The sequence below is a fragment of the Lutra lutra genome, chromosome 6, assembly GCF_902655055.1.
Source record: "Lutra lutra chromosome 6, mLutLut1.2, whole genome shotgun sequence".
Lineage (NCBI taxonomy): Eukaryota > Metazoa > Chordata > Mammalia > Carnivora > Mustelidae > Lutra > Lutra lutra.
In genome coordinates, this window is record NC_062283.1 from 98,242,722 (window position 1) to 98,314,810 (window position 72,089).

The 72,089-nt window shown below is 38.3% G+C and overlaps 1 long non-coding RNA gene and 1 pseudogene across 1 annotated transcript; one reads left to right on the top strand and one right to left on the bottom strand.

The window, feature by feature from the left end:
- The first annotated feature begins 4,755 nt into the window (after positions 1 to 4,755).
- LOC125101638 (pre-mRNA-splicing regulator WTAP-like) lies at positions 4,756 to 5,467 on the top strand (annotated as a pseudogene).
- A 19,088-nt stretch (positions 5,468 to 24,555) lies between these two features.
- Positions 24,556 to 59,019, bottom strand: LOC125101765 (uncharacterized). The gene is made up of 3 exons (XR_007127916.1): positions 58,785 to 59,019; positions 41,586 to 41,629; positions 24,556 to 24,793 (listed from the first exon to the last, which is right to left on the bottom strand). It is a non-coding gene; the product is annotated as an uncharacterized LOC125101765 (long non-coding RNA).
- Between the last annotated feature and the right edge of the window lie 13,070 nt (positions 59,020 to 72,089).

The following is a 72,089-nucleotide window of genomic DNA, read 5'->3' on the forward strand; positions in this document are numbered from 1 at the left end:
TCTTGTTGTTGGTGTAGAGAAATGCAACTGATTTCTGTGCATTGATTTTATATCCTGACACTTTACTGAATTCCTGTACAAGTTCTAGCAGTTTTGGAGTGGAGTCTTTTGGGTTTTCCACATAGAGTATCATATCATCTGCAAAGAGTGATAGTTTGACTTCTTCTTTGCCGATTTGGATGCCTTTAATTTCCTTTTGTTGTCTGATTGCTGAGGCTAGGACTTCTAGTACTATGTTGAATAGCAGTGGTGATAACGGACATCCCTGCCGTGTTCCTGACCTTAGCGGAAAAGCTTTCAGTTTTTCTCCATTGAGAATGATATTTGCAGTGGGTTTTTCATAGATGGCTTTGATAATATTGAGGTATGTGCCGTCTATCCCTACACTTTGAAGAGTTTTGATCAGGAAGGGATGCTGTACTTTGTCAAATGCTTTTTCAGCATCTATGGAGAGTATCATATGGTTCTTGTTCTTTCTTTTATTAATGTGTTGTATCACATTGATTGATTTGCGGATGTTGAACCAACCTTGCAGCCCTGGAATAAATCCCACTTGGTCGTGGTGAATAATCCTTTTAATGTACTGTTGAATCCTATTGGAAAGAACCCAAATACATGGAGACTAAACAGCATCCTTCTAAAGAATGAATGGGTCAACTAGGAAATTAAAGAAGAATTGAAAAAATTTATGGAAACAAATGATAATGAAAACACAACGGTTCAGAATCTGTGGGACACAACAAAGGCAGTCCTGAGAGGAAAATATATAGCGGTACAAGCCTTTCTCAAGAAACAAGAAAGGTCTCAGGTACACAACCTAACCCTACACCTAAAGGAGCTGGAGAAAGAACAAGAAAGAAACCCTAAACCCAGCAGGAGAAGAGAAATCATAAAGATCAGAGCAGAAATCAATGAAATAGAAACCAAAAAACAATAGAACAAATCAACGAAACTAGGAGCTGGTTCTTTGAAAGAATTAATAAGATTGATAAACCCCTGGCCAGACTTATCAAAAAGAAAAGAGAGAGGACCCAAATAAATAAAATCATGAATGAAAGAGGAGAGATCACAACGAACACCAAAGAAATACAGACAATTATAAGAACATACTATGAGCAACTCTACGCCAACAAATTTGACAATCTGGAAGAAATGGATGCATTCCTAGAGACATATAAACTACCACAACTGAACCAGGAAGAAATAGAAAGCCTGAACAGACCCATAACCAGTAAGGAGATTGAAACAGTCATCAAAAATCTCCAAACAAACAAAAGCCCAGGGCCAGACGGCTTCCCGGGGGAATTCTACCAAACATTTAAAGAAGAACTAATTCCTATTCTCCTGAAACTATTCCAAAAAATAGAAATGGAAGGAAAACTTCCAAACTCATTTTATGAGGCCAGCATCACCTTGATCCCAAAACCAGACAAGGATCCCAACAAAAAAGAGAACTACAGACCAATATCCTTGATGAACACAGATGCAAAAATTCTCGGTTGCTGATGTTTAATGCAGACCTAAAGCTAGTCTCTTTGGCCTTTCCATGTTAAGCTTCAAGAAGACATCTATATTTTGCCCATTGATTCTTTTCATTCTAGGTACTCACAGGTAATGTGAGGATGACCACTACTGCATGTGACATCTTTTCTTAAACTTGCTGTTGTTGAGAAAATGTTCTTGGAGACCATTTTTAAAAAGTCTAAGTTTATTAGGGAATTTTCGTCATTGGTCTCATAGTGGGACCTCAGCAAGCCAATTTCACCGCCCTGGTTGAAATTTGGTTGAAATTTGGTTCCCCCAAATGAGAGACTAGGACTACACACTCTTTGTTTTATTCTTTTGAAAACTCCTAAAGTTGCTTCCTGTAGAAAGAGGATGGGCTTAACCCAGAGTGATTTTGTGGCATCCAAGGACTCTTGTTTTTTCGAGTGCTTTATTGGTTCCTTGCCATCTCATTTTTTTTCGAGCACATCGCTTCTAGTAATGAGAATAGTCTCCTGTGGCAGGAGAAAGGAAGGAGGGCGGGGCAAAGAGAACAGGAAGAAGAGCAAGAGGGAAAGGGATTGAAGGAGAAACAGAAAAGGAGGAATGGAAAGAAGGGAAGAAGAAGTAGCCAGCGGTAATCACAGGGATCATAGATGTCAACAGGTACACAAAGGAAAATTACAAGTGTTTGGTGCCTGCACATATCTTCTGCCTGAGGATGGAGTGAGTTCCTGGGACTGCTTCCTAGAATTCTATATATTTATTTGGAGGGAAAAATATATATTTTTATACATTTGTAATTGGGTCTTAATAAAGCATAGGGCTTTATTAAGTTTAAGGGCTTTATTGAATCAGTGGTTATCAGGTTTTTCATGGTTTCCCTAGCTGCATGTGAGGTATTTGATGGATGTGTTATTTTTTTTTATGTTCCTTTATTCATTGTCCATTTTTATTTATAAATTTAAATTTCACAAATGGCAGAAAAACCCTGCTAACATTTTTCTTCTTGGAGAAACCCCGGGCTTTACTAAGCCCACCCTTCAGTATTACTGTGTGCCAGAGCTCAGTGTGGCCCTTGAAGAATGCATCCTGACTTCATTATTTTTGGTGTTTGCTAGAGATTTAAAAAGACACTAAGTTTGCATCATTCCATGTCACAAAATGTAAAGGAGTAGCTTCTAATCTGTATGCCTTTCACGGCACAGTAGATGCCCTTTCCAGAAATGGTTTGAACGGAAGATGGTGTGCATGGGAATGTCTACCAATCCAAACAAATATATTTCTTACTGTTCATGCTGCAGAGGGTAACCCCAGTGCTTTGCTTTCTGACACCCAGATACTGAAAGCCATTTCTGAAGGAAAGTTTACTCTTCAGTATCAAATCAATTGGAATTGATTCCTCAAAAGTTCTGATGGTTTGTATCCCCGGCCAACTGATGATCTTGATATTACTGAGAATTCTTCACCGTATATTTCAAGAATCAAAGTGCTGATGAACCAACATGGGACCCCTTGCTTCTTACCATGGAGGGCGCTCTTCCTAGCATGACTGGACCACTGGACCTACCCAAGCATCTTCTAGACTCATCAGAGCTATAAGATAAAGGGAAAGAAATTAGATGCCACACAGAGTCAGGTAGCTTCATGTGATCTTTCTTTTTCTTTTTCTTTTTTTTTTTTTAGAGAAATTCTTAGGATTTTTTTTTTAAGATTTTTATTTATTTATTTGACAGATCACAAGTAGACAGAGAGGCAGGCAGAGAGAGAGACAGAGAGAGAAATAGGAGGAAGCATGCTCCTCAATGAACAGAAAGCCCAATGCAGGGCTTGATCCTAGGACCTTGAGATCATGACCTGAGCCATAGGCAGAGGCTTTAACCCACTGAGCCACCCAGGTGCCCCTTCATGTGATCTTTCTATAGCCAGCATTAAAAGCCAGAAAGGGCCTTCCAGAAATACATGCCCTTGTGGATTAAAAAGTTTCTTTTCTATTCTTACTAGCTTTATCCTCTAATTGCTGCTGTGATTTGCAGTTCAAAGTTTATATCCAAGTCTTCATGCTCAATAAGGATTTAAGGCTTGGGATTGTACACAGACCTTTCATTAGTCTTATAATTGTTATTATTTAGTCCAGGCTTGTATTTTTTTCCTTTGGTAATCCATACACTGGAATATTCTCTGTGGAACATGCTAGAAAAAGGAAAGGATAGCACTCTTTTTAGAACTTCATGTAAGAGAGGCACCTGGGTAGTTCAGTTGGTTGGGTGTCTGCCTTCAGCTTGAGTCATGGTTTTGGGGTCCTGGGACCAAGCCCTGTGTCAGAAACCCTCCTCAGTGAGGAGTCTGCTTCTTCGTCTCCCTCTGCAGCTCCCCCTGCTTGTGCTTTCTTTCTCTTTCTCTGTCAAATAAATAAATAAAATCATAAAAAAAAGACTTTATGAAAGAAAGAGCTCTAAATCACCTACAAATATAGAGCCAGTTTCCAGCATGTCATGTGAAGGCTTTGCCTCTAAATTTTCATTGCAGTTTCAGGATTAAGCCAGACCACTTTTATCCTACTTAATGAATGTAACTGCCCATTCACCAATGTGGAAAATTCAGGGTTCAACAGTGTGAAATTTTGTACTGATTATTCAGAACCTCAGTCAAGGCCATGATTTTTTCTTACACATTTTATGACATTATTTTGTCTAGACATTATGTCCTTGTTGCCCTGAATTATAGCATTTATTGCCAAATTGCTTTAATCAGTTATCACCATTCAAAACTATGTGTCCAAAAGAGTTTAGAAGGAAGCAAAGTACAATAATGATAGGAAGAAAGTAAACTGTGTTAAACTATGCATCATGTGTCTTGATTAAAATACTTATGGGGAGCCCTCTTACATTTCCAACCACCACCTCTGAGCCCAGTCATGAAAAATTAGCCAGTTATACCCCAGAGAGCATTTTTTACTTAGAGAGCCTCAAATATTATGGAGGTGAACTCGGACTCCCTCTACCACTTTTATTCTCCATAGTCGTAAACAAAAGTAAAACAGCTAACTATATTTTTTAGTTCTAGTGTAGGAAAAGACTGAGGGTATAAGTGATTAGCCTTAAGACTATAAATAATCTCTCTTTTCAAAACTTATGTCTTGGCAAAGAAAGGGGAGTGCTGGGGCTGCAGTGGGAAGTGGAGTGGGGGGCCAGTGTTAGCACAGGCTGGTGGCCTTTACTTATGTGACTGGGCTGTACCAGCATGGCCTCTGGCTGGAAAGGATGCAAGATGACCATGGAGGAACCTGTTCCCAAAAAGGCTTGACTGAGTGAAGCAGACTTCACAGTTATGACATGAGATGAGTTAACTCTCAGGTGGAAACAATATGAAGTGTAGGTCCAAGCTTTGGAGGGCAAGTACACAGATCTTAATTCTAATGATGTAATGGAGTTAAGGGGAGTCTGAAGAAAAACTAAAGCAACAACCAGGAAAACATCCTTGTAAGGGGATTAGCAAACAAGGAGCGAGGGTTGCAAGAGTGTACAATGTACTAAAATCAAATCCAGTACCTCAAGCAAGTCCACTAGCCTAGCATAGCATAGCATAGACCCAATGATCAGCTTGTTTTTCCTAAACATGGAAGGTGAACTGGAATGGACTAAAGACAAACTGGAACAAGCCCAAAATGAACTGAGTATCTGGCAGTTTAGGAGATACTCCCCAGGCAAGACAAACCTGGCAGTCCCACCCTGAGAGAGCTGTGGTGGGAAGCCAAGTACCCAGATTCCACACCAAGACTCAGACATTGAATCTAAAAAAAGAAAAAAAAAAGCCTCATTCTTATACTATCTATCTTGTAATGGTTAAGATAAAACTTACCAGATGAATCTTGTGTTTCAGTTTCTTTCTCTTCCTCCTCCTCTGCTTTAAAAGACTGATAGCATCTATCTATTCCAAAGAACTGGCCACCTCCAAAAAATACCCCTTCCAGAACATGTAGAAACTGGGGAAATTTTTCTGAAAAGAAAATAGAGGGAGAAATGAAAGTCTTAAGTCTGTGGCATGCTGTGTCTTTAGACAGTTTGGAGGAATGAGAACCTAGAGACTTAAAGTCATGAATTGATCATGTAAAACTCCAGTAAAATGTAAAAGTAGAATGTGCTCTTAACCTTGAGCATAGTGATTTAGAGACACTGTGTATCAGTTTTGCCAATAAGACTGTGGACTTTGTGATTGTTGTGGAACTTCTGGGTCAAAATTCAAATGAAGCAAATTTTGCCTTTAAGAGTTTTGGAGAGTTTTGTTTTGTTTTGTTTTGTTTTGTGTTTTTTTGTTGTTGTTGTTTGGGTTTTTTTTGCTAAGAACCAATTTAATTGTCATGAGAGAATCAAATAATATATGTCAGTACAAGTAGTTCATATATTCAACCCTTTAGTTTGGGGCTCTATATTATTTGATTGAGCCTTAAATCAATGTGGTTTTATCAACGGTTTGTTCTTTGCATGGTTGCTAATGCTATAGATAATCTTACCATGGACTGTACAAACATAAAGGCCTGGTATCAAACTTCAGGTTGAAACTGTTTGAAGCATTATAAACATTCGCTTCACTACTAGAGTGTAGTAGAGGATTGGCTGTGATGAGACTCACTGTGTTATTTTTTTCAGTAGTGCAACTAACTCTCCGTTGCCTTCAATAGGTACATGTTGAAAGAGCATTGTCATTAGTTGTTAGTGGAGGAATGTGTTTCTTCATTGCATTTGGGCTTTTTCTATTGCACTCTTTTTTTTTTTGTAGTGGGCAGCAAAACAATGTTTATTGAGCAATAGCAAAGCAAGAGTACAAAGCTCCCACAGAGGGAGGGGACCCAAGAGTGTTGCCCTTGCACTGTTGATATTAAATTAAATGTGCCTTGAAAAAAAATTGTGTCTTGATTATAACTTCAAATAAATTCTCTAACCTAAAAATTATTTTAAGAATTCTTCCCCCTTTTCAAATTAAATGTGGTGATTGCTACAAAGATTAGATCCTTCATATTTTTGTAAATAGAGTGGTTACCACTATGGAAAACATGATGGTTCTAATTCTGGCTAAAATTGAACAAGAAGTCCTCAGCCAAGATTACCAATTTGATGCCTTTTATGCATCATAGCTACCAAAATATTATTCACTATTATAGCTGTATATAAGCTTTATATATTATGTAGCTATACTTATATAGTTATATTTAGGATCTATTACTGTGCTTCATTAATGACCACATTTCTGATTCGCTAAGCATATGGCCTAGGTGGCTTCTTTGTCCTCACTTTTTAAATGAAGTATCTGGGTTAGATGTTCTCTGAGGCTCATGTCAGCCCTAAAATTTTATGATTTTGTGTTCCATGAAATAAACTGGCCATCTTGTCTTTTATATGGTCCCACCTGCTAACTCAGATGTAACCTCTCCCTCATTCCCAACAGGAAAAAATTAAAAATATTTTATACAGATATAGGCCTTTATAAATAAAGCAAAATGAGGACAAGAAGAAGGAATCAACTCAAATTTCAGCAGAAAAGGATGACATTTAAAAACCATTCCTACCTTGAAGAGATTTGAGTCATTTTCAAATAACTCATTTGAAGTCATTTGTTGTGGACACTCCTAGAATAGGGCCAGCTAATTTGAAAAGGTTTCAAGATGAAGTTTCATCTAGTTTGGTCTGGAATATAAGACTCTGCATCATTTTATAGAACTAGGTCTGACCCAGTCTTGTGGAGTGTAATGATTCCAGGGAAATAAGGCCATAAAATATTTAGGAAACTAAGTGTTCTTTAACACTTACGTTGATACAAATACTATGCTGCCTCATCCATTTGGACATTCTAAGAGATACCTACTAGCAGCATCTGTAAATAGATAAAATCAGGTCTAACAGTAAGGAGGATTTCTGACCTATGAATAACCAGGCACTATTCTGAAGTCCTGACCGTGGTTCAAATCTGGGTATTATTATTCTTCCTAGGAAAAGGAAGGGAACCAGTGAAGAAGTGTTTGTGATGAAGGGAAAGGCAGTTCTGCTCTTCACCATTACTACAGGGAAGTCTTTCTTTAGAGACAGATTTTTACTTAGTGCATTCATTTACTCTCTTTCTTTCCTTTCTTTCTTTTCTTTTCTTTTTTTCAACACTGACTGGTAGCACTGTCCTCTTATTCCCATTAGTTACTTCCTAGAATCCCTCCCCATTCTAGTACCTGATCCTCCCAGGAAAATTGAACTGCACAACCCCAAAGCCTGGGGTTATTGCTCAAGTCACCTTTCCCTGAGCTCAGATGATCTCTGGCATTCTCACGTGCATTTTGCATAATTACCCTTTGCAGTTTCCTAGCCAAGATCTCATATGAAGTTAAAAGAAGAAACTAGTTTTCTCCTTGGATTTCTGTGCTCCTGGGAAACTTCATCTTGAATCATTTTTTAATTAGACAGCCCTATTCTAGGAGTTCCCGAAATCCCACTTCTTGGTGTGGCTGACTTTATTGAGGACACACAGAGCTTAACACACAGATGTCTGCAAAGATCCCTGCTGATTCTGTTGACCCATTTAAGCCCTGGTGATTTCTCTGCCACCAGGTCCCTTCCTAAGTGGACAGCCAGCCATCCTAAAGGGGAAGTTGGTGCGAAGGGCATGTGTCCACCATGGATGAGTACAAGTCTACCAATTCACCATTTTTCTGCCACTTAAGGTGAACCTGAAGTCTAGACCCCCCAAAAAAGCCTTTTTCCTATTTCTTCAAATTATTTATAGCATCCTTCCTCCCTACCACTCCCATCTTGTTATCCTTTATTTCTGGAACTGAATTAAATAATAGATGCTCTGGTCTCATTTCCATAAGGTTAAGATGAAGTAACCTGTTTAACAAGTATTTCATTAGGGGGAATAAAAAAGGTAGACTGAGAAATTCCAGTAAAAGTTTGTTATATAATTTTAAATGCTTTAAAATAACGTCACAATATTCTTCTTTTAAAAAGATCGGTCTTTTGTGGAAGATGTTATTAGTGGAGTCCTTGAAGCAAGTGGTGGAAAATGGATTTTTCATTACTTCAAAGGCAATATTAAAGGACCATGAAATTCAAAGCCCCTGGTTTTATCACAGACATTTTTATGTCAGGATTTAAACATTTTCCTACTCGACATTCTTCTAACACTCTAGTTGTACAGGAAAGAATGGTTATAATTGGCCCAGATCATAGTATGATTATTAAATGATAGGCATCAATTAAGCTGATATTTAAATTGAAGATATTCATATCAGGGGCGCCTGAGTGGCTCAGTGGGTTAAGCTGCTGCCTTCGGCTCAGGTCATGATCTTGGAGTCCTGGGATCGAGCCCCGCGTCGGGCTCTCTGCTCAGCGGGGGAGCCTGCTTCCTCCTCTCTCTCTGCCTGCCTCTCTGCCTGCTTGTGATCTCTCTGTCAAATAAATAAATAAAATCTTTAAAAAAAAAGATATTCATATCAGATAAGAGGAAAGTATGATTATAATTAAATGCATAAAATGTATAATCTGCTTTGGGAGTACACTTTAAACCATGTGATTATTTGTTGGAATATAAACTGTCACAAAAATTCTTCCACCTATTTCCTCTTTGCTCATTGTCACTAAGCATAAATAAAATATTTCATACATATTTTCCTTAATATGATTATGGGGGTGCTTTATGTAGATTATCATTTTGAAGCTGTATCATTTAGGAATAAAAAGAAGCAGAGAGAGGGGAGAGGGGAAGTCTTGAAAATGTTAACCGGGATCTTTTTTGTGAATGCAGGGTTGTCAACACACTTACATTCCCCAGAGTTAACTTTTTGGTTCCCAGGATTTTGCCATGTGTTAGGATTATAGCATTAGCACGAATACATTGATGCCACAACTTGGTAATAACATGCTTACTAAGGACCTAGGGATTTTAGCAGTTGTGTGAATTCACTACTTTTATGGGTATTTTTTTAAAAGTATAAAAATACTGTTAAATAGCAACATTTGTAAGTTTTAAGTATTATTTGTTTACCTGCTGGAGATCAGAAAACTCCAAAATCAGATTCATAGATTTTGACACTAATGCTTTCTTAGACAAACAAAATATTCACTATTGTTTTATCACTATGATACTTTTTTTTTTTCACTTGGAAGCTCTTGAAAATAAGAGTTCTTCATTTATGTTGTGTGTATTTTCATCTACATCTAAAAGACAAGTAAATGCCAACTATTATTTTCTCTTTCTGGAATGTATTCCTTGCTGGCCACCTCTTCAGATGTTGACCAGCAGCTGAGCAGTGTCCATTAGGGTTCCTCCACTCCAGTTACTGGGTAACAAGCCATTGGCCTGGGGCTATCAAAGCAGTCCCATCCTGCCTACCATAGTTACTATCTAGAAGTGATGATGTGATCTAACTTTAACCAATTAGAGCGAAATTCTGGATTTTGTTTAACAATAATGAGAAAAATCTGCCCACTGCCCTTCTAAGCCTACCACACGTGATCTGGAGAGAGAATTATGGATGTTGAGTTTTAGCTTTAGCCACCTTATGATCACAAGGGAAGACAGTCTGAGGGTGAGGTTGATCCATAAAGATGAAGGGACAAGAAGGACTGCAAGAGACAGAGCTCGACCTCTAGCTGTGCTGCATTCAAAACCCCACCTCTTCACTGTCAGTGACACACGCCAATCAATCCCCTTGATGATTTAAGCCAGATTGTAGTGATGTTCAACTATTTATAACCTAAAGCGTTCTACCAGATACAGAGTTTAGTGCTAAGAGTGGTGCCTGACATATCATAGATCCTAAAATACTGCACTCTCTGCTTCTAGGTAAGCAGAGTAATGAGGAAAAAATATTTTTCTATGACTGGAAGTTGATAAATTTTATTTTATACATATATAATGTATGCATTGTGTTATATACACAATGTATATAATTATATATAACTGGTTAAATGATTACGTAAATGGTTATATGATTGCCTGTTGTACCTTATAATAGAGTTCAAGTGCTAGCCAAAATTGCAATATTCAGTGATTTAGTAGGAAAATGTTTAGCTTTCATTAAAGTCCTTCAGTAGAGAGACAAGTTTGGACTAAAACTAACCAATCTGAAAAAGAAATTTAAAGCAATATATATTTTCTAAAAGAAACAATCTCTGCAAGTGGCTCTCTTTCCTAGATTGGTAAAAGTCTGTTTAAGACTGACCATATTTAGAAAGAAAGAAAGAAAAAAAGAAAGAGAGAAAAAAGAAATTTTCTGTCCTGGGGTTAGGTCAGTTGGAGAAAAAGAAGAATGGAGTAACCATCACAGGAGACAAAGCTGGTACCTGAAGGAAATCTAATGCTCTCCCAGCAATGAGAATTTTCAAAGAAACCCCAAGCCAAGCGTTAGGCTCTTGTTCATCTCTAGGACAATCTCAGGCCCAAAAAGAGAATTCTCCCCAATATCCATCTTTGGCATAACCCTACCAGAAAAAGGATAGGTGAGATAGTCCCAGAGAGTAGAACTAAGGTCTATAAGGTTGGACAACTAAACCATTCACTCCTCATACAAGGCAAGAATCACTCAGTGCTCCTGTCCAGCAGGATATGGAATGTGCTATGAACCAATAACCACTCCATGTTTCTTCCTATTCTCCTTCTCAATCTGTATTATAACTTACCATCTTCTCCCCATCATTTGTATGCTGGGAAGTATAGGGAATGGGTGACTTAAGTTTGTTGAATTATTACTGATCATTAAGAATTATATCAGAATTTGATTTAAAAAAAAAAGACTCCATCTAGAAATCATGCACTTGAAGTGCTAGTACCTGGAAGAGATTTGATTGTCTCCCTTTAGACTAGTGGTTCTCAACTTTGGTTGCTATTCAGAACCACTAGGAACTTCTTATGGCTGGGTCACACCTAGATTAATTAAATCAGAATCTCAAGGGGAGAAACCAGGCATCAAGAGGTCCAACATGTAGCTTAGTTGAAAACCACTGTTTCCACTTAGGGGTGAAGATTTGGGGAACCTGGATATGGAGAGGAAGATACATGGATGTTGGTTTAGCAAAAATGACAATGGATCTTTTTGCTTGTTCCTTGAGTCATCTCACTCCTTTCTTTTGTAATAACACCCATGTTCTTGACTGACCCCATCTTGGCTTTAGTCACTCATAGGAATATACAGATATTGATTCAGGAGAGTAAAACCGTAAACTTTTGCTTTATGGTTGGGAAAGAGAAAATATGAAGTAAGAGTATTGATATTGATTGTTGCTGGACAAATCAACTTCTAGAAGATACAAAACCCTGGAAAATGCAGGAAAATGGTGTGGGAGCACAGAATAAATCCTACCTGAAACCTACTCTACCTGTGAATGAAGCCAGTAAATTCCTTTTATTGATTAGGAGAGTTGGAATTGGGTTTTCTCTTTTTTTTTTTAATTTTTTATTTTTTCAGTGAAACAGTATTCATTATTTTTGCACCACACCCAGTGCTCCATGCAATCCGTGCCCTCTCCAATACCCACCACCTGGATCCCCCAACCTCCCACCCCCCGCCCCTTTAAAGCCCTCAGATTGTTTTTCAGAGTCCATAGTCTCTCATGGTTCACCTCCCCTTCCAATTTCCCCCAACTCCCTTCTCCTCTCTAACTCCCCTTGTCCTCCATGCTATTTGTTATGCTCCACAAATAACTGACACCATATGATAATTGACTCACTCTGCTTGACTTATTTCACTCAGCATAATCTCTTCCAGTCCCGTCCATGTTGCTACAAAAGTTGGGTATTCATCCTTTCTGATGGAGGCATAATACTCCATAGTGTATATGGACCACATCTTCCTTATCCATTCATCCGTTGAAGGGCATCTTGGTTCTTTCCACAGTTTGGCGACGTGGTCATTGCTGCTATAAACATTGGGGTACAGATGGCCCTTCTTTTCACTATATCTGTATCTTTGGGGTAAATACCCAGTAGTGCAATGGCACGGTCATAGGGAAGTTCTATTTTTAATTTCTTGAGGAATCTCCACACTGTTCTCCAAAGTGGCTGCACCAACTTGCATTCCCACCAACAGTGTAAGAGGGTTCCCCTTTCTCCACATCCCCTCCAACACATGTTGTTTCCTGTCTTGCTAATTTTGGCCATTCTAACTGGTGTAGGGTGATATGTCAATGTGGTTTTATTGAATCTCCCTGATGGCTAGTGATGATGAACATTTTTTCATGTGTCTGATAGCCATTTGTATGTCTTCATTAGAGAAGTGTCTGTTCATATCTTCTGCCCATTTTTTGATATGATTATCTGTTTTGTGTGTTTTGAGTTTGAGGAGTTCTTTATTGATCCTGGATATCAACCTTTTGTCTGTACTGTCATTTGCAAATATCTTCTCCCATTCCGTGGGTTGCCTCTTTGTTTTGTTGACTGTTTCCTTTGCTGTGCAGAAGCTTTTGATCTTGATGAAGTCCCAAAAGTTCATCTTTGCTTTTGTTTCCTTGCCTTTGGAGACATATCTTGAAAGAAGTTGCTGTGGCTGATATCAAAGAGGTTACTGCCTATGTTCTCCTCTAGGATTCTGATGGATTCCTGTCTCACATTGAGATCTTTTATCCATTTTGAGTTTATCTTTGTGTACGGTGTAAGAGAATGGTCGAGTTTCATTCTTCTGCATATAGTTGTCCAGTTTTCCCAGCACCATTTATTGAAGAGACTGTCTTTTTTCCACTATATTTTTTCCTGTTTTGTCGAAGGTTATTTGACCATAGAGTTGAGGGTCCATATCTGGGCTCTCTACTCTGTTCCACTGGTCTATGTGTGTTTTTATGCCAGTACCATGCTGTCTTGGTGATCACGGCTTTGTAGTAAAGCTTGAAATCAGGTAACGTGATGCCCCCAGTTTTATTTTTGTTTTTCAACATTTGCTTAGCAATTCAGGGTCTCTTCTGATTCCATACAAATTTTTGGAATATTTGCTCCAGCTCTTTGAAAAATAACGGTGGAATTTTGATTGGAATGGCATTAAAAGTATAGATTGCTCTAGGCAGTATAGACATTTTAACAATGTTTATTCTTCTGATCCAAGAGCATGGAATGGTCTTCCATCTTTTTGTGTCTCCTTCAGTTTCTTTCATGAGTGTTCTGTAGTTCCTCGAGTACAGTTCCTTTACCTCTTTGGTTAGGTTTATTCCCAGGTATCTTATGGTTCTTGGTGCTATAGTAAATGGAATCGATTCTCTAATTTCCCTTTCTGCATTTTCATTGTTAGTGTATAAGAAAGCCACTGATTTCTGTACATTGACTTTGTATCCTGCCACGTTACTGAATTGCTATATGAGTTCTAGTAGTTTGGGGGTAGAGTCTTTTGGGTTTTCCATATAAAGAATCCTGTCATCTGCGAGGAGAGAGAGTTTGACTTCTTCATTGCCAATTTGGATACCTTTTATTTCTCTTTGTTGTCTGATTGCTGTTGCTAGGACTTCTAATACTATGTTGAACAAGAGTGGTGAGAGTGGGCATCCTTGTTGTGTTCCTGATCTCAACGGGAAGGCTGCAAGCTTTTTCCCATTGAGGATGATATTTGCTGTGGGTCTTTCATAGATAGATTTGATGAAGTTCAGGAATGTTCCCTCCATCCCTATACTTTGAAGCGTTTTAATCAGGAACGGATGCTGGATTTTGTCAAATGCTTTTTCTGCATCAATTGAGAGGACCATGTGGTTCTTCTCTCTTCTCTTATTGATTTGTTCTATCACATTGATTGATTGGCGAATGTTGTACCATCCTTGTAGCCCAGGATGAATCCCACCTGGTCATGGTGGATAATCTTTTTAATGTGCTGTTGGATCCTGTTTGCTAGGATCTTGTTGAGAATCTTAGCATCCATATTCATCAGTGATATTGGTCTGAAATTCTCCTTTCTGGTAGGATCTTTGCCTGGTTTGGGGATTAGGGTAATGCTGGCTTCATAGAAAGAGTCTGGAAGTTTTCCTTCTGCTTCAATTTTTGAAACAGCTTCAGGAGAATAGGTGTTATTTCTTCTTTGAAAGTTTGGTAGAATTCCCCAGGGAATCCACCAGGTCCTGGGCTCTTGTTTTTGGGGACGTTTTTTATCACTGCTTCAATCTTGTTACTAGATATCGATCTATTCAGGTTGTCAGTTTCTTCCTGGTTCTATTTTGGGAGTTTATAGTTTTCCAGGAATGCATCCATTTCATCTAGGTTGCTTAGCTTATTGGCATATAACTGTTGATAATAACTTCTGATGATTGTTTCTGCTTCCTTGGTGTTAGTGGAATTGGGTTTTCTCTAGTGAGTAACTGGAAGCATCCTCACTGATAGGTTCTGTGGTGGATATAGGCAGTGCTCTGCTTTTCCATTGCCCCCCACCCCCCATTGCTTGTTCTCCATTTGCATCTAATGGCCTGTACCTATGACAGTCCTCAGAGGACTATCTCAGGTTGCTGGAGCTGCTTTGCAATTTTGATCAGAGGGCCAGAATTGTCTTGGATTTACATCTTTCTTAGTGCAGGCCTTAGCCAACCACTTCCCAGTACATGAGCATGAAGCCCAGTTTCCTAGTCTGGAGTTGGACAAACCCTGAGGCATATCTTACACTTCATAGCCTGGCTCAGGATCTAAACTTTTGCTGGGATTCTTCCATTCCTTATTCAACATGCCCAACTCACTTCCCAGTTTCTGCTGGAAGTACTTCCTTTACAGATGACTTAAACACAAATCTTCACTTGGAGTCTTCTTCTGGGGAACCCAAACTAAGACACATGCTAATCCCCGCTAGTGTTGAATTCTGTGAGAAGCACATAGTGTGGGATTGATAAATGTGACTGGCTGGCTCAGCAGCTGATTGCTTTCTCTAAAGTATTATCTCTTTTTTTACATGCTAAACAAAATAGCAAAACATATTTAAATGAGATACGTGGCAGAATCAAACTTTAGAGTGAAATCCAGAGAGATCATCAGGCTAAACCGTGATATAAAGAAATTAAATTCTAGTGAGGACACATAACTTTTTCCAAGCCTCTTGACTGGTTAACGACAAGGCCAGTGCTTGAAGTCAGTGCCTCTTTGGTACCATTGGAAATTTGTTTATTGCCATGCCTAACGGTGAATTCCAAGGATCTTATTTAAGTCACATTTTCTCTGTTTAGAGACAAATTCCTTATTCTTGTTGTATACAGAAGAGTGTCACAATAGCTGAATTATTAGAGCTGAATACTCTCTATATGAATATGATAAGCATAAATTAATGATTCTTGAATATATGAACCACAAAGTTAGTTACTTCTTGGGCCACAGAATAGACTAGAACTAGAAGAAATGTGACTCAGAAGATAGAGCTCATAGACTGTATTCTGAATTTATTCTGGGCACATAGTAGGTACTCAATAAATGTTTGTTGAATAAAGTATACTGAGTTCCACAAGCACATACGGAAAAGAGGTTCTAGTGTCAATAGTAGAGAAGAGGTAGGCACACCTGAATTATTGAATGGAGAAAATGGGCTTTATGTGGAAGAGATGGAGTTTGTTACTCTCTCAGCCTTCTTGAGTATTGAACTCAGGAAGTAGGGAGCCTTAAGTTTGTTCCTGGGCTGTATATCCGATATCAAGAGATAAATATTTCAGTTATCTACCCTGTTTTGTTTCTTTGGTATGTGTATGTGTTGAGTGTATAGCCTTTTGTTATTCTGAACTAACAAAGTCCAGAACTGAGCCACAGAGAATGAAGGAAGGTACTACTGTGCTACTGGTCTCTCCTGGGCTAACATTTTAAATGAGATGCAGAGTCTCATCCATGGAAGTCAGTGCACAGATGGCAAGAGTGATGAAAAAGAGATGGTCAAGACACTGGTCAATTTTGGAGATAACAATTGGAACCATGGTCTACACTCTCCTTGGTTGTCACAATATGGAGACTATCTCTCCGCTGTCATCTTGGAAGCCCTGGATGGTGTTTTGTTAATAAATTTACTGATTTTCTTTACATAGACCCAGAAGGGGTTTTCTTTAAAATAAATGTAGATAATGCCTTAGACATCCCAGGAGCTTAGGATATAAATTTAGAGAGTTTACTTCATAGTGATCTCAAAGGATTTGTTAATCAAGTTTATATAGGCTTGGATATTGTTTCTAACCTGTCTCCTAGATTATCAAGAAAGATCATCTAGGGCGCCTGGGTGGCTCAGTGGGTTAAGCCTCTGCCTTCGGCTCAGGTCATGATCTCAGGGTCCTGGGATCGAGGCCCACATCGGGCTCTCTGCTCAGCAGGGAGCCTGCTTTCTCCTCTCTCTCTCTATGCCTGCCTCTCTGCATACTTGTGATCTCTCTCTCTGTTTCAAATAAATAAATAAAATCTTTAAAAAAAAAAAAGAAAGATCATCTAAAGCATATCTTTTAATGGAAGATAAGCTGAGGAGAACTCTGTTCTAAAAAGACAGAGAGAAATATTTACACACATATATGGATTGTTAAAGATTGAATAGATAGGGGCTTCAAATCAAATTCCAGAAATGTCAGCAATTTTTTGTTGTTTTAATGCTCTAAGGCTCAGGCACAAGAAGGCAAAATATGCTGTTGACAGCATTCTAAAATCCTCCCTATAGTCTTGCCCACATACGAAAAGAAAAAGAAAAAAAAAGGTCAGGAGAAATTGGAAAAGGTTTGCCATGAAATTCAGCTTTGTTAAATCACCTATTGTACTCAAGGTGCCCTTTAACCTGATTTCAAGCTTATCTCATGTAGTCTTCAAAACTACCTTCTAGATGGTATTTTATATATGAAGAAAGCAATTATACAGTAAAGTAAAATAACTTCTGCAAGGTTGTAACAGTGGGTTTAAACCCATGTCAGTCAAGACCAAACTTACAGGAGAAAGGAATAAACAATGCTAATGAATTGGAAAATTCAATAATGAAAGATCTTTTTTAAAAAACTTCTATAAAGTTAATCATTATTTGAAAGAAAATAAAATCTAAATTTGCATTTTGTTATATCCTTAAAGACAAAAGTGCTATTGTAAAAACTAAGCAATATTTAGTCATTGGAGCAGAAAGGGTTGATGGTTTGCCAGAGAATTACCAAGTATGTTAGGTGTTCCTAAGCCAATGGATATACATAAGGAAACAAGATGGTTAGGGGCTTGGTCAAAGTCCTGGTCTGCATGGAGTAGGGTCTGTAAAGTTTTTAAATGTACCCTTGTCAGTTGACTAATGTAAAATTCTGTCTACAAACTCCATTTTTCATTGACTTATTGAAAACAAGAATTGTTCACCCACAAGTATTTATTGAATGTTTATTCAAAACAATTTGCATTAGATTTTACAAGGTAGAGACTAGAGAAGAACAACAATGACAGGACGAATAGACTGAAGGAAAGATCTGGCCATGTTTGAAGTGACAGAGAAGACATTTGGCCTCTTTGACAGCCATTTTGAGTACTTTCTAATACTACACATACTCAAGCTTAGTTTATCATCTCCCTTCTGATTCTTCACCTCAAGTCATTAGGATTTGCTACTAAGCAGAGCCTGTTCACTGCCAGAGGCAAAGTGTAAGAAAATGAAGATGCCAAGATTCATTGTTAACATTTATTAAGCACTTATTATGAGCCAGGAAATGACCTTAAGTTTTAAGATGCAGTAACTGATAAAATCCTAAAAAACAACCCCATGAGTGGTTACTTTTCATTATCCCTTATCTATCTGTGAAGATATTGAGATACTACAATGTTGTTAGATTCACATACTCTGAAGGAATTGGGATATTCTCAATAAATAAGAGGCAATGAAGATAGGTACAGTAAAGATACTGGTAAATTTTTAGATGAAATGGATAGCAATTGAAAAGATGATCTTTATCTTCCCTACAAAATAAGAGGCAATAGGGGAGAGGGTGGTGCAAGGGACCAAAAATAGAACTCAGGTTATTATGGCTTGGTGCTCTGATATTAGGTAGTTTACATAAAACCTTTACCTAGTGCTTACTATAGTTCCTCCAAGAAGATAATGATACTCCCATTTTACGGAAAAAAAAAAAAGCATCTGGAGATTTGAGAAGTTAAGTTGCTTACCAAAGACCACACACTGTGGAAACTCAATATTGTTTACCACCAAATCTTGGTTCTTTCCTCTATGGCCTTTTTATTTATCAATTCTCAAGTTGGTGGGAATGAGCTTGGGAAATTAAGAACAGGACAGGTTTGGAATAGTCAGGGTGGGAAATGAAACTCATAGCCAGACAGAAATAAGCAAAAATTGTCAAGTCTCAGAACCAGATCTGAGGACTTGAGGTCCCAAAGTGTGATATTGAAATAAAGTCTATTTAGATGATTATTTGATTCACCTATAGCAGAACAGTGTCCATGGTAGGAAGTTTGAAACTGTTAGAGATAGGGAAGTAAATTGCACTTACAACACTGGTATAGGCAGATATTTAAAATACAAAGCAAAACAATTATATGTGATACCTGCCATGAGAGAGGTACAGAGAATGCCACACTTCATTTATTCTAATTCCAAAAGTTCACATTTTAACATCTTAAAATTGGGATGTATCTTAAAATGAGTGACAGTCTTTTTCAACAATGACAAGATAGTTGTCATGAGTTGGTTGTGATTATCTGCACAATCTTGAACTTGGCCATGGGGGTTCAAGTTCAAATTACCTTCAGTTCTGTTGGGTTGTATTCACTGAGGATACTACAGATATTGATTTGTACATGCCATTGAAAGTATCTTGGAGGCATAGATACAGTGCTTGGAGGCATATATGTTAGTGAAGCAAATATTTATATTAATTCAGTAGATATGACCACAAGTCCATATTTTGGGGGGAAGCAGCAACTCAAATGCTTTCCATAAATTATACCCACAAGTAGATGCAGCTACTTGTGTTTTGTTACTGGGATACCTGAAAAAGGATTGCAGAGCACAAATCAAACAATTCAACTGAAAGTAGGAGAAATTGTCAGATTCCTTGGCATAGATATAGTCTAGTTATCTCTTGCTCTGTAACAAGTCAGCCACCAAACCAAATGGCTTAAAGCAACACTGATCATTCTATTGTCTCTCTCAGAGTCTCAGTGCAACAGGAATTCAGGAAGGGTTTGCCTGGGTATTTCTGGCTCATGGTCTGTCATGCAGTTGCAGTCACAAGGAAACTAGACCTGGGACAACAGGGAGCTGAAGCACCTGCAGGTGGGTCAGGCGTCTGTCTCACTTCATATTTTCCCAGAGCCTCTCCCTGTGGTCTCTTTACATGGGTTGCTTTGGGCTTTGAAATGTTTTGACAGCCCTGAGGAAGTTGGACTATTTGTGTGGCAGCTAAAGGCTTTCAGAGAGAGTAGTCCAGCGAGCAAGATGGACGCTGAATCACCTTCACAACGTGGCTTCAGAAGTTGTACAGCATCACTTCTGAGGCATTCTGTTGGCTACCAGCAAGTCAAAAGACTGCCCAGATTGAACGGGAGGGAAGTTAACTTCACCTTTTGATTGGGGAGCGAAATCCTAGAAGAACATATGGGCTGGAAGCTACTGTTGCAGCTGTATTTCAAAAATACAATCTGCACAAGATGAAAGAAATGTCAAAGCATTAAGAGGCTGGCATTACTGATTCATTCATTGTGTAGGACTTAGCAATAAAGCATTGGACTTCTGCTGAACTCTTTCTGACTTTGAACAGAAGCCATCTAACTTCCTGCAACATATGATTCAATCAGGGGGTAAAGATGATACTATGTTGTTATTCTAACTAAACCATGGTGTTCTTGAAAGAAGTTGTCAGTGCTAAAGGTATTAAAGAGGTCAAGATCATGATCACCAGTCACATGTCTGCTATGTGTAAATGACCCTGAAGAACTCATTCTGGCAGGTTAAAATAAGAATTCTAAGTGACAAGAAAGCGCCAGGCAATACTTAATTAGCAACAATTTTTTTAGTGCTGCTTAAAATAATGGTGTGTCTTACAATTTATGGCATTTTTTGCTTTGATGAAGGACAGTAGTGCAATGAAAGCATGAAATCAGCATAAATTTCCTCTTCCTGGTATGGTCAGAAGGCTCAGAGAAGGACTCAGAGAAGGGAATTTTTAGACTTGGGGAGGTAGAAATAATACCTAATGATGAAGCAAGAAATCAAGAAGTATGTTTGAAAAACACTTGACAATTAAACCCCATTCCATGTACCTAGGCTTTTCCCCATTGCTCCTTATGTAATTTCTCCTCTCATCAGTCTTGCCATTTCCCTTGTGAGTTCCCCAGGTTCCTGCCAGTCCTTCATGACTCCTGTAGGTCCTGCCAACCCCATGTTGAGATTCTTCATTGGTTGCAAATGGAGGTCAGGAGGGGTGGGCTGGTAGGGCAGAGTTTGGTTTATCTGTTTTACCTATTAGGGTTTCTTAAAAGGTTTCTATTGATGAATGGGGTTCAAAACTTAAAAACAAAAGCAAAAATGTAAGTCACTGTAATATACCATGTACTTTCATGCTCAATCTTAGAGCATACAATTAATGTCATCCTCCATTCAATTAATGCCTGCTTAAGACCACCTTCCAGGTATTAAGTACTGTGCAAGGCATTGGCTATTTATGGTATATCTTGCTTCATAAAACTTCAAACTGAGTTGAAATGATCAAATGCTTTATTTTGGGGGCAAATATCTAGGAGTGGAATTGCTGGATCATCTGGTAATTGTGTGTTTAACTTTTGCTAAAGTAGCTGTATCATTTTACATTCCCACTGGCACTGATGAGAATTCTAAATGTTTCACATTCTCACCAATACTTGGTATAAGTCTTTTTTTTAAAGTCTAGCCATTCTAAGGATGTATATTAATATATCATAGTGGCTTTTATTCATACTCTCTTGATAACAAATTGAACATCTTTTCTTGTGCTTATTGGCCATGCTTGCATCTTCTATTATAAAATGTGTGTTCAGATCTTTTGTCATTTTAGCTGGAGTTTTTTTCTTATTATTATTGACCTGTAAGAGTTTTGTGTTTTTTTTTTTTAATAACTTCTGTTGATGAGTCCTTTGTCAGATATATGTATGGGGGATTTTTTTCTCCTGTGGTTTGCTTTTTCTTTTCTTTTTTTTTTTTAATGGTCTCTTTCAAAGAGCAAATTTTTAAATTTTGATTGTCTTACTTATCAAAGCTTTCTTTTATGGTTCATGCTTTTGTGTCACATCTAAAAAATGGTTCCTTATACTAAGGGTGCAAAGACTTTGTCCTATATTTTCTTCTAAAGCTTTTATAATTTTAGCTCCCATGTATAGATATCTCTTTCTAGTTAATTTTTTAATATGATGTGAGATAACAGTTGGGTTTATTTTTAAATATTCCTTTGCTTTTCAGCTTTCACTGTTTCCTCCTATTACTGTTTTTTATACCCTGTAACCCCTTCTGACTTGTTGTCTCTAGTGTTCTGGGAAGCTCGACTGTCAAGCTCATTAGAAGACATTGTGAGCCAGACCTAAGAGAAAACTATTTTAAAATGGAAGGGGATTGAAGGCATTTATTTTGGCAACACAGCAGCCTGATTTTGCTGGCTTTAGGAGTCTCACGTATTTCAGATGGCCCCATAATAGGATCTATGGAGAAGTGATATCCTAGTTCTTATACTATATTATTTTATTTGAATTCATTTTATGGTGTATAGTTTGTTAAACCCTAGGCCATCTATTTTACTATTAGTAATTCTATACACTATGCCTAGCATAATGTCTTTCTCATAAAAAGTATTTGGTAGTTAAATATGTTCTGGTGATTGGCAGCAAATAGAAATGACAGTGTTTCAGAATTATTATTTTCTAGAGCAGTAGACTTGCTTTTTTACTGCTATGTAGTTTTAATCATACACAATCCAACTTATGCATATTTGTTTATTTACATAGTATATATATACATCATTGCAATGCTATTTTTACTTACAACATTGAAAATAATGAAATAAAATAAATTTAAATAAAATGTACTATTTTCATTTAGCACTGGAATCATATTATGATCTTGTACTTGGAGACAAGGTATGGGATTCCTAAGTTTTAAATTGGATTCTGAAATTAAACACTTAGCATATGAATGTTATAGTAATGAAATTTCACACATTGGATTGCTGAATAATCGATAGAGGGAACATGTTTACTAATAATTAGACTATTATATTTAGAACCTATGTCAATTAATAAAATTTTTAAAAAGACACAATTACCAACAGTAAAACTGTCCTTTAAAAGTGTAAAATACCATATAATCAGTTTTAACTAACCTTTATCTGTTGCTTAAAAAGTAAGCATTTCTGAATTGCTTTAGTCTAAAACACCACAGAGTCATGAAGAGGATTGCTGTGCATTTCCTATGACAACATTTGGATACCCCCCCCCATACATCTGTACAATTCTTGTATTTCTAATTATTCATATTCAGCATGTGCCTTCTAAATATGCCACTGAAAAATAAAATAATTACTTTTCCTCAAATGTTCAGCAGGCACTTTAAATTAGCCAGCTGGTCTCTTGTCATGGCTGAAAACATATAGTCTTTTTATAAAAAGTGACAGTAAATACGTCCATGGCACCAGACACTTTATATGCAAGTGGAAATTCCATGGTGAAATGACTTATGATTGGAGAAGAGCAAAAAGTGTGTAAAGAAAGAGAATTGGTGTGAATAGTGCTCCACAGGCCTTGCAGTGGCTCACAGAGAATAATTCATTTTAAGGAAGTGAAATCACCTTGTTTTATGGCAAGGCAGTAATCTCAAGGTCCACATGTTAAGTTTTTTTATTATTATTAAAGATTCAGAAGTCATTTAAAAACATGACCTGTTAGAACAATTCAGTGCACCAAGTCTATTTGCAAAAATTGTGTTGTAAATCATGATTCATTATGTGATTGTGATCAGCATACACTTAGAAATCCATCCCTTTTGATGATATCGTCCTTTCTATGTGGTTCCTTTTATGCAATGGAATAGTCCCACCTCCACTTTTATTCTCTTTTTTATTTTCTGTGCTCTATTTTGTTCCTTTGTTTTATTTTTGGCTCTATTTTAAACTACCCTATACTTTTTTTTTTTTATCTTGGCCTATCTTTTGTGATTTAACTTCTATCACTGTAGTCTATGATATATGATAGGTGCAAAATACCATAATGAAACCATCTTTATTTTGCCTGAGTCTCTGGCCTTAGAGTCTCTCACAGACCATGAAATAAAAAGCAAATGAATTCCTGAATGATGGAGTTAGAGGGTACTTTAGAGATCTTCTATCTTAGTCTCCTTGTTTAAAGATGAGAAATTGATACCTAGAGAGGCCAAGTGACCTGCTCAGATAACAAAGCAACAAACTTGCCAGAGTGATAGACTTGCCTTATCCCCAGTCTGGTGCTTCCTCCCTCTGTTAAAGCTTCCTTTGTGATTAAATCAACTGGACCATACAAACAGCAGTCATCATTTTGGTGGTTCAACTATTTGTGTCTTTTTCCTTAATCATTCATTCATTCATTCATTGAGTACCTTCTATGCACAGGCCTGTTGAGAACACAGACATAAAGAAAACAGAACCCTGCCTTCAGAGAATTAGTATTCTAGTGGAATGAGACAGATGATATACACCATAAATGTGTGAAACATATAACATGCAAAATAATGATAAGTGTTAGGAAGAAAAATTAGACAGGAAAAGGAACTTGGGAATAAATTTATAGTTTTGTGTTGAGGGGTAAAGGATAGTAAAACTTTAAGCAGTGTAAAAAAGATGAGCACTGGGTATTATATGCAACTGAAAAGTTATTGAACACTATATATGAAACTAATGACATACTGTATATTGGCTAGTTGAGTAAGTTAAAAAAGAAAAGATGAGATTAGACCTAAGGCAGTAGAGAGCCATGCAATCCACTTCCTGCATGACTGTGGAAAATCTTGACTTTGTCCATAGGGAAGAAAGCCAAGATTTTCTATACAGCTCTCCTTCATCTCCTATAAGGCATCAACTCAACCAGATGAACATCCTAAAGTCAGAGTTTTCTTTTACCCAGAATATTTGCAGCCACCAGAAGGGTTTCTTTTATGTTGCACATCTAGATGTAAGAGACTTTAGCAACCATAGCGCTGACCAGAAAGAATATAAATGGTCTAGGCTGGCACTTGAGAGCTGGGCTGGAAAAACTCGATTTGTGTCTGTTGGGTTAGGGCCTGTTTTCCTACTTATTCTCTGCCCGTCAGTTAGGCTTAATCCATGGAACTCAGAAGAAGCCCAGCTTGAGACCTGTACCACTTGGAAACACTTTATCCTGAGACCTGGAAAGAAAGAGAAGGAAAGTCATTTGTTTGCTTGAAAAAAAAAAAAAGCAGTTTTCTGACTATGACCAGACCCTTGAACATCTTTTGAAGTAAAATAATTCTCAGTAAGCTCAGAAAGTTTAACCACTAACTAACTTTTACTGTAGATAGAAGAGAACTTGTTTTGTGCTTGTTAATTTTCTCATGTTTTGGATGATGCTGAAAGAAAAGATTCATTGATTTAAAAAATTTCAAAAATTTCTCTGTATCTATCATAGAAAGAATAAATATGAGATTTAACCAAAAATGCTATGTATGGATGCATAAACTGCATCTTCAGATACAGTTATAAAATCCTTTTAGATGCTTTTAGATTTTCTATGTTCAACTTAGTTATAAAAATTTTGTTATTTCAGAGGAAAAAGTTATTTCAGGGAAAATTTCCCCTTTATTAAATTCCCAATGCCATATTCATTCATTCATTCGTTCATTCATTCACTCATTTGGTGTATGTCATTTGGTGTATGCCAGACACTGTACTAGGTGCAGTCTATATGATCAGTAATGGAACTACCTTTTCTATAGTTTATGTATCCCCTTACTTCTTAAGGATCGAAATCAGCTCTAATTGGATCTTTGTTGGACAAATCCCTTTCCAAAATTTTTTGTGTATTGACACATTATAAAATATAATGAAATATGAACAATGTATGGTACTATCAAGTTTTGGGGGGGTGGTCAAGTTTAAATTAACTTATATGTTAACTTAAAATGTAAAGAATTGCTATATAATATAAAGTACCTTATTTAAGACATAGGCTACTAAATAAGTCAGTTAGGAGGACAGCGATATTATCAAGTAGTAAAATAAATTTCAAAAATTTCAATTTTCTAAATAGGTTCTTCCTCATAGTAATACAGTACCAGAAGAGATGTCTAACCTGTTTTCAGCCAGGGCATGGATATTTAGGATCTTAAAAAAAAAAAGTTAATAGCAAGAGGACTTCTAGTTATGGAAAGATGGAATAGATATACTTTTCCATTTTCCTTTTGCTAAATAAACAAGAACTCCAGACACATATATAAAACAAACATAAGAAGACTCTGAAAGGTGGAGAAGAACACAGATTAGCTATGGATTTTGGAACCCAAGGAACAACAGAGCAATGAGTTTGATGAATTTTTACCCTTCGTATGCCCGATTTATTGTTGAAGAAGCCAGCAATCTAGAAACATCAACAGGTACAGATAAAAATGGCACCCTAAAAAACCTGCTCTCTCTTGCCAAAGGGCAAAGAAAAGGACAACAGTCTTTAAGACGATTGCTCTGTTCTATTCTTGGATGTATCAGACAACAGCAGCTTTCTCTACTTCCTATCTCACCTAAAGCTCAAGGAGAAGGGGAGCCAAGAAACACTTGTGGGAGTCACAGCCCAGGTACAGGGACCCACTAAAAGACTGAGATTTAATCGTAAGATTATAAAAGACTTCATCTTCCCCGTACCTTAACACCATACCAACAGGGCTCCAGGATAACAGTGGCTTCCTACAAGATGCAAAATATGTGGAGATATAACTGACAAAACTGAAAGGAAAAACCAACAAATCTATGGTTATAGTTGGAAACTTTACCACCACTCTCTCAGTAAGTGCTAGAACAACTAGAGAGAAAATTAGCAAGTATATAAAAGAACTCAACAACACCGTTAGCCAATGGAATCTAATTGATATTTATAGGCCATTCCACCCAACAAAAGCAGAATAACCATTCTTTTCAAGTGTCCAGAGAACCTACATCAAGATAGATCATACCATGGACCATAAAAGGAACCTCAACAAACTTTAAAGAATTAAAATTATACAGTATTTTCTCTGACCACAATGGAGTAAAACTAGAAATAAATAACATACAGAAAATGGGAAAATCCCCCCAAACACTTGGAAATTAAACACTTCTAAATCTATGAGTCAAAGAGTGAAATTAAAAAAAAAATACATTGAACTAATTGAAAATGAAAACACAATATATCAAAAATTGTGGAAATCTGCTAAAGCAGTGCTGAGAGGCAAACTTATTGTACTAAATGCACATATTACAAGGGAAGAAAGGTTTTAAATCTGTATTCTAGAATCTCTCCTCAAGAATTTAGGGGGAGGAAAAGCAAAATAAACTCAAAGCAAGCAGAAGAAAGGAAATAATAAAGCAAAAAGCCAATGAAATTGAAAGCAGACAACTGGATTAGGAAATCCACAAGAGAGCTATTATTTGAAAACATAAATTGATAAAAATTAACAAGAAAAAAGATGCAAATGATTGGTATCAAGAATGAAAATGTGGATGTCAATGAAGACCCTGTATATTAGTTTGCTAGGGATTCTTTAATGAAGTGCTATAGACTGAGTAGCTTGAGAAACAGAGATTTATTGTCTCAGAGTGCTGGTGGCGGTTAAGTCCCAAATCAAGGTGTTGGCCTGTTTGGTTCCTTCTGAAGGCTTTGAATGAAAGATCTATTCTAGGCTTCTTTTCTTGTTTGTAGGTGGCTGTCTTCCCTCTATGCATATCTCTGTGTCCAAAACTCCTTTTTATAAGGATACCAGTCACATTGGATTTAGGTTAACCTAAGGACTTCACTTTATTACCTCTTTAAAGACCTTGTCTCCAAATAAAGTCACATTGTGAGGTGCTGAGGGTTAGGACTTCAACATATGAATTCTGTGGGGACATTGCAACCCATATACCTTGCAAGCAACAAAAGGACAACACGGAAATGCTTCAAAAGACTCTATACATATAAAATTGACAATTTAGACAAAATAGGCCACTCTCTGAAAAACAGTCTACCGTAGCTCACCCAATATGAAATCCATAGGCAATAAAAGTGAACCTAGCTGAATGTCTAAAGCTACTAAGAAAATTAAACCTATTATTTAAAAAAAAACTATAAGAAAGAAAGATAGAAAAGGAAGGAAGGAAGGAAGGAAGGAAGCCTGCCTGCCCAGGCCCAGGTGGTTAAGTGGAGAATTATACCAGACATTAACTTCTCATAATCTCTTCCAGAAAATATAAGAGGAGGAACATTATTCAATTCATTTTGTGAACTTGCATTATCTTGTTACCAAAACCAGACTAAGATAATTCAAAAGAGAAAATTGCAGACCAATATTTCTCATTAATATAGATATAAAAACCATAGAAAATATTAACAAATAGAAATCAGCAATATAAAAATAACTATACACCATGGTCAATTAGGACTTATTCCAGAGGTATAAAACTGGTTCAATATAATCCACATTAGCAGATTAAAGAAGAAAAATTACCTGGGAAGAAAAACAAGAATTAATGCAGAAAAACCATTTCAAAAAATTTGACACCTATTCTTGATTAAAAAAAAAAAAAAAAACCACCTCTCAGGAAAATAAGAATAGAAGAAAATTTCCACAATTTCCCCAACTCCATTAAAAGTACCTACAAAAAAAAAAAAAAAAAAAGAATACATTGCTAAAATTTTGCTTAATAGTGAAAAATTGAACATTTTTCTCCTAAGGTCAAGAATAAAGCAAGGATGCGAATTCACAGACACACAGATCAATGGATCAGAACTGAGAATCCAGAAATAGGACTCACACAAATATGGCCCACTGACTTTGACAAGATGAAAAAGCAATTCAACACAGGAATGACAGTGCTTTCAAGAAATGGTACTGGGCAAGCAGACATCCATAGGCAATAAAAATGAACCTAGTTTGAAGACCCACCTTATTAAAAAGTTAACTCAAAATGGATTACAAACTTAAATATAAACTGTAACTAAATTTTTAAGGGAAAAAAATGGGAATTAATCTTTGGCAACAAAATCTAGGCAAAAAATTCTTAGATTTGACACCAAAAGTACAATCTATGAAGGAAAATACAGGAGAGTGATATAAGCAAGAAGACTGTGTAGGAACTTATAGTACATGTCTCCTCCAAGAAATACCAATCTGAATAATATCCATAAACAAAAATGCCTTCAAAACAGGTGGGAATTATAGTACCTGAGTGGAGCACAGAAATAAAAGAAGATGCAATACCCCATTACCTCTCTGAGTTTAGGCAGCTCAGCATGGAGAAAAACACCCTTCCTTGGGGGAAAGAGAGTAAAGTGAGACTCTGACTTCATTATAGACCCTACAACAGGCCCACACAAGTGCCAGACCAGCTTCCATGAACACAAGACCCTGGCCCTCACCAGGCCAGTATCCATGGACCTATCCTCTAGATCAGTTCCAGGCTGCCCAAGCTCCTACAGTTCCAGGCTCTAGAAGGATCCTATAGACTAAGGTTTCTGGTATGTCTAATACTGAGCTGGTCTCAGGTGGTCTCAGCCTCCAGGTTGGCTCCCACAGACTCAGGCAGCCCTCCCAAAGCCTCAGGCTCCAGGCTTACTCTTGTGAACTGAAGCTCCAAGCCTGCCCCAGCATTGAGTCAGCCCGCATGGACCCAGGATCCAGGCCCAAACACATGGACCCAGGTCCCAGTCCTACCACCACATATGCAAGTGCCAGGCCCTCTCCTGTGAAATTGGGCTGCAGACCTACCCCCTTGGATTCAGGCACCAAACCTTCCCACCTGAGTGTTTATAGGTTGTTCAATTTGTTGATTATAATTGTTCATATTCATCTCTTATGATCTTTGGTATTTCTATGGTATCAGTTATAATGTTTCCTCTTTCATTTCTGATTTTATTTATTTGAGTTCTCTCTTTTTCTTGATAGGTCTAGTTAAATTTTTGTTTTGTTTACCTTTTCAAAAACCAACTCTTAGTTTTTTTAGTCTTTTTAACTCTATTTCATTTATTTCCACTTTGATAATTTCTATTTTTTCTTTCTACTAACATTGGATTTAGTTTGTTCTTTTTCTAGTTCCCTGAGGAACAGAGGGAAGCTCTGTGCTTTTTACTGGTGAATTCTACCAAACATTTAAAGGATAATTAACACCAATGCTTCTCAAATTCTGCAAAAAAATTCAAGAAAATGGAATACCCCCAAACTCGTTTTATAAGGCCACAATTACCTTCATTTCAAAACCGAAAGAGAATAACACAAGAAAATAATAATAACAAAAGAAAATAACACAAGAAAATATAGGCCAATATCCCTGATTAATATAAATGCAAAAATTCTCAAACAAAATATTAGCAAACCAAATCCAATAGCACGTTAGAAGGATCATACATTATAATCAAATGGGATTTTTCTCTGGAATGCAAGGATAACTCAACATGTACAGATCAATAAATGTAATACACTACAGTAAGAGAATGAAAGATAAAAATTATATGATCATTTCAATAGATGGCAAAAAAGCATTTGACAAAATTCAGCATCCTTTTGATTACAAAAATTCTAAACAAAATGGGTATGGAAGGGATGTACCTTAACATAATAAAGGGCACATATGACAAGCCCACAGCTAACATCATACTGAACAGTGAAATTTTAAAAGCTTTCTCTATGAGGTCAGGAATCAGATGAGGGTGTCCACTCTCACTATTCCTATTCAGCATAGTGCTGAAAGTCCTAAGCAAAGCAATTAGGCAAGAAAAAGAAATAACGTGCCTCCAAATTGAGAAGGAAGAAGTTTTCAGATGATAATCTTATATATAGAAAATCCTAAGGATACCATCAGAAGTCTGTTAGAACCAATAAATTCAGAAATGTTGCAGGATACAAAATCAACATACAAAACTCAGTTGCATTTTCATATACTAACAACAAACTATCTGAAGGAGAAATAAACAAAATAATCCCATTTATAATAGCCTCAAAACAATGAAATACTTAGGAATAAATTTTACCGAGGAGGTGAAATACCTATACACTGAAAATGAGAAGGTATTGATGACAGAAATTAAAGAAGATACAACTATATAGAAATGTATCCCATTTTCATGGATTAGGAGAATTACTATTATTAAAATGTTTATACTTCCCAAAGTGGTCTGTGGCATCAATGCAATCGCTATCAAAATCCAATGGTACTTTTTTAAAAAAATTAATTTTTTTCAGTGTTCCAAAATCCATTGTTTATGCACCACACCCAGTGCTCCATGCAATACATGCCCTCTGTAATACCTACCACCAGGCTCATCCCCCCAAGCCCCTCCAAAACCCACAGTTTGTTTCTCAGAGTCCACAGTTTCTCATGGTTTGTCTCCCCCTCTAATTTCCCCCAACTCACTTCTCTTCTCCATATCCAATGTCTTCCATGTCATTCCTTATGCTCCACAAGTAAGTGAAACCATATGATAACTGACTCTCTCTGATTGACTTATTTCACTCAGCATATCCATGTCCATGTTGATACAAAAACTGGGTATTCATCCTTTCTGATGGAGACATAATACTCCATTGCATATACGGACCTTATCTTCTTTATCCATTTCCGTTGAAGGGCATCTTTGTTCTTTCCACAGTTTGGTGACTGTGGCCATTGCTGCTATGAACATTGGGGTACAGGTGGCCCTTCTTTTCACTACATCTGTATCTTCGGGGTAAATACCCTGAAAGGCAATTGCAGGGTCATAGGGTAGCTTTTTTAAATTTCTTAAGGAATCTCCACACTGTTTTCCAAAGTGGCTGCACCAACTTGCATTCCCACTAACAGTGTAAGAGGGTTCCCTTTTCTCCACATCCTCTCCACCACTTGTTGTTTTCTGTCTTGTTAATTTTGGCCCTTCTAACATGGATCAGAAGAATAATATTGTTAAAATGTCTATACTGCCTAGAACCATCTATACTTTCAAAGCCATCCTGAACAAAATTCCACCGGCATTTTTCAAAAAGCTGGAACAAACAATCCTGAAATTTGTATGGAACCAGAAGAGACCCTGAATTGCTAAGGAAATGTTGAAAAAGAAAAACAAAACTGGGGGCATCACATTGCCTGATTTCAAGCTTTACTACAAAGCCGTGATCACCAAGACAGCATGGTACTGGCATAAAAACAGACACACAGACCAGTGGAAGAGAGTAGAGAGCCCAGATATGGACCCTCAACTCTATGGTCAAATAATCTTCGACAAGCAGGAAAAAATATACAGTAGAAAAAAGACAGTCTCTTCAATAAATGGTGCTGGGGAAATTGGACAGCTCTGTGTAGAAGAATGAAACTCGACCATTCTCTTACACCATACACAAAGATAAACTCAAAATTGATAAAAGGTCTCAACATGAGGCAGGAATCTATAAAATCCTAAAGGAGAGCATAGGCAGTAACCTCTTTGACATTGGTCACAGCAACTTCTTTCAAGATATGTCTCCAGAGGCAAGGGAAACAAAAGCAAAAATGAACTATTGGGACCTCAAGATCAAAAACTTCTGCACAGCAAAGGAAACAGTCAACAAAACAAAGAGGCAACCCACAGAATGGGAGAAGATATTCCCAAATGACACTACAGACAAAGGGCTGATATCCAAGATCTATAAAGAACTCCTCAAACTTAATTCACACAAAACAGATAATCACATCAAAAACTGGGCAGAAATTTGCAACTATGTGGATGGAACTAGAGGGTATTAAGCTTAGCAAAATAAGTCAATCAGAGAATTATAACTATCATATGATCTCCCTGATAGGAGGAAGTTGAGAGGCAACGTGGGGGGTTTGGTGGGTAGGAAAAGAATAAATGAAACAAGATGGGATTGGGAGGGAGACAAACCATAAGAGACTCTTAATGTCACAAAACAAACTGAGGGTAGCTGGGGGGAGAGGGGTAGGGAGAGGGTGGTGGGGTTATGGATTTTGGGGAGGGTATGTGCTATGGTGAGTGCTGTGAAGTGTGTAAACCTGGCGATTCACAGACTTGTACCTCTGGTGCTAATAATACATTATATGTTTATAAAAAAAATAAAAATAAATAAAAAATAAATAAAAGAACACTTCAACAAAGAAAAAAAAATGGGCAGAAGACATGAACAGACACTTCTCCAAAGAAGACATACAAATGGCTAACACACACATGAAAAAATGTTCATCATCATTAGCCATCAGGGAGATTTAAATCAAAACCACATTGAGATACCACTTTACACCAGTTAGAATGGCCGAAATTAACAAGCCAATGGCACTTTTTAAATATATAGAACAAACAGTCCTAAAATGTATACAGAACAACAAAAGACCCCAAATAGCCAAAACAACACTGGAAAAAAAGACCTAAGCTGGAGGCATCATATTTAGACTGATATTAGCCCTTATTATAATGCTATAGTAACAAAAACAATGATACTGGCAGAAAATCAGACACATAGATCCATGGAACACAATTGAGAGCCCAGAAATAGACCCACACATAAGCAATCAACTAATATTTGACAAAGGACACAAGAATATTCAGTGAGGGAAAGGACCGTCTGTTTAATAAATGGTCCTGGGAGAAGAACTAAGTAATCACATGCAAAAGAATGAAATTGGACCCCTATTATACCACACACATAAATTAACTCAAAATAGATTTAAATGTAAGACTCTAAACCTATAAATCTCCTAGGAGAATACATGAGGTAAAAGCTCCTTGACATTGAACTTGGCAGCAATTTTCTAGTTGTATCACCAAAAACACAAGCAACAAAAGCAAAAATTAATAACTGAGACCACTTCAAACTAAAACTTTTCTGCACAGCAAAAGGAACAATCAACAAAACTAAAAGGCAACGTACAGAATGGGAGAAAATATTTATAAACCATATATCTGATAAAAAGTTAATATCATACATTTATAAGGAATTTATATAATTCAATAGCAAAAACAAATAATTTGATTAAAAAGATAGGCAGAGGACCTGAATAGACATTTTGCCAAAGAAGACATACAAATGGCCAACAGGTACGTGAAAAGTTGTGCAGCTAATCATCAGGGAAATGCAAATCAAAACCACAATGAGATATCAGATGACACCTGTTAGGATGGAAATATCAAAAGACAAGAGATAACAAGTGTTATTGGGAAGAAAACATTTGTGAACTTTTGGTGGGAATGTACACTGATGTGGCTGGCCAGTAGGGTCAACAGGATGGACACTCCTCAAAAAATTAAAAATGGAACTAACATATGATTCAGCAATTCAACTTTTTGGTATATATCCAAAGGAAATGAAATCAGTATCTCAATGAAATATCTGCACCCCATGTTCATTTCAGCATTATTCATGATAGTCAAGACATGAAAACAACCTAAGTGTCCAATGATACACACACACACACACACACACACACAGTGGAATATTATTCAGCTATAAGAAAGAAATTCTGCTTTTTCACAATAACATGTTTGGAGGACTGAGTGAAATAAGTCGATAGAGAAAGACAAATACTGTATGATATCACTTAAATATGAAATCCAAAAAGGCCATACTCATAGAAATATAGAATATAGTGGTGCTTGTCTGGCCTCTGGGGTAGGGAAAATGAAGAAATGTCGATCAAAGTGTACAAACTTAGAGTTATAAGATGACTAAGTTTTGGGTATATAATGTACAGTATGGTGACTATAGTTAATGATACTGTATTATATATTTGAAAGTTGCCAAGTGAGCAAACCTTAAATATTCTCACCTTAGGAAAAGCAATGGTAATTATGTGAGGTTTTGGAAGTGTTAAATCACTTAATTTTGGTACTCACTCATAATATAAATGTGTTTCAAATCATCCTGTTGTATACCTTAAACTTAATACTATTGTGTTAAGTTTAACACAATAGTATATGTCAATTATATCTCATAAAGCTAAGAGGAAGGAAGATACTGAATCTTAAAAAAACAAATGCGTATTGCCAGGAAAAAATTGTTTATAGCACTCCCTCATTTCCTTGGGTGGAAAAATGGATAAAGTTTAGCAACTTTACCTTAAACAGGCTCAAGAAACCTAATATTGTGTCTGTGTCATCAGCTCCAGAGAACAGAAAGATGAAACTCTCACATAGAAAATTCTGATAACAGAGCAAATACTTAAAAGGGAAAAATTGGTAAATTAGACATCATCAACATTAACAACTTTGTTCTGTAGGAGACCCTGGTAATGAGATGAAAAAATAAGCTATGGAGTGGGAGAAGATATTTACAAAACATATGTCCAGCAAAGGATTACTACATTGAATATATAAAGAATTCTTTTTTTTTTTTTTTTTGAGAGGGAGAGAGAGAGAGAGAAGAGAGAACATGGGTGGGAAACATGGCGGAGGGAAAGGAGAGAGAGAATCTTAAGTAGACACTGCACTGAGCACAGACCCAACGCAGGGCTTGATCTCATGATCCTTAGACCATATCCTGAGTCAAAATCAGTAGTCAGATGCTCAACCAACTGAGCCACACAGGGTGCTCCTATAAAGAATTCTGGGAAAAAAAAAAAAGCCACCAACATTACAAACAAAGGACTTAACTAGAAAATGGACAAAGACATTTTCTCAAGACATGAGACATTTCCCTCAAAGAGGATACACAGATGTCAGATATGCACATGAATCATTAAGGAAATTAAAATCACATTGATCTATCTATACACATTTAACAGAATGGCTAAAAGAAACAAACAAAAAAGTAGTGGAAGCCCCAAATGCTGGCAAAAATGCAGAGAAGCAGGAACACTCAAAAACTGCTGGAGAGAATGTATAATATTGCAGTCACTCTAGAAACATTTTTGCAAGTGACTTTTAAAAGCTAAACATACAACCATGGTTCTACCCAGTAATTGCCCTCCTGGGCATTTATTCCAGAGAAATAAAAGTTTACATTCATACAAAAACCTGTACATGAGTGATTAAAACACCTTCATTCATAATAACCAAAAGCTGCAAGCCACCAAGATGTCCATCACCAGGTGAATGGTTATACAAACTATAATATATCCATATCATGACATATTTCCTAAAAATAACAGAGAGCAAGCTATTGGTAAAAACAATAATGTGGGTGAATCTCGAGAGACTCATGTTGAATGAAAAAAGTCAATCCTAGAAGATTATATATTGCATCATCTATATGTACCATTATTGAAATGACATAACTACAGAAATGCAGAGAGCATGTTAAGGTGGGTTGGGAGTGGGAGGGAGGTGGGTGCGGCTACAAAAGGTGTGTGGCAACCTGACAATCCTTGTGGTAGAGAATTGTTCTGTATCTTGCCTATATCAGTGTATATCAGTGTCAATGACTAGTCTGTGATAGTGTACTACATGTGGTTTCACAAATTGTTACCATTAAGGAAAAATTGGGTAAAAGATAGCCAGGGTTTCTTTGTATTATTTCTCACAACTGCATCTGAATCTACTATTATCTAAAAATGAAATTTTACCTTAAAAACATTCTACTAACTCATGCTCAGAATGCAGTCACCTCTACTTGCATGAACCATTTAGATTTTCAATGTAGTAAGGGGAAATTCTGTGGAAGACTGAATGGGTTTTAAATTCTGTAATTGCCTTCCTTAAGAAGAAATTGGTAAATTCACCAAAGAGACACACTAATGACTGCAGGGATTTATTCATATCATTGATTGGCTTATTAGTAAGCCACAGAAATAACAGAAAATCAAAATGAACAGGGTCTCAATTTGTTTTCTTTTTATTCCAGAGTTGTAGTGTTCCTTAATCAAATCAAATAGAAATTACAATTTATCCTGTGGTTGTGGCTATTACAGGGAATGATCTATTTCTCCATGTGAGGATTGTCAGTTAAAATACATGTCTTTTTATAAAACTCAAGTTGAACGTATTTAACTCAATTTGTCATTCCTTTACTCATTCCTCCACTAGAGATAGACTTATTGAGTACCTACCATGTGCCAGGCACTGCTCTAGATAAGAATTTCCAGAAGGCAAGCAAGCAGAGTCCATGGTCTTCTGGCAGACCACATGCCCTTTAATAAGGACTATGCAGTAATTCTCTGTTTGAGTACAGTCCAAGAAAAAGTTGTTTTCCTGAATTATGCTAGCTGGCTGGCTGGTTTGTTGGTTGGTTGATTTGGTTTGGTTTGGTTTGGTTTAGTTTGGTTAGAAGAAAGCAAACCGAAAAAAGGACATTTTTTCATACAGTGCTATGAGGACTGTATAGCAGTGATAGCTATTTGAGAATCTCAACGCACGCATCTAGAAGCATCTTCTTCTGTCCCCTTCTAGTGGATTCTCCACTGCCATGTCTCACTTTGCACTGTTTCAGGATATACACTGCCTCCAGCCCATCTAGAAGAAGAGAATGTGTGGGGAGAGTTCTTCACTTTTGTGGCCTTTGTCTGCTCACAGACATGCCTCCCTTGTTATTCTGCAAGTTCCTATACACACATCAGTCTGGGAATGGAAGCAAAGCAAGGATGGAAGAACTCTTACACTACAGTGTCTCCTTGTTTCTTAAGAAAATAACTCACGACCCTCTCCTCTTCCTTCATAGTTCTAAGTCTAAATTATATTTAAATTTTAGGTTCATTTTTATTCTGCTGGTAACCATGGTGGAAGATTGCTCAAGATACCACAGACTTCATTTCTAGTTATGATATCCTAGGGGAAATCTGAGTTCAGTAGAACCACTGTGGGAGCCTAAACACGACAAAAAAAGAGTGGAGAAAAAAAGCCAAATGGGGCCCCATTGCATTAACTGTGATTTTATACACTTGCATTATAGATGGGAATGTTAGGCTAACCGTCTCTTTTTAGGAACATTTTACTTTCAATTTTTACTGAACATAAATCCCAAGGATGCAGTATTCATTAAGACTGCTTAAGTGATTTTTGCAACTAGAATTGGATAAGATGTCTGATTATGAATAAGAATTTGCTGCAGAGTGTTGTAAAAAGGGTAATGAGTTGCAGGTGGGTCACTGAAATCCACTGACAGGGCTAAGTAAAGAACGGTTGATAGATACATCTGTGTGTGACAAAGAATTTGAAGCTCTTTCCTAGACGCGTGGTACAGCTTCAACAAAATGTTTCCCTTCATTTGTAATAAAAGTACATTAGTTGTGCTAAGTTGCCAGTATCTACCTCACAGCATAGAGTCGAGAGCAGAGGGTAGACACTGCTCCATGTACATCTGTTAGGGCTATACATGATTCACGGGAGAACAGCTCATACATATTCATCCTTCAGCCAGGATCCCCTTTGACTGCACAAAGGCACTAAACAAATCCTCTCCTCATAGGAGGTGGAGGGGCAGGGAGAAGCAGCCCCTCCTCCCTGGATTTTCCCCTCCAGCCAGGCATCCCTCAATAGGATCCTTCCTTAACCCCAGTACTAATTCTCTAGGTCTTTATCTGAACTACTTTTAAATTAAATTTAAGCAACTATTTGCTCCATTAATCCGTGCAGCCCGTTAGCACACTGTGTGCATTTACTGTACAATATTTCAAATGAAGTGAAACTTCAAAGCCGTTTGATAGGTATGGGAAAAGGGGGGCCTGATATAGCCAGAAGGTAGTAATAATCTCCCAAGGATTTCAGCAGGAGAGCTAAACTTAGCGGCAGACTTCACTTTCCATTTAACTTTAAATGTATAGCTACTTGGAGCAACTTGAGACCCCGCTTTTTTGTGTTGCAGATAAAGCCTTAGGAATGAGGAGAATGGATATATTCTGGTCAGAATGAATATTTCCCTTCACCTCAAATATGCCTTTCCTGCCCAAGTTACCAAGGAAACAGGGTTCTAGTGTTTTGCTTGCAAATGTATGTTCTTTACCTTGAAGTGGGAGTCCACTCTGTGAGGAAGGGTTAGTGTTACAAGGAGATCCAGAGGGCAGAAAGGGGTAGGGGCAAAGGACAAGATGCCATTCCTGGATCTGGCTTCAGGATATCACCAAAGGGTCAGAAGGAATAAGACCATTTTGCTCTGTCCCCTTGTGGGAATTGGGATGCACAAAAGACGGGTGCATTTCTTTCCTTTGACTTCCACTCCCAGTTAAGTAATGGACTGGACAGACCGAGGTCTTTCCAGGCAAGTTGGAAGTAGATCAGCATGGACCAAAATTTTGCAGGTTACTTCTGCTTCCAAGTCACATAAAGCACGTGCGTATGCACGCACGCGCGCGCACACACACACACACACACACACACACAATTCAATCATATAGTCCATTCTTCCCCATTTGCAACTCATTATCTGACTGCAAGTGTTTCTCAAAATGTGAAAACCCACGGTCCCTACAATATGGTATAGAAGATGCATGCTTTAAATATCCAAATATGTGTGAAAGGGGGAAAAAGTTTTATTCTGAACTTCCTATCTGCAGTTGGTTAGTCTCTTACCTAGAAATTAGAATCTTTTTACTCTAATCAATAACTTCACTTCCTTCCCATCTTTGGTATATTAATTCAATGAGACTTTGTCATACCAGGATCTCCCTGGGAAGAACTTAAAGTACTTTGGGGAAAAGACTGAAAGCATCTCAAAAACATAGAAAATTCTACTAGACAATGAATAGTGAAATGCTAAAGGAATATACTCAGATGCTAAAAAAAGTTTCATGTGTGTGTTGTGGGGGTTGGAATTCAGGGGTGTGACAAGGAAGATATAATCAGGGGGCACAGTTTCTCCCCTGTACACTCTATAAAGATGCACTTGTCTTAGACACGAAACCCGGGGTCATTTTCCATGTGGCCTCCTTTCCCCCTGTGAGAGTCACTTGGTTGCATGTTCAGTTTTTAAATCTAAAAGCCCTAGTTTTCCCCAGTCACAGTTGCACTAACAAGGACAGTCACAGTCAAAATACTTAAGGGAAAAGCAAATACACTCTTACCGGTGAGTGTCCACCAGTATGCTAAGTAAGAAGTTTCTCTTGGTTTCTCGTTCACTTGACCATACTCTAGATTTGGATGCATGTTGTATTAGAATTGCTCAGGAAAACAGCCTTTCTATTTTCAGGTTTTTATGTAGCTTTCTATTGCCTATATTGTGATGGCACAGGTTTTCTTTTCATACAAAACATGAGTTAGAAGTCAGGGGGAAAAAAAAAGAAGTATTTGATTGCCCTCAATCAGACTCTAGCTTTCTGTTGTCATTAAATCAGAGGCTTATTTGAAATCCGTTATTGACAGTAACCCATTCTTAGCCTGCTTATGTGACTCTCAAGTTCATGTGTAATTTCATGTTTTATTTGTTCTTCATGCACTGCTTCCATGATGTGCTCATTGTTATGCACCATTTCTGGGGAGTCTCACCTTGGAGCATGCTTAGAGAGCTGGCAGAAAACAGAACTCGGTCTGTGGATTAGTCATGTGGAAATGACAGTGTAAAAATCAAATTGAATTTATAAGCCCACTTCTTCATTCCTTGCTTAAGATAGTAACTGCAATTTGAAATGGCATCATTTTAACATGTTTTAGTTTCTCTGTATCAGAGGTATATAATACTCAGAGTCAGCTAAATTATTAAACTCTTTTCTAATTTCCATCAAAATTCTCTCTGGACTAAAAAATGTGACAACCTCAGGGTGAATGTGAACTGAAATCTACTCGTAAAACTAGCTTGGAGGTGTGGGTGTTCTACTTCTCTGTTAGTGGTTGGTAGTTCTGTGGGAGCATATCTTATAAATATATATGTATTTATTTGTGCCTACATATGCATATGTACTTTCACACTGATCTATTTCCCCACACCTTGTCCTCTGTGCCAATTAAATCTCTCTCAAGGAGTAATAGTCATGTCACGCATTATTGTAAGTAAACAAATGTGTACGTTAAGATCATTTCTTACCCATTTGTCACCTCTAACCTTTGTGTAAAATGTCTTTTGCATTAGCATAAATATTAAGAAGATGCCATTTCTGCTATATATAGGGCTGCCTTCAGCTAATCAGTTTTTCATGCATTTAAATAGGAATATTAGAATGATGGTAATTAGTTTAGTTTTCCATGAATGATCCATCAAGACATTGCCTTGTACTGGATGGTACTGCTCAGAGTGAGCAGGACAGAGTCAAATTGTTAGCGGGGTTGGAATATCTTTAGTGTTTTGTTGGTGACTTTAAAAAAAAAAAATCATCTGAAGCCTATTATCTTTTCTAAGAGTAAATGCACAAGTTGTTTGAGAAAGACTAACGTGAATCATGTAGACTAAGTGAAATTGTAATGAATTGTAAAATAAGACCTGTTTATTACATGCAAGAGAGACAGGCTTTCAGGCAGATGACAAAACCTCACACGCACAGATGAATATGGGAAAATTCATAAGTACTTTTAGAAGAAGTGCCTTTTAACAAAATGAGACTACTCGATCTTTCTTTGCACAAACATACCTGTATGGTTCCACAAATTACTTTCACATGTAAACTCAAACGTTACAAGGTTGAATTTAAAATAACTTGAGCTTTTATGCAATATACATGTATATCCTTAAACTACCTTTACGCTGCTGGAGTTAGATGCCACCAACAGATATTTTAAACTGCTTGGTGACTGGGCGTTCTGCTTCAGCCGTGCTTTCCTCTTTGTCTGAACAGCAGTGTTTGTTTGCACCAAGATAGCAAAATAATTGCACGTTTTGCTTCATTGTTTTCTAAAAATTAGTAGGAAATAGGAGAAAATTATTGGTTTGATACTGCAAAAAGCACAGTCTTTTAAACCTATAATCCAGATAAGGGCAGAAATCTCAACACATGCTGATAATAGCAAATCTTTAGCTCAAAAAAGAAAATAATAACAAATCTTAAAGAAGACGAATACACATTCAATGAGAAGGGAAAGAATAAACATGGAAGCGTTCCACAAAAGTCTGTGCTTATACATGTTTACATAAACATATATAGAAATACACCTGTGTTCTTGTCAATACATAACATGGAACATACCAGATTGACAATAGTAGTTATCTTTGCAGCTTGGAGTGGGATTTCTGAAAAAAAGGTAAAGAGAGACTTTTGCTTTTTATTTCAGTATCGTCACTATTTTTGCAAAATATATTTGTATATTACCTGGGAAATTTAAAAGACAGTAATAAGTAAATGACTAAAAGAACATGCATAAAAACTTAAAATATATTTCTAAAATTTCTATCTATGAGGTGATGTTTAGAGATTTTAGAATACTTTCTATAGTTCAGAAAATAGAAGTTCCTTCTGACACCCTAGTCTATCTTTGGGATGTTAGTCCCACTTACATTTTCTCAGGAAATCTTATGCACAAAAACACAGGACTACCTACCCACTAGTGTTCACTGGGCCATCATAATGATTTCCACATTATCAGTCAGGTGATGATACTGAGATTCAGGAAGGTTTATAAGAAATTTGCCCGAGTTCATATGGACGGCCATAGGTAGTAGAATGAACATGAACCCATGAGCACATCTCTGCGTACAGGTCCATTGTGTTGCACTGGTTGCCATGGATTGAATGTGCTCCCCAAAATTCATATGTTGAAATCCTAACCCCCCAACACACACCCATGTGACTGTTTTGGAGATAAAGTCTTTAAGGAGATGATTAATGTTAAATAAGGCCATAAGCGTGGAACCCTGATCTACTTGACCTGGTATCCTTACAAAAAGAGGAAATGACATCAGAGATCAATCAACCTCTCTCTCTCTCTACCATATAAGGACACAGTAGGCATCCATAACCTAGGAGAAGAGCTCCCCCCAGGAACCAAGTCAGCTGACGCCTTGATCTTAGACTTCCCAGGCTCCAGAACTGTGAGAAAATAAGCTTCTAGTGTTTAAGCCCCCCAAGATACGGTATTTTTTTTAATGGCAGCTGACCAGATGGTAAGGGAAAGACACTAAGTGTTCCTGAAGGCCAAAGACATTCCAGCATCCTTCTGTTCCCCCCAAATCTTTTTACTTCCCCAAGGAACAGCCTACATGATTCATCCTTTTATCATTGTCAGTCACCAATATATAGTGTCATGGCACAGAGTTATCTGAGGCATGTGAGTGTAGCAGGGAAAATAATGCTAGTGTGAAAAGGGAAGAACAGCACAGGCCTGTTAGCCAATCTAAGGAAAGGACTTGCCATGCCACTAACAAATCCCAAATGACTTTGAAAAGGTAACCATTGAATCTTTCTGTTTACAGCAACCAGGAAAGACCATGTTCTTTGGGTTTAGACAAACATGGACTTAAATTCCAGCTCTGCTACTTAAAACTGTAGAACCAGTTCCTTAGCCTAAACCTTAGTTCTGTAGGAATTTGAGTTGTGCTTGAGTTTTGGCTTGAACCTATTAGGACTATGGGAATGAAATATAAAAATACACATCATATAATCCCCTTAGCTCCTGGCTCATGATAGGTACCCAATATAGTGTTGTCACTGTTCCTTTTACCTCGTTTCCTCTCATATCTTCTATTCCTGCTCTTTTACAAAAAAAAAAAAAAAAAAAAAAGTCTTTATTTTGCAAGCATGTTGCACAAAGCTTAAAACCCATAGGCAAACTCTGTTATACTTCACATTTCTACAGTGGTTTGTGTTTCAACAAAGTGCTTCCACATACACTAATCTTATTTGCTCTTCTAAAAACTGTTATTAACTATCAGTCCTCATTATTAACTTTCCCCTTGATCAGCAGGTTGCTCCTATGTCACTGGAATCTAGAATATTAACTCTTAGAGGATACAAATACAATGTCAACATAAAGCTCAAGAGACTGTGTTTTATGTGTCCATATGTTTCATGCCATCAGCATATTATAACAACACTTTGAAAAAAGTTTAAGTAGATATTGGCTTTTGTTGCCAATATCAAGATTTATCGGTTCAAGAGTTATTGATCACAGGCAAATCTCAGCCATTATTATGCCTTGAGGACAAATAAATCCTTATCAGCTGAACATGAATCAATATAATTACGCTTCACTTATGCACATCTTTTTCCTAACCATATTGGGTTTTCAACCAAATCATGAAATATGAGAGAAACTACTTAGGGAGGCAGTTGTGAGGAATTATGCCAAGAACATCCGTGTTTTGCAGCAATGCCAGTACTCAATAAAGCCAAGTCTTACCAGCTAGTTCTTGACAGAATGGAGGTAATCTCAGCAAAATGTAAAAGTTAATTTTTGAAGATACTGAATCAGATATACAAAAATATCATGGGATAGAATAAAAGACGTTAGAACCACAAGGATATAATAGTCACATCACATGCCAGAAGAGGTAGCTGCAAGATGTTCAGAAAAAGAATGTAGACAAGTTGTGGAAAGCCCAGGGAACCTGAATTTATTTTAAAACTTCCTTAGTTATTCTAATGTGCAGCCTTTGAGGAAGGACGGACTCTGTTATTAGATGCAAAAGGTATCTTTCAACATTTCTTCCTATAACACAGACTAGTTTTATGTCTTCTTATTCAATGCAACCATATCACCTTCAGTGAAACGGAAGCCTTCAGTTCTTCATTATAGGATCTTTGGTTCTTACCTATGACTTACTGTAAATCTACTCTCAATGCCAGATTTTTTTTCCTGTTAAGTTTGAGTCTGTCGTGCTTGTTTGTTATCCTGCCCATCTTGGTTTCATTTGTACATTTGATCAGCTTTCTTCTCTGTCTCAATCCCAGATACAGATAGAAGTTGGAGCAGAGACAGAGTCATACAGCACACCCCCAAATCTGTACTGCTTTACATATCGGTTAATAACTGCTGGGGCTTCTTTGCAGTCTGTCTCTACACCTTATACATATGCTCTTATGTCAGACTGTATGAAATTCAGTACTGACATTTAAAAAAGAATCTTGAATAAGATTTAAGGTGGTTTCTAATTTGTATCAAACTGTCTGTCAAAACACAAGCACAACATTAATTATGTGGGAGTGTGATTAATATCTGGCACATGACTCTGAACTCTTAGATGCAGGAAATGTCTTATTTTCTTTTCTACTGACCCCCTCATTAAATGCAAACTGACTCTGTTTTTCATGCCTTTTGATTTGCAGTTGACCTCACAGATAACTTGAAAACTCACCTAAGCTTGCTTTGACAGTATTGTCAATGAAGATGGGAAGAGCTGCATGTTATAGAAGTCCACCCTTTATCATTCTGTTGCCCATGATTGAGGAAGATGTGTCTAAGCAAACGGAAACCGATCGTGGTTGCCATGATAATTTTGCGGGGAATGAAGCCCAGTTCTATGAATTCAAAAAAGGGAACAAAGAGCCAGGAGAAGGAAAGAAAGAATGATGTGCTTTCTTGAAAAACTTTTTTAATGAAAATACTTTTTCAGGTATATTTAGAAATCAAACATAGCACCTCAGATGTGAATGGGAGCTATCACATGAACACAGCTCTTAGTGGTGACTTACTTTGGCATTACCCAAAGTGTACAAAATACTCAGTAATGCTCTAGTGAGGCACAAATCTTACTTCACCATTTCCCCAATGCCACATCTGATATTTGACACATGGCTTCACGAACTGGTGCTTCAAGTCAAAGAACAACCATGGGGTATTGCAGAGGGGGTGGTAGAAAGAGGGTTGTCTGTAAAGCACCCAAGGCAGTTTAGGAAGGTGGTTTTACTACTTGGGTGGTTGGTACCATCAAGACAAAATCCATAGCCAAGTTTTATAGACATATGTGACAAGCAGTCCTTCACACTCCCTTACCTTGTGTATTGTTTTACGATCTACAAAGCACTTTCACACTCAATCTAATTTACTCCTTTAAACCACTTTGTGGTATAAGTCATTATCCCACATTTACAGAGAATGCCAAGGCTCAGAAAGGACTAGAGACTCACCCCAAGACTCCTGCTTCTCGTGGCAGTATAGGGGCTGATCCTAGTCATTGATTTGGGTTTCCAGCTCTCTTCCCTAAAACACAGCTCCCTACTTTTATGTGTAAGATTTTTCTCTATTCTCCAAACATTTCTGTACACATCAGAGCCATTAAGACATTCTACATCCCTCTACCTTTATGCTGATCGTGGTTGAAATCTGATATTCCTTTAAACACATGTTCTATATTTCCCCCTCTTTTCAGGTCCTTCTGGCAAAGAACTTTTACCAGGAGTACATTCCACATACAATGGACATTTTATATCTGTTAGATTCTTCATGATGTGAAACCCTTCTGGGAACTATCATTCAAAAAATGTTTCTAAACTGTCTCTTTAGTTATTTAGTGGTGTGTGTATCCATTGCCCAATTTTAATGAATCCATAATAGACCATTGCGTGGAAATTTATGTTTATTTTGTGATATGGTAGAAAGAATCTCCTAAACTGGGGATCAGATTTGTGGTGAGTGCCTAGATCAACTATTTGTTGATTTGTGTGATTTTTTTGTGCCCTTCCAGGTGTGATAGAGGGACAATAATCAGAGGGACATCAGGGAACCCTGGGATGCCAAGGAGCATGGCTGGTGTAACAAAGAGGGCACTGATTTATGAGTCAGAAGACCTAGGTTGAGAATGTGGCTTTGCTAATAACACTGTCCTATGGGACTTTGATTAGGTCATTCATTTGGTCTCTAAATTTCCATTCTTTCATCTTAAAAAAGAAAGAGCAATATTACTGACTGTGTGAAAACAGCCCATGAAGTGCTATAAAAATTTAAGATAAAATTGTCATAGTATACAACTTTTATGAAAGCCATAATAATGAATTTCCTTTGCAAATGTTGAGTCAGGCCATTAAAATATACCCCATGTAAACATCTTTGATCCTAGACTCATATTCTCTGATTACTATTATGAATCTCAGACAGGAAAAATAGAAATATATAGTACATAACATTCACAGATCTTAAGTAGACATAATACTAAGGGCTGAGTTTTCTTTGCTTGACTCCCCCAACTCCTTTTCTTAGTAATTTAATTGTCAGCCTGTGTTTCATAGGTAATCAAAGCTCATGAAAGAATTTAGCTTCAGCATAGAGTCATCAAGTACCCACTCACTGTTCAGCACCCCCAAAGTTTGTTCAGTGTCCAGAGTTTCCTTTGTCTTTGTTCATTTTCAAGCAGTAGAATTCATACTTTCTCCTCAGAATTCAGAGATGGTTGAGTAAAGGTGAACACTTAAATAGATTTTTGAGGCAGAACGTTGGAATGTGTCTCTCTTCTAAAAGCGAGCATACTGTCAAACCACTTTAGCATAAGACAGGAGTCATTGCTATGAAAAAATTGTACACATCACAGGAAAGCATTACTTGGATGGGGGACAGAAGCAACCCAATAATGATGGACCATGATAAGATCATGTCGCCACCGTGTTATAAACAAAAGCTCTTCAACAAAACCAGTGTCAGCAAAAAGTTCACTTATTCTTGCTTTACTGAGCATGAAATGGGATTGAAAGATGGTATTAAATGGATTATTAAACTGAAGAAATGATGTCCTGTGATCTTTCACACCAAAGCCTCCACTTGAGACATGCATTGTCTCAGTGAAAACCTCTCCAAAGACTCATGTCCTTTTATGAAACCTGAGCCTTTTAAATGTTAGACTGAAAGTTTTATTTCCCATTTCCTTGCTGGACCTGTGATCCCTTAAGAGATGACTGTTGCTTTTCAGTTATTTTATTCTTATGTCAACATGTAGAAAAAATGTTTGTGAGAACTTATAAATTTCAAGCACAGTGAACTCTTGATTTTTCATGTACCGAGAAAGGAAAAAGAATTTATCTTAAAAATCTATAAGCCATTATGTAAATTTCTAGCATTTTCTCCACTAACTAGTTTTTAAGTTTGTACAGGTTCCAGATTAGACACAAGCAATGTCTTTAAAGTCTTGCTTGGTTTAGGCTTTTGAAAACAAGTTAAATAATGAAGCCTATTTATTAAAAATTCAAAGAACTAAAAGGATCAAATAATCATTTCCCATTCTTATACAAAAGAAAATTGACATTCTTATATAATTAAGACCCAAGCCACAGAATGACATTAGCAGCAAATATATGCTTTACTGTTTCTGAAACTTGTAATTAGTTTAATATGTCAGCTCAGCTAAATAAAAAACATCAAGCCTAGCTATGGTTTTTCCAGTCTTCAAAAGGACTCCCGAGTTTTGTTTTTGGAAATACTGTACATGATCATAGACTATAAACTCTGAATAGACATTGTCTATAAGAAGAACTGAAAATAGTGGAATTTTTAAAAAGCTTTAAATGCTTATATGAGATAGTAGAAATGCCAAAAATTCACAGACATCAAAAACTACTCAAAGAAGTAAGAGGAGATGTGAGCTGATTACTGAAGCCAGCATTTACCCTGAGGGTGTTTGCTCAAGTTGCTCTTGAACTTTATGATCTCAGAGTGAACAGGAGTTCCAAACTAAGAGAATCTCTCCCAAGATGGCAAATTTAATAGGAATATCTCCTAGCATAAAGTGTAAAGGCAAACTAGGAAAAAAAATCCTGCTCTTCAACATTCATTAATAACCTGGGAGAAGCAACAAAAACTGCCTATCTGGGTAAAACAGGAAAATTGGCACTGGGAGGAAAATATTTTCCCTGAAAATCTATAACAATACCAGACACCAGATGAGTTTACCAACCAAATTCACACTTTCCAGTCATTCACAAAGTTCAAGTTAGGAATGAACTTTACAGTAGTACTGGGTTGAAGACTCCATCAGTAACTTTACAGAGAGATGCAAATCCTATATGGATACCCATGTGCAATCCATCCTTCAAAGAAATGTCATGGATAATATGTCATGAGCTTACAGTGGAGAACCTAGTCATATGCACAAACAAGACTCCATAAACAAGACTTTAGATAATATAATTATCAGAAATAAAATATAAAATGAGTATGAAATCAGAGAGGGAGACAAACTATGAGAGACTTTGAACTCTGGGAAACAACTGAGGGTTACAGAAGGGAAGTGGGGGGATATGGGGTAGCTGGGTGACAAGTATTTAAGGAGGCCATGTGTGGTGATGAGCACTGGGTGTCATACACAACTGAGGAATTGCTGAACACTACATCAAAAACTAATGATGTATATATGTTAGCTGACTAAACATAATAAGAAATATGTTTAAAGAAATAAAATATGGAAATGGAAGTGTGTGCCAGAAACAAGAGACTTTAAAAACTAATGAAGGATGGAGTGCCTGGGTGGCTCAGTCAGTTAAGCATCTGACTCTTGATCTCAGCTCAGGTCTTGATCTTAAGGTTGTGAGTTTAAGCCCCACATTGGGCTCCACACTATGCATAGAGCTTATTTAAATACATACATACATACATACATACATACATACATGTACACATATAACCAAGGAGAACTAAATAGAACTCCTAGAAATAAAACAATAAGTAAATAATGAACAAAACGCAAATCAACTGAGGTTTAGACACAGCTGAAGAGAGGACTAGAAAATTGAAAAATAGATTAAAAGGTAATTTTAATTCAGATTACAGCCCAGAAGGGCAAGAAGATGGAAAATATAAAGGAGAAATTGAGAAACATAGAGAAGAGTTTAAGAAGGAATAACATAAATATATTTAGAGTGCAAGGAGGACAGAATGTAAAGAATGGAGAAAAATACTAACCCTCAGAATCAGGAAGCCCTAAAATCCAAAACAGAATTAAAAAAACACGAAGAAATCCACACTTAAAAAGATTACAATGAAGCTGCAAAACATCAAAAACAAAGAGATTAAAAGTCTCCAAGAAAGAAAATTCTAGTTCACACTGTTTCAAGAGGAAAGTCTGCCAAACATTTAAGACATAATTTTAGTCATATACGATTCATGAATATATTAAAAAATGTGTACTCCTGAGCCATTTTATGAAACTATGATAACCTTGTTACCAAAATCTTTACAAAAGGTGGTTATTAGAAGGAAATAATGATTGACTAATCTCTCTCATGCAAATAGAGGCAAAAATCCTAAGTAAATATTAACAATTTTAATTCAGCAGTGTATAAAAAGATAATACCTATGATAAAATGTTTTTTACAAGGTGGACAGTTTGTTTAACTAATGGTAACATCTGTTAATGTTAGCCTCTATTAATGAAATTTACTACATTAATGATTTTTAAATACATAATCAGTTCAATAAAGACAGAAAAATACATACACTATCTGGAAATCTAAGCAAAATATGGAATTTTCTTTAAGATGAAAAGGACAGACAAGATCTTAATGATTTGACTATGAAAACAAGTCCCAAATTTGTCCAAGTATTGCCTATTTAATTTTTATATGTTTCTCATACTTAAGAAAGAGATGTGAGCATCTTAGATGAAAAACCAACAGATTCACTGGATCCATTAAGACTGAGATAACATTGGGGCACCTGGGTGGCTCAGTTGGTTAAGCATCTGCCTTCAGCTCGGGTCATGATCCCAGGGTGCTGGGATTGAGTAGACATCAGGCTCCCTGCTCATTGGGGAGTCTGCTTTTCCCTTTGCTCCTCCCCTGTGCTTGTGATATCTCTCTCTCTCTCTCATGCTCTCTCTCTCTCATGCTCTCTCTCTCTCTCTCTCAAATAAATAAAATCTTAAAAAAAAAAAAAAAGACTGAGACAGCACGCCCTGTATCATCCAGGTAGACTCAGTCTCAGGTACTTTTAGTGACCAGTAGGGATTTTATGCTTTCCTTTGTTTATAGAAGGGAATTGAGCACTTAAGGAAGTGGAAATATGAGTTTCCAGTGTTAAAATCACTACCTTTCCCCAGTAGTGATCTTGAAAATAGTTATAAAATTTTATTTAAAAAGTCACTCATTTTAATATCAACAAAATTCATCAAAATGTATTTTATTCTTTTGTTTCCATTAAATTCTAGAGAATCCTACCTTTCATCAGCAATTTCCATCACAATGACAGGCGGGTACCAGAAAGTAGTTTGAAGTGCTATTAAGGAAAGTATTTGATTTAAATAAGTAGATACTATTCTATGTTGGGAAATCCATGAAGCAGACCAAGAAGGGAAGGAGAACCTATGAGTAGGTAATTAGTTGTTTCAAGATTAAGGAAGGGTCCACAGTTTCACTTCAGTTTTTTTTTTCTTTTCTTTCTTTCTTTTTTTTTTTTTTTTTTTTTTTTTGTTACACAAACAGGGAGTTTAGATTACAGTCAGGTATTAAATTTCTTAAGAGAAGGAAGGGAATGCAAGTCAAACTACAACTGGAAACTAGTCTCTCAGAGAGTAAAAGCAAACACACACACACACACACACACACTAAAAAAATACATATACATGACATATAAATACTTTTTCTCAAATCTCAGATTCACATGCAGTGCCTGAAAACAGATGATGTTAAGTGGAAGACATTATCATCAGTTTGCATTTGAACATTTTGAGTAACTATGACTAGCCCATTAAGTATGTCCAAAGCAGAACAGCACTTTGCCTGAGAGAAAACTAGGAATGGTAAAGGGGTGACATCTTCTTCTAAAAAGAAGTTGATGAGCCCACATTTCTTAGAGAAATTATTTTTCTCTTGAGTTTATGAGGAATCCTGTCCTGGTTGTCCAATTAGAGTATCAACTACCAGATCTTTCAGATTCATCAGTTGGAATAAAATCTCAGTTACCTAAAGTTTCTGAATTTTTATGAACTACTACTGCTTAAACTGCAATTGCAGAAGTAACTACTGAAAGACTTCTCAGGGAGAATTTTGTCTTTTTTTTTTTTTTAAGATTTTATTTATTTATTTTACAGAGAGAGATCACAAGTAGACAGAGAGTCAGGCAGAGAGAGAGAGAGGGAAGCAGGCTCCCTGCTGAGCAGAGAGCCCAATGCGGGACTCGATCCCAGGATCCTGAGATCATGACCTGAGCCGAAGGCAGCGGCTTAACCCACTGAGCCACCCAGGCACCCGAGAATTTTGTCTTTTTAAAGAAAAATAACTTTGCCCCCTTTTAAATAAATTTTACCCTTCTTGTATAAAATGAATTTTATTTTTTTTAAAGATTTTATTTATTTATTTGACAGACAGAGATCACAAGTAGGCAGACAGGCAGGCAGAGAGAGGAGAAAGCAGGCTCCCCGCTGAGCAGAGAGCCCGATGCGGGGCTCGATCCCAGGACCCTGGGATCATGACCTGAGCCGAAGGCAGAGGCTTTAACCCACTGAGCCACCCAGGAGCCCCTAAAATGAATTTTAAATCATGACAACAAGGAGTTGTGTTCCCTAATGCAAAATTTCTAAGAAATATTGAGCTATGAGGTTGTGTAAAATCATCAGGAGGTCGGATGAGGAAAGAACAGAAAAGGGGTATAAAGGCATGGATTTACAGTCAGTCCAGGAAACAAGGACTGTGTTTTTCGACATCCTCATGCAGATGTGGAATAGGTAGAGAGGTGAATTTAAGAAATTAGCTTTTGTCCTGCTGGCATTATCAAAATGAGAAAGGATGAGGATGTTATAGATATAAGTAAAGGAGTTGCTCTAATGATTGTCCACAACATTTTAGCTGAATAAGGAATTAAGGACATGGAGTTGGTTGCGGTCATCAGGAAAGAGTGAGAGACAGTGAAAAAAGAGTATCGAACTATAGGAGCTGATGGGGCTGAAGGAATGGGGATCCTAGCGGGATGGTCATGAAATATATGAGATGGCGTTATAGGATGGAATGGGATGCTAGAGGTAAAGATTATCTCACAAGTATTGAAAATAGCAAGGTTTAAATAGATGACCATGGGAATCACATGACTGAGGTAAGTGGGAAACAAGATAATTGGAAGAGAGGAGGTCAAGAAACTGAGAGGCCAAGGTTTTAGAAGAATTTCCTACATGGATATAAGACTCATCATGAGTTATAATAGGAGTAGTTTTGTAGAGAGTGAGCCAAGAGCTAAAATCTTCAAGAAGTAAGAGAGACTGCCCTGGGAGTTAGTAGCTAAGTATCAAGTTATAACGTGAAGATAGAAGGTTCAAAGATGTTTATTTTTAAGGGAAAAGAAGAATCTAGATGGAGCAAGAAAGTCTCATACCTCACTTCTCGATCCAATGATAAGAGAGCTGTAGGAGAAAAATGGCTACCAGCTGAAAGAGTGGCTCAGGAAACAGCCTCCTTGGTGGTACCAAGGTTCAGACAGGCTAAGGTGAAGAGAATATTTAGAAAGGAGGTCAAGGGTATGGGTATTTTGCCAGTGACAGCTTGTGTTTTCCAGAAGGTACAGAAGAAGTCTTTGCATAGCCTGATGGGAGTTAGCACACAAATGAGGGGAGAGCTGGGCTTCATATGGTGGAAAACATGATTAGGGGCAATAGTCTTGAAGCCTCTAGGCAGAAAGTAATGTGGGGCAACTCAGAGGGTGTCTTACAAGGAGTGTGTACAATTCTAGGAATGTCCTTTTGAGCCCTGATATTGAAGGCGGTGTCATGCTAGAAGTCCCTGGATCTGTACTACACACAGCTGAATTATTGTCTTAATTGCATGTGCCTTTACTTTCCAGAAAGACAGCAAGTCCTCCTATCATTGTGTTTTTTACACTGCACTTTCTTTCTCTATTTGCCTATCACACTTGCTATGAGTAAAATTGTATCTCCCTTCCCCCAAAACTCGTATGTTGAAGTTCTAAACCCAGGACCTCAGAAAGTGGCCTATTTTGGCTATAGGGTCTTTATAAGGTAATCAAGCTAAAGCAAGGTCCTTAGGGTGGGACCCTAATCCAATATGACAGGCGTCCTTACAGAAAAGGGAAATTTGATCACAGAGACACACAGAGGGAGAATGACATGTGAACAGGAAGATGGCCATCTACAAATGAAGAAGAAAGACTTGGAATAGACCATTCCCTTATAGCCCTCAGAAGGAAACATCTCTACCAGCACCCATTAAAGACAATAATGTATTCAGGGACAATTAGTGAAGATGGTAAGGATTCAGGACCATCACAGTAAGCATGCAGACTAGTGTGGTGGGATTTTTACAGTGGAGAAGTTTGGGCTCAACTCCAAACACAGCATGAGCAAGTGGGAATTTACAGCCAAGATGCAGGATGGTGATCGGTGGATGGAAAATTACCAAGAGGGAACATTAAGGGTAAGGATGAGGTTCTGGCTAAATAAACTTAATGGATTTGGGTTTTGGGGGGGGCAGTTTTTGTTCTTATTTGTGTTTGTGTTTGTGTTTTTGCTGAAGATAGGCCAGAGTTAGATATCTATCAACCAGGGGATGATGGAATGTGAGGAACCTGATCAGATATCAAGGCTGAAGATGAAGGGCCTAGCAGGATTCTTGCTAAAACTACATTTTACAAGGAAGTGCACAGATGGGCTAGGAGATATTTGAGATATTTAGCCAACATCCCACATGTTGGCTAAAGTTTGGTCAACCAAAGATTCTTTGTTGCACTTTGATCTTGGACTTCTGGCTTCCAGAACTATGAGACAATATATTTCTGATGTTTAAGCCAAGTCTGTGGTACTTTGTTAATTAATATAATACATCTATATGTTGAGCTTCAGATCAGAAACTGAATTTCATCTGTAACTCCAAGGGCTAGGAGCTCAGCATACGCCTTACTCAGATTTAACTGCTGTTGAGATCTTATGTGGGTGTATTTTCTTTTTATTTGAGTGTTATTTTTTAACTGTAGAGCAATTAGACAGGAAGCCAATGGAAATGTCCGAGGACTTAGTCTGACAGGGTTAAATTATCATTGGAATCTTGAAAATTCTTTCCAGGAGTCAGGATATGGGTATACTGTATGCCATCAACAATCTGGACCCAGTACCATCAACTAATACTCAATTAACTGGCCTCAGCTTTATGCCAACATCAGACCATTCTCTTTGTTATTTCTCTTTCACTTGCCCTACTATTTAGGTGATTGAACTCAATTTAGAGAGAGAGAAGTCTTTCCTCTGAATCCAATTCACAGGACTTGTATTGACCCTATATATGACTTTGCCTGTGTCTTTATACCATATAAGTAAAGGTATTTTTTTTAACCTGCTCCATTGAGAGGAGGTAGGAACCTGGGTCGAGTACACCTTTGATATATTACTGATATATTCTGATAATTTGTCTAAAGAAGGGAGAATAATTTGGGGGTTTTTGGCAACCTGAATGAATAGAATTGATGGTGGGGAGGGAACCATATTATGAATAGCCTTGGAAGTAGAATATATTTGAATAGGATTAAAGATATTTATCAGCCGTAAGGGTGACAGTTCATGGTGTGATTTGCTTGGCTATTCAGCTATCTGAATATGATGAGATCTCTCTAACTCAACTTCTACTGCTAATCTCAGAATTCATAGTTTAAATGCCCACAAGCAGTAAGATTATCATTAAAAACCAATTTCAGCAAAAAACAAGAAACAAGAATGTCAGCAGAAATGCAAAGTTCTAAATTAAATTTGAGAAATTATGATGTAGGATTTGGAACTGTCTGAATTGTGCTTTCAGATCCATTCGTGCTCTCTCTCTCTCTCTCTCTCTCTCTATATATATATATATATATGCAATACACATATATATGCAATACACATATATATGATTTTATATATGATTATATTTATATAACATGCACACATATACATATGTATGTATATATATACACACACATATATATAAAGCCTAAAGAGTTTAGCAAACCTTTTTAAAGGTTTTATATATCATATCACTGGCTTTTTCTCATGTGTAATATATGTATACTATATATAACAAAAGCATAAAAAATGTTTAATCTATAAAAGTGAACACAGTACAGGAAGTGAGTGAACTAGTTGTTCCAATTACTTATTGCTGTGTAACACATCATCCCCAAACTAAGTGGCTAAAACAGTATTATCTCTTATGGTCCTGGGGTTGATTGGGTTCAGCTAAGGGTCTCACATGGGGTCTCTCATGCAATTGCAGTCAGTGGCTAGAACTGAAGTCACCTCAAAGGACTATGTGCCTGGCAATTCATGGTGACTGTCTGTTGAGCTCTTAATTGGGGCTTTCAGCCAGAACATCTGCAGGTGGCCTCTGCTTCCTCACAGCATAGCAGCTGGGTTCCCAGAAAAAGTATCCCAAGAGAAACCATGTTAAAGCTCTATCTTCTTTTACGACCTTGCCTCAGGAATTACATCACTTCCTCTCTACTCCTAGGGCTGCTCAAACTCCAAGGGAACATTAACTCCACTTCTTGATAGGAAGCATGTAGATACCAAATTATAAGAAGAGTATGTAGGATGAAATACCTTGATGTGGCCATCTTGGAAAATGTGATCTACTACATCCTGTCTCTAGCCAGTCATTCACAACCCTCCTACATGTACACATCTTCAACCCCTCCCATCAAGAACCCAAGATCCTGATGCAAGTTCCTGAAATCAAAATGTTAGATCATAATATCATAATCAGTGTGTGATGTTTAAGTGTTTATAATTTTCAAGTATTAAAATTTATTTGAACCCTCGTCTAAAAAAAATTCTAAGAAAAAAAAAATCCCTGTTGTTGCCACCTGCTCTGTGAGTTTTCAGACACTTGCACATACCTAGAGGCTCACTAGCCTAATGGGCACCAGGATGGGGGAGGCTTGAACTCTTTACTTCAATCCTTACTGAACTACTGGCAGCATTATTGAAGTAACTTCTCTTACTTCCCAGCAAGCAAAGCTCAGTACTTAGAAAAGTTTTCATTCATTCAAAGGTCACTGGGGACACATGTACTGATGAAAACTCATTGGAATCTTATACATATGGCCTGAACCTGAGCAAATAGCCTAGGTTGGCCAGACAAGGTAATATTCAGAGTTCTCTCTATTAATTCTCCCACTGATAAACACTACAATCATTGCTCTTTTTCAAATTGAGCTGCTGCTTTCATACCCAGGATCATTCCATTTTTACCAATACATTTTAAAGGAGAGTACTCCCTTGATATAATTTCCAGGACTAAATCTTTATTAAATTCCACCAACATTTCCTAAATCTTGATTCTGCTCTAGACACCTAATTCTTGATCCCTATCTCTGACCCCTACCCAAACTGCAAGGACACACAATGACAGATAGTCCTCACCCTTAGAGAATTTAGAATCTAGAAAGGGATGAGCATATAAGGAAGAAAGGGAAATGTGAGACATATATGTAACTGTTAATTAAGACAGCATTGGACATGGAGTCAAAAGATGCCTGTTTTATTCAAAGCATGCTATTAACTAGTATGTAAATTTTGGCATAAAAATTTTTGTCACTAAATCCCCTTTAAGTTTCTTCATAATTAACAAATAAATTAATAATTTCCTTCCTCACATTGATAGTAGCATCTTCCTGATAGATTGCATTTGCTTGTTTAAAATATACAAGCTGGTTCTTGTAAAATGCTCACCATAGCTCCTGGTACATAGTAAGTCCTCAATAAAGGTTCGTTTCATCATGATGTAGTAGCAGTGGTGGCAGAGCATCTGAGAATGCTTTTTTTTTTTAAGATTTTATTTATTTATTTGACAGACAGAGATCACAAGTAGGCAGAGAGGCAGGCAGAGAGAGAGGAGGAAGCAGGCTCCCTGCTGAGCAGAGAGCCTGATGCGGGGCTCGATCCCAGGACCCTGAGATCATGACCTGAGCCGAAGGCAGAGGCTTTAACCCACTGAGCCACCCAGGCGCCCCTGGGAATGCTTTGTAAACTGGGTTTTAGATCAACATAAAGTATTCCCATTCATAAAAGACAGACTATGTAACATCCTATTGAATCCTGCAATTCTTTGCTCAACTACCAGCAGATCACAAATACTATCCTTTACTGCTTCTAGAGTCTCTGGGGCCTCCCTGCTCCACCCCATCCCAACTTTCTTCACTATTCAGTGCCAGTTCAAAGACCATCTCAGCTTTAAATCTGCCCAACCCTATGAGGCTAAATATGTAACCCCAGCCCATTTCCTTTCAACCTCACCCATACCATGAGTCTAGTGCTTTTGTCTTACTTGTGTTTGTGTCTCTAGTACCAAGAATAGTACCTGGTGTGTGATGGAGGCTGATATGCATCCAGTGTTAATGCAATAGGAGTGCTCATGGGAATCAAAGGAAAGAATTGTATGGCCCATGTTATGGGCAGAACTCTGACCTTAGGCCAGATTTCAGGTATACCTCTGGCTTTTTCAAACTTGTTTACCATTTATTTATTTATTTATTTATTTATTTATTTATTTATTTATTTATTTAACTGTGAAGCTACCAAAGGATTTTATTTTATTTTTATTATTAACATGTAATGTGTTATTTGTTTCATGGATACAGGTCTGTGATTCACCAGTCTTACAAAACACACAGTGCTCACCACAACACATAACCTCCCCAGGGTTCAGCACCTAGACTCCCCACCCCCACCTTCCCTCCAGCAACCCTCAGTTTGTTTCCTAAGATTATGAGTCACTTATGGTTTGTCTCCCTCTGGTTTTGCCTTGTTTAATTTTTTCCTCTCTTCCCTATGATCCTCTGCCTTATTTCTTAAATTCCACATATCAGTGAGATCATATGATATTTGTCTTTTCTGACTTATTTCACCTAGTATAATACCCTCTGGTCTCAACCATGTTGTTGAGAATAGCAAGATTTCAACTTTTTTGATGGCTGCATAATATTTGTGCGTGTGTGTATCTCACATCTTCTTTATTCATTTATCTGTCAATGGACGTCTGGGCTCTTCCATCGTGTGATTGCTGGGTCATAACGTAGCTCTATTTTCAACTTTTTGAGGAACCTCCATACTGTTTTTCAGAGTGGCTGCACCAGCTTGCATTCCTACCAACAATGTAGGAGGGCTCCCCTTTTTCCACATCCTTGCCAACATCTGTCATTTCCTGACTTGTTAATTTTAGCCTTTCTGACTGGTGCGAAGCAGGATCTCATGTGATTTTGATTTTTATTTCTCTGATGCCAAGGGATGTTGAGCACTTTTTCATGTGTCTGTTAGTCCTTTGGTATTGTTTACCTTTAAAAAAACGTATTTATTTGAAAGAGTGTGCTCGTGTGACTGGAGAGAAAGGAGGGGCAGAGGTAGAAGGAGAAAGACAATCTCCATTGAGTGATGACTCCCCACTGAATGAAGAGCCTGACAAAAGGTTTGATCCCACAACCCTAAGGTCATGACCTGAGCTGAAATCAAGAGTCAGACTCTTCACCAACAGAGCCACCCAGACACCCCTGGACTTGTTGTTTACCTCTAATCCATGCCGCTGACCTGTGGTCTTCTCTTCTGCAATAAAGGTCATGAAAGCTAAAAATGACTGCAGTATACCACAGTCTTCATACATGTGTGAGGAAGATACAAGTAAGCCCACTTCACAGGTGAGAAATGAGCATTCAATAGATTTAACTTGCTTCAGAATCCTACAGCTTTATGCAATACAGCCAGCTCTGTCCACCTGACAAGTTGAGCTCATAACTGCTAGACTCCACACTGGCTGCTTACAACAGAGAAGATCTTCATTCTTTCTGACTCTGAATTCCAGAACATCATGACATAATTCCTCTCCTGTCCCTCCTGTTCTTTGTCACAGGAAAGACATTCTAAATCTACCCCATTCTATTATTTACAGGCCTAGAATATTAACCCATTGGAAGTCAGGGCCATTATTCTACCTCTTCATTTTCTCCCCAGAATGCAGTTGCTGGGGTTAAACAGGGGTGGGGGGAAGCGGGGATGCTTAACAGTGATATGCTGTAGTTGAAATAGCTTTTAAGCAAATGACAGGGATAAGACCCAGGCAAAAAACACAGCAACCATGCTTTTCATTTTGTTTGTGCTTTTTATTTTCATTTGTGTTTTTCTCTTGGATTCTTGTTCCAAGACAATCTATTAGGCATTTGAGCTGCTTTTTGGTGAACAATTCTAAACAAATTCTAGGTAACCCTGTTACAAAATAGACTAGACCAAGGTTTCTTAATGTTGGCACTACTGACAATTTGGGCTGGATAATCCTTTGTTGTATCAGGCTGTTGTGCATTGTATGATGTTTGACACCATCCCTGGGACCTACCCACCAGATTAAAGTAGTACCTCCACTCCCAATCCAGACAATCCAGACTGTCTCCAGACATGACCAAATATCCCCTGGGGATAAAATCTACCACCCCTCAGCCCTTCCATCTCCAGCTGAGAAACTGACCTATGATGAATGGTCTAAGTTGGCCCCACTGCATTCATTACATGACACAGTCCAGTTTTGAATCAAAGACATTTTTACCTAATGAAGCAAAAAATTATAATCTCCACTGGGGAAGACTCTTCTTCTCCCTGAGTGAGCCCTCAGTCCCTCAAGCTCACCCCTCACTGGTAAGCCACTATCCAGGGCTTTGACAGGACTGTCATCCATGGTCCCCAAAAAGCTAGGACAGCAAAAGCAATGTTGGGGTTTTGTCACACCAAAGTGTCCCTGAAATTCAAAGCTACTTGTTTATCAAGATGTATTCCCCTGTCACTATGACAACTTGTGTTGCCTTGGACTGCAAAGAAAAGACGAGGAATGATTGAGTGGGTTTTTTTTCTGTTCATGTATTGTACCTTAGTTCTGTCTTAGTCTGCTTCCCAAATAGAATAATCAATGCCATTATCTCTTCCTCCCTCATCTAAATCACATCAGGCCTCTACAGTAGATCAATAGTTACAACAAAGAGGGCCGAAGCTTTCATTCCAGGGGGACTCATTACTCTGCAGCCCAGGATCTGGGTATGGATTCCACGTAAGGTTATCTACTCTTCCGTAGGAGTTAACAACAGCTGTCAGTTATTAATACCACGCCGCGACCCCACCATAACTGGCTGCGTGTGCGCAGGGAACATGTCCAAAACCACACAAGCCTCCTTCCTTCTTTCCCCCTTCCTTTAACTTCTTCCTGTTCATATTACTTAAAACTGTCTTCTCCATCAGTATAAAATGTTTGAGACTTAATTGAGATTCTCAGCCAGTACAGGTTGCATAAAAGCAGACTCACATCTGCTGCAGTATTTCAAAAACTAATTAAAATAAATTCAGATCTTAAATTAGTCCTTTTAGTAACATTTATTGCATAAGCCACTGGGCAGTAAGATACACAGTTCAGTTAAGCTGAAGAGAAAAAGTGATTTTTAGATTGTATTTCTTGACCGACCCCAAAAAGGTGAGTAAAATAAGAGAATGAATATGCCCCCACTTACCAGTTTTCCAATACCAGTTGTTTCCCCTATGGTCCTTCTTAGCCTTGGAGCCATCCTATTTCATTGCCATTAAGGATTAGCCTGTGTGCGGTGTGAGCTAAACCACCATCATGGACAAATCCTACGGCAAATCTTTCTTAGCCGAAAGGCCGGTCACTACTGTCCCCAGGTTACCTCCTTACCCTAAGAGATTCTGCAATGGCCCTTGTTTAAACCTGAGACCCAAAAGAGAGACCATTTTTAAGAAAGCTCCTGAAGTCAGGGAAAATTAAAATTATGCTTGTCACCAATTCTTCAAATCCCTTATATGGAATTTTTTTTTAACTGTCTGCCCATCTGATATTTTAGTAGTTTAGTTGTATAGCAGGAATTCAATACAGCTCCACTTCATTCTATGTATCTGTTTGTGTGAAAATGAGTTTCCCATAGTCTTCAGTGAACTCAACTTTGTTTTTTCAGAGAAGAGATTCATTTTTTAGTTCACAAAAGCCTTCGTTTGAAGGCTTGTAGACAGAGTGCACCACGTCTGACCTCAGTCTACTTGACCTCAGTCTACTCATTGTTCTTCTGGACTTATTTTAAGAAAAATATTGCAAAGAACAGAAGTGCCATGATATTTTTAAACCTTTATACAGTTCTCCAGATGATTCCTTCTTAATAATGACCAGCCAGATTTCTTTAACATGCTCCAAAATACCCCGGTCACTGCCTCCAGTAAGGAGATTCATTCAATCTATCGGAAGTTGTGTTGCACCGCTAACTATCACTGGGCTCTGAACCTCTCTGGATCTTTCTTCTGGGGGCTCCAGAGGATACACAGCAGTGAGGCTGGAGCAGGTGCAGCTTCCAAATCACAGAAGTCAGAGCAGTCTGTCCATCTATTGCCACCATCATGCCTGGGACACAGGACTGAAAAGCTCCAAGTCTCTGAATCCTCAGATCATTCAAGACCCTTGAGTAGATACATTTATTGCCAGGCCATCTGGTTGATGACTGGGTTAGTGACAAACTTTGTTAAGTGTAATTCAGGCCATTAAGAAAGCATTTCAAACAGTGGGATTTCCTCTTAAAACTTTGCCTCGTAAAAATTATATTTAAAAGAAAGCCACCTTCCCTCTTACAGTATTAAGCTCATGTGGATTAGCCCTTATATATGATATTTTTATTGAAAGGAACTGACATTGTATTTGTTTATTTTTTTGCCATTGGGCCTTAAATATTCAATAGCTATTTTATGTGTTTTTCTTACCTTTGTTTCCTGTTCTGTTGGTATATATCATATACCTGTTTAAAGTTTGAAGATACAACTTTGTGCTACAATGATTTGTGTGCGTGTGATTCAACCACAGCCTCCTTTCCATCCCCTTCAATAGAAAGGAAATGACAACAAGCTTCCCAACCATTTCTGGGGATGCCTGACTGAGTCACATCATTGACTTCTCACCACCCTCTCCACCAGCTGCCCAGCTGTGTTATTCAATGCATGAGACATATTCACCTTTATTTCTTTGCAGATATAAAGTATTTCCATGAGACATTATTCTGTAGATTTCTTGGAGACCTTTCCTAATTAATCACCTGGCACCTGCCCTGAATTTAAAAGATGTTACCTGCCTTCCTGTGGTGAGACAGTAGATTAATGACTAAAGGCTGGCTTTCTGGTTACTCATTTGATTCCTGTGTTAGTATTTTATTTCAAGAATGATTTATATCTATTTCTAATTTCTCCTATAGTCTTCTACTTGGGACTTACTCTTCTTAACTTATCATTAGAGAGGAAATTGTGTGTGTGTGTGTAAATACTATGAACACATATATATTAAAGAGACTGTATTTAGGAGCACTTTGGAATAAGAATACAATACGTTCTTTGCCACACTGTTCTCCTTTGCTTTAGCATAACAACCAGTAGGACAACTCTCAGGTCCCTATCATGGTCCGTTTTTAGAAGTTTTAATTAGAGTTAATTTTTAAAAATTAAAAACTGTCAATATCTTTACATAGAAAATGTCCAAGAAGCTGGAAGACTGAAGCAAAAAAATGGGATTTCATATATTAAACTGGGCAAAAAAGATGCCCTCTCCCACATTTTATTTTTCCAGGAGTTTGAAGGTTTCTAAGGTTTCTGGAACAGAGCCTCCCCCACGTCCCCCCACTTTGTTACAGAATTCCAGCTTGAACTATTGATTGAGCTCTGCCTGTACATTTGCACCAGACCAATCCTAATTAGAGGCTGTTTAATAAATTGGGACTGTGCTGCCTGCAGCTTTGTGACCTTTGTTCCCTGATTGTCTCCCATTAATCCCCTTGCCCTCTGGTGTTGGAAACCTCTAAACTTTGGGAATGCACCGATTTGGGTTCAAAGTGTGGACCTTGTGAGCTTGCCAGAGCCCTTGAGGAGGTTTCCTTGTGCTAATAACCATCTGTCACTGCCTGTGTTTTACTGCTGCAGCTCTGACTGCTGGAAACCAAGGCAGGGCCCTAAGCAAACTGCTTGTATCTTTAAATCAAAGAGTGATCGTTAAGTAACATACCCCCAACATCTTTGCAATATAAAACTCTGAAGTTACATTAGGTGTAGGGCTTTAACCTTTGCCATGTTGAAGAGGTAATGATAACAGAACTTGGCTTCTATCCCTTAAGGGCCCATAAACACACGGTGTGTATACCAAGTGATAGATTGCGTACTCGCAGTATGTACTCCTGGTTTCTTAGCTCTATTACTTTACAAATAAGGCAACTGGTAAATTATACAATGTCGCGGATTGTCTGCTTCTACACCTCAGTTCTTCATGCTCATCTGACGGTATTTGGTATTCTTAGGAAAGATGACGGTCCACACAGTCTTTGGCACTACTCAGAAGGCTTGCTTGCCATGATGGCCTGAGATTTGGGGACCTTGTTCCTGAATTGTCACGAGGCACTGGGTACCAAAGTCAGCCGCTTCACCATGTCGACTTTCCCTTTTTCAAGGTTTATGAAGAGCAAAAGAAAAAAAAAAAACTAAACATACAAAAGAAAATCCTATTGCATATAGTGTTTTTAGGAAAATTTAAATAATTCAAGCCTTTTTAATTGGAGAGGTTAGGGCAGAGGGATTCGGGAGCACATAAACTACTGAAAGGTCGCATGTTCAATATCGTTCTAAATCATAATACCCTCAGGGCTGACATCTCATGGAATTTTAGAGACATAAGCAAAAACCCTATTATCGTAAATATCACCACATGCTGATCCTCTCCCTTTTATCCTTCGTTCTCTGCATCTTTTCTTCTTTCCCTCCCTTCCTTCTTTCTTCATAGGGTCCTATCCTTAAAATTTTCTCCTTAAAATTGCTATGCAATTTCTTTTCACTTTTCAAAGATAGATTTCTGGAAAGACGAATTCTTCTATGCTCACTACTTCCATTTCCTCACTCTGGTTTCTATCTCCAACAGCCTGCTGAACTTTCTTTTACAAAAATCACAAATGATAATTGCTCCCAATTAAGAAATCCAGTGGATAGTTCTGATTTCTTTTTGAATTCTTCTTCTCTGCATTGTCTGGATTTATGGATTACTTTCTCCATCGTAAACCTCCCTATTTTGTCAAAGTTCAATACTTCAAGCTCTCCTCCAGCTCACCAACTGCTCCTTCCCTGCTTCCTGCATGGGCTCTACCCATCCCGTCAGTGTTAAAGAGGAGCTTCCATGGTAACACAAAGGAGTTCAATTGTGTGCTCTACAAGACATGCACATGTACAAAATTAAACAACAGTGAAAGGGACAAGTTCAAGAGGATCTGATATGAATATGGTTCCGAGAAAGAAGAAATGAAGAGGATGGGTTGGAGTAGTTCTGGAAGCATTTTGGCCACATGGAGTATGTGTGGTATCTGGGGTTTTCTGATTGCATTTGGATCCCAATACTGATAGTCATAGGATCTTAGGCAAGTTACTTGAGCACAATGAGCACTTACTGGGGTAGTAATACTTACCTTATAGAATTATAAGGAGAATTAAAACCATTTGTTGTTATTTTTTTTTTAAAGCAGTCTTTTTTTTTTTTTTAAAGATTTTATTTATTTACTTGACAGAGAGATCACAAGCAGGCAGAGAGGCAGGCAGAGAGAGAGGAGGAAGCAGGCTCCCTGCTGAGCAGAGAGCCCGATGCGGGGCTCGATCCCAGGACTCTGAGATCATGACCCGAGCTGAAGGCAGCGGCTTCACCCACTGAGCCACCCAGGCGCCCCCATTTGTTGTTATTTTTGTTGGTACATAGTATGTGTTTGCTTCATGAACACTTGTTCATTTTTTTTGATTCATAGAGAAGCAGAACCTTGAAAAGGCCTACAAAACAATGAAGTAGTATTTGGATAGGCAGAGAAAAAGAGGAAAGACATTTTAGAGGAGAAGACAGGTTTAAGAAAAGAGCTAGGATAGAGGATTACTTCTAATGTGTTCAGTGTGTGACACCCTGGAGAGGAATATGTGTATGGTAAGTAGAGGAAAAAGACATTTGAACAGGTAGATTGTGGCCATAAAATTATTTGTTGTCAAAGGTAAATGGGTCAGCTTGCTTACACTATGTTTATAAATGGCCTAATTTTGCTTATCTCATTGAAAATCTGGTTCAACTATAATATCTTACTTCATTTCCCATCAATGAGGTGTTGTGAATTTATGCTTTAGAGTACATCATCCTCTCCAACACATAGGACTGAAAGATAAGAAGCACAATTAGTAAGTATGCAATATGGTATTCAGAAAATAAAAAGGGCTCTGGAGAAAGAGGGTCCTGAAAAGCACCTCTGAGGAGGTGACATCAGACAAAGATTTCCATTGATAAAGGAGTTAATTGTGTTGATGTCTGTGGGAAGAGTATTCTAGGCAAAAGGATTAGCCATTGCAAAGTCATGGAAGAAGGAAGGTCCCTGGCATGTTCAAGGAAGAGCTGGGAGGCCAATAGGACTGGAGCAGAGTGAGCTAGAGAGGAGGGAGCCCACTGGAAGAGGAGGTCATAGGTGACTGGGGCCAGATCATCGTGGCTTGGTGGGCCACAGCAAGGATGGTGAAGTTCATGTTAAACACGATGGAAAGCCCCTGAGGATCTTGAAGAGCAGAGAGGTAGATGTGATAGAACTTAACTTTCATTAGGGTCACTCTGGTGCTGCATGAGGAAGGCAACTCTTGGGTCCCTTTGTTCCTCTCTCCCACATCCAAGCTGGAAGAAGTAGAGGGAACTTGAAAAAAGGAATTGAGGGGCGCCTGGGTGGCTCAGTGGGTTAAGCCTCTGCCTTCTGCTCAGGTCATGATCTCAGAGTCCTGGGATCGAGCCCCACATCGGGCTCTCTGCTCAGCAGGGAGCATGCTTCCTCCTCTCTCTCTGCCTGCCTCTCTGCCTGCTTGTGATCTCTCTGTCAAATAAATAAATAAAATCTTTAAAAAAAAAAAGGAAAAAAGGAATTGAAGTGCAGAGGGGAAACTGAACACCTTCACTGTACCTCCTCCCTATTTCATTTTGTTAAGCTGCAGTCAGACTGAGGTGGGAGGGAAAGTACTAGATGGCAAGATGACCTCTGACTAGAGACCTCTGACTGATACCAGAAAGGTGCCCTAAGAAGGTATGGGAGGTGATGTATTTAGTTAGGGTTCTCCAGAGGGACAGAGCTAGTAGGACAAAGATAGATGATGACATACATATGATATGCACATACACACACATACACACAGAGAGATAAAGAAAAGATTCACCGTAAGAATTCGCTTATGCGGGGCACCTGGGTGGCTCAGTGGATTAAAGCCTCTGCCTTTGGCTCAGGTCATGATCCCAGAGTCCTGGGATCGAGCCCTGCATAGGGCTCTCTGCTCGGCAGGAGCCTGCTTCCTCCTCTCTCTCTCTCTCTCTGCCTGCCTCTCTGCCTACTTGTGATCTCTATCTGTCAAATAAAATTAAATTAAAATAAAATAAAATAAAATAAAAAAGAATTCGCTTATGTGCTAATGGAGACCAAGAAGTCCCACGACCTGCTATCTGCAACTGGAGAACCAGGAAAGCCAGTGGTGTCACTAAGTCCAAGTCGAAAGGCCTGCAAATCCAAGGGGATGCTGGTATGAGTCACAGAGTCCAAAGGCCTGACAACCAGGAGCTCTCATGTCCAAGGACAGGAAAAGATGGACATCCCAGCTCAAGAAGATAAAGAGATTTGCCCTTTCTTCCACACTTTTATTCCATTCAGGCCTCCAGTGGATTAGATAATCCCCCCCCACATTGATGAGGGCACATCTTTTTTCCTCAATCTACTGAATCAAATGTTAGTCTCTTTCAGAAACACCCTTGCAGAGACACCCAGAAATAATGTTTTACCAGCTCTCTGGGCATGCCTTAGCCCAGTCACACTGGCACTTCAAGTTAACCAGCACACCTGGCTAAGATTTCACCTGCATGCAAAGAATCATTCAAAGAGCTTACTGGAAGACAGTGGTGTGAACAAATGTCCAGTTCTCGCTTAATTTCGTCTACATCGAGTCCACCTCATTCAATAACTGAGTTATATATACTTATAAATCATTTTGGACATTGAGTATTCTCAAATTGTACATTAAATGTAAGTTTTAAGTTCTTTTCTATTCTAGTTAAAAGGTTATCAATAGAAGGACCCCAGTGGATCACCCCGCACCTCTCCAATTAGGAGAATACCACAAAGGCAGAACCTAGAGTTGGCACTGTGATGCCCCTGGGCTGCAGGTGATTAGTGAGCAGTGGAGACAGAGGAACAGGAGAGGCAGCATCCAGGTCGTGGTAGTGGTAGAAAATATGGGAGGAAAAGGCAGAGGGACAAGAACGGAGGCTCTGGAGAGTCAGCTCCCAAGGAAGGAGGAGAGGGAGAAAGGGAAGGACATTCCGAGAACAATCAATTCTGAGAGCAGGGAAGAGGATGACAGGGGCACCCAAGGGGAGAAGGGGAAGTAAGCCATCATGTTATAGGCCAAAGAGGAGTGAGTGATGGGGCATAAGGAGGATGGTGTGTTTGAGTACACAGGAAGCTTATGAAAAGGGAATTTTACTTACAGATCAGGCAATAATGTTATAAAACTGAAAAGAACCGGAAAACCTGGGTGGCTCAGTTGGCTAAGTTTCTCCTTCGGCTCAGGTCATGATCCCAGTGTCCTGGGATCAAGCCCCACATCTGGCTCCCTGTTCAGTGGAGACCCCGCTTCTCCCTCTCCCTCTGCCCCACCCCTGCCACGCATGTGTGCGCACTCTCTCTCCTTCTCAAATAAATCAATAAAGAAAAACTGAAAAGAACAAGAGATAAACTAAGACAATTGACAGACTGCGGAACAGGCGTATGAGGCCCGGATATAGTCATACATTCTAAAAAGAGCAGCTAAAAAAAATCAGCCATCTCAGTAAAGCAAGACTGGGTGAGAATTTAAGGTTATTCTAGTCCTGTACTGGCACATGATGGGCAGCATAATTGTCCAGAGCTTCTCCTGCTCCGTTCCTGGGATGCAGAGATGCTGGGTGGGAATGCTTTGCAACACAGCAAGGTGATAGTTTGAAGGCACTTGGATTTCTAAAAAAATATCTGTTCATAAAAATGTTCTTCCATTTCAGAAAGAATTTAAATGGGGACCTAATGCTCTTGGCATCTCTGAATACATACTGAATGCAAAAAAAAAAAAAAAAAAGGCACTCTGAAGTGGGAATTTCTGGTCTCTCTCATTGTCTCTCATTGTTGACATTCAGATTTTACATAAGTGTCCTCCTAAATGGAGTTAAGGGATACCGCATACCGCTCCCCTTCCCTTAGCGGCAGAGATGTGAGTTGGGTCTCACAAAAATTAAGAAAAGAAACCTCTTCTTGCTGGAGATGAACAGTTTCATATATTAGAACACTGGGTTCTCTGTGGGCAGCTTCTGACCCCAGGGCTGACACAAAGCTGTGGACTTAGGAAAAGCACATGGTGGTTCAAGCTTGGGGTCCCCATTAATCATTGTGATATGTGTCGCTATTTGATGGTTCAGGTTAGATCCTGGGAAGATTCATTTTCATTATACTCAGATGATGCTGTTTGGGAAAAGGAAGTGGGCATAGCTGTTTAGAAAGGAAATTTAGGAAGGACAGACTAGAGAAATACTGGAAAATACACTATGCAGCCAGCCATATACACAAATACTATGCAGGATTTGTGTAAATAGGGATGCTAATAGAATAATGAAAAATAGTAAATTTCCTCTACAAAATCTAGTAAAGAAATTAAATTACTATGTATTCTTAAGAAAATATGTTGCATCTGCATGTTTTGATTGTGGTGGCTCCTACCATGTCCTCAAGAGCTACATGATACCACCTCATGTTGTATAATATTGTAAAATTTATAAGTTACTTTCATCCAGATTCTCATCAGATTCCTGGGGCGACACTATCCAATTGGGAATATTGGTCTCATCAGCCATACTTTACAAGTGAAATTCAGAAAGTCTAACTTGATCCATGTCATGCAGCTAAAAATGACAGGCGGGAATTTTGAACCCAGGTCTCTCTGACTCTGGAGTCCATGATATTTGCATGACAGCATGCTTCCTCAGAAATTAAGTGGACTTGCCTCACACAAACTGTTCTTCTAACTGGGGGATAGGAGGAGTCCCAGGTAAATAGGCAGGTGACCCTAGGGAGAGACATCTGGAGTCCCAGCAGGTTGGCAGTACTCTGTCCCAAAGTGTGGTAGCTAGCAGAGGGAATTCAGCCATGGGGGTTGGGCTTTAAAAGGGGGATCTAAAGGGGCAGACACAGAGCTGCTGTGCCCTGTGGATTCCAATTACTCCTCTAGCTCTCACTGTGCTCTGGGCTCCCAGAGGTCAACCTGCATAGACATGATCAAAGGAAACCCTTGCTCTGTGGCTTGCTATTGCATTTTGCCAGTGAGAATCACCAGCAGGAGATCAGAGAGTGGAAGAAGGGTAATGTGGGAGTGTTGGTTCCCCCAGACCCTTGCCTGTGAGGCCGCCTTGAGCTAGCTATAGCTCTCAGCCTCCTATAGAATGGCCTTTCCTACTGATCCCTATTACCACTCCTTTTTAGCCCCTCTGACCTAACCCTGGTTGCTTCACTATTTCTTACATTTTCTGCACATCTTCCCTTCATCTCTGTAAATGGTGCCTGGGTCCAGCTCCTCACATTGTACTGTTTTAGATTATTTCTGTTTCCTGATGGGCTCTTGACTGGTCAGACCCAACCCCAGAGGAACTGGGCACTGGGCAGAAATTAACGTCTGGATTTAGGTAAATGAACAATACAGTGACCCTGATACTGGAACTGAAATTAGAACAAGGACCTAGAACTGGGAAGATGGAGCCAAGCATGCCTTAGTGGAACTAGGGATAAGAATGGAATAGACTGGAAAAAAAATCTGACTCAAGGCCGACCGTCCAGGATTCTGCTGGATAGGCTGTCCGCTCTTCCAGAAGCCAGGATTCTTCAGAGATGTGGACTGTATGTTGGAAGCATAAGAAAGGCAGCAGATACTGGAGAGGTGGCGGACCTTACAGAGCTGTAGCCAGGGACCAGGCAGACATTTCAAGTGGCTGGGTGTTTGAGTTCTTGTGTCAGAGACTGACTGGCTGTTCACTGAACCCATTTCTACTTCCTCTTTGGCACAGGGACTGTGGTCCCATGTGTTGAGTTCTGGTGAATGGAATGAGAGCAGAAGGGATGTACTAGCCCAGAAAACCTCCCTCACTATGCTCCATCTTCTGCTAGCTGTGATTAAGTGTGCTGTGCACCGCCGTGACATCCATAGTTCCCTCATTTATTTATTCCATTTATTTCCTGAGACAAGACGTGGGAGTACAGCCTCTCAAGGAGCCCCCTCATGCGCCCTTTTAACAAGCTGGTGTAGGACTGGGGATGCGGTGGACCATTGAGCCACGTGTTATCTACAGAATTACACAATGTTCTTATGGTATCTCAGTTATACCTCCTACAATGGCTGCAGCAAAGCACTGTCATCAGACCCCATTTTCTACCCTTTTCCCTTCAAAAATGATAATAATCTTTCTTGCGTACGCATGCTTCTGCAGGTGCTTCTAAAACCTGATGCTGTGATGAGTACGAAAATGGAGGCTTATAACTAAGTTAAGGCAGTAACTAATTTAAGCCTCATTCAGCAGTTAAGCAGCCTGAATCTTCTTATTAATATACAGGGAGGGGTTGCTGATAATAGACACATTGTCAAGCCCAGAGGCATCTTGGCAGTGCGTGCTGACGAATGGCAGAAATATGAGAAACTTGCAAGGAATTCTCCTGATATTTTTGCATTCATATGCGTATAGGTTTTTTTTTCCCACTGTTTTTATCCTGAAAAGACCCTTAAAAGCAGACAGAGGCATGCTCTGGGTATGTACATCCGGGAGATATTTCCCTGAATCTGTTTCTCCGACATCCTTTTATCTACACTTTATCTCTCAGCATGAATCAGTTGCCCTACAACTCCTGTGATTATTTTCAAATCGCTTTAAATACAGTTTTTGATGCCCCAAGATAATTTATGAAGGAGAAGGGGAAAAAAAAGAACGTACCTCAAGAGTATCAATATTCGTAGATACTAATTACAGAATTATTTTTTTTAATTCTTTTTTTTTTTTTTTTTTTTTTTTTTTTTGAATTGAGGTTGCACAGAGCAGAGCATTTCTCTGGTAGCCTTCTTGAGGGTTTAAACACTTTTGCCCCCAAGGAAGAATCCATCCCTGGGTTTGGAGACCTAATGGCTGGTGGGGGGGAGGAGAACAGGGGAGAGGGCTGTAAAATGCTGCTTTCCAGGTGGAGCTGATTCCAGCCAGCTCCCTTTCTTGGGAGAGTTGGGTGGGGGTGGGGTGGTGAGGGTCAGGGCAGGCAGAGGCAAATGCTGCAGTGTCCTGATTCCCTTGTACTAGAAATTTCATTACAGATACTTTTGCCCATCAAATGCATTGTTGGATCGAAGTGTCACATATTCGTTCACAGATGTTATTTCAGATTAAGCCACAGGCAGCAGGGAGTGGACGTGGCACGCATTTTCCTCTTCACTTGGTAGCATCCCATCTCCCCGCCTTCATTTGCAGAGAGGCATTACTTGCATAACAATTGAGCCGATCTGATATTTTAGGCTATGATGTCAAGATATATTATCCTGCAGCCTCCTGTCTTAAACAGCAGCCAAAGAAGGAACGATGAGGGCCACGTTGGGATTGAAAAGGACCTAAGGGAATGTCATCTGTTATGAGAATCTTAAAAGCTTCTAATGACCTGTTAGTCCCAAGAGGCTCTTGCTACTGTGCCTATTGGATTTATTTTTTGCTAAACAAGCT